This window comes from Anastrepha ludens, chromosome 2 (assembly GCF_028408465.1).
Source record: "Anastrepha ludens isolate Willacy chromosome 2, idAnaLude1.1, whole genome shotgun sequence".
NCBI lineage: Eukaryota > Metazoa > Arthropoda > Insecta > Diptera > Tephritidae > Anastrepha > Anastrepha ludens.
Window position 1 is genome coordinate 144902286 of NC_071498.1, and position 72089 is coordinate 144974374.

The 72089-nt window shown below is 38.1% G+C and overlaps 1 protein-coding gene across 1 annotated transcript; it reads right to left on the bottom strand.

The window, feature by feature from the left end:
- Positions 1 to 27280: 27280 nt before the first annotated feature.
- LOC128859866 (uncharacterized) lies at positions 27281 to 56245 on the bottom strand. Its single transcript, XM_054096985.1, has 7 exons — positions 55689 to 56245; positions 45094 to 45254; positions 43729 to 43930; positions 42964 to 43215; positions 40668 to 41617; positions 40198 to 40458; positions 27281 to 27832 (listed from the first exon to the last, which is right to left on the bottom strand). Exons 1-7 carry the CDS (start codon positions 56243 to 56245, stop codon positions 27546 to 27548), a joined length of 2670 nt encoding a protein of 889 aa, XP_053952960.1. The 3' UTR covers positions 27281 to 27545.
- Between the last annotated feature and the right edge of the window lie 15844 nt (positions 56246 to 72089).

Consider the following 72089-nt stretch of genomic DNA (forward strand, 5'->3'; position numbering starts at 1 on the left):
GGTGACGCCGTTTTGCTAGTACCTCGAGTGGCAGACAAGCGCGCGCCATTGAGCTTAAGAGCGTGAAATTAAGCGAATTTAGTGCCATTTCAATGGATTCCGGTGCAACATCACTAAACGTACATTCAATTGATGTCGACTACAGCGACCCGCTGCCAGGCTCGCACAATTGATGTAAAATCACTGTCTTGACTGTGACAGAACTTTTGTTATTTTTGTATTTTGGGCATTTTGATCACTCACCATGCCCAACGTGCCACCACTGCGCCATTGTCTTCCTCTTCCACATCCCACTGAATTTTTGCTAGCTTCTTAAATAGTACCGATGCCAATGCCATGACCAGCGAAGTTTGGCTTCAATGTCAGCTGCCCTCAATCGCATACTTTTTGTGAAAGTTCACCCGCGCGAAAAGCTGATTTGCAATGAATTATAAATCAAAGTAGCGCAAAAGGAATGTGGCATTTCATACAACAAGAACAAAAAAATCATTAATACAAACACACATACATGTGGAAGTTGTTATATGTAGATGTGAAAGCTACAACTTGTGTTTGTTCATCTGTTTGAAGTGCAAAAAAATTCAAAGCGATTTTAAGTGAATTGAGATACATTTATGTTACTTACATCATTTTGAGGGTAAATTAAAAAAATATTTAATGAGAAACATATTGAACACTTCATTATCATTATCATCTCTTCTTATTTTTAGTTGACCAGTGGCAGCCATGCACGCCGGTCGCCGTAGTCGACTGAGTTGGTGCATGACTGGCATTTGCCCGGGTTCGAAACTTCGCACACGAAACATAAAAAGAGAAGTGTTTTTTAATAGCAACTGTCGGCAGGCAATGGAAAAGCACCATATAAAACCATCTGCCGTTCGCAGTCACCTTAAAATTGTAGATCCTTCAATTTTTATAACAACATCAGAGTGCTCACCACTACTTTACTAGATAAGATCGAGTGCTACGATCCTCTGAGCATTCAGGTTTGTACTTGTAGCAGTTATTCACAAATCTTTATATATCTACTCAACGGAAGGTGCACCAGGTTCTGATTAATGTTTCACTAAGCGTTGAACTGAATTTGGTATCCTCGCAAAACTAATACAGCTACGCAAGCTGACGTTGTTCAATACCAGCAGTACCGTCAGAATTGCGAAGGATCTCTCCGAGCTCTTTGGTACCAATCGAGATTTGAGTCAAGGTGACTTGCAGTCGTGTGACTTTTTTATTTTGATACTGGAAAATATTGTGCAAGCCGAAGAACTTCATCGCTCAGGCACAACCACTCAGTTCTACAGCTACTAAGCTGATGATGAACGAGGACTAAATGAAGTAACTCCTGACATCAATCAAACAGTCGACGCACCCACGTATCGGCACCCACGACACTGTTTTGACAGTTTTTGATTTCCATGTTGTACGAGGCTTTGTTTATCTGGGTACGAGTATTAACACTGATAATAATGTCAGCCTAGAAATACTCTCTCGGAGAATCCATGTTACCAACAAGTGCTACTTTGGACTAAATAGACAATTGAGTAGTAACGTCCACTCTCCACAAAAACTAATTAAACTTTATAAGCCTCTCATCATTACTGTCCTATTGTATGGCGCAGAAGCTAGGGCGATGACAATATCCGTAAATGCGTCCCTTGAGGTGTTTGAGAGAAAGATTCTGCGGAAGAATTTTAGACCTTTGCACGTTGATGACGACGAGTATCGTAGGCGATGGAACAATAAGCTGTATGCGCTTTACGGCGGCATGTGTGTCAAATAAAGATCCAGTGGCTTCGGTGGCTGAGTCATGTCGTCCAAAGGATACAAACACTCCGTCTTAGGGAGTGTTCGATGCGGTACCAGCTGGGGGTAACAGGCGAAGAGGAAGACCTCCTCTGCATGGAAAAGATCAGGTGAAGAAGGACTTGGCTTCACTTGGCACTGGCACCGATTAGCATGAGAAGGAAACCACTGGCGCTTTGTTAAACTTGGCCAAAGCCTCTTGAATGGTTATTGCACCAATCAAGAAGAAGAAAAACTCTTTAATGGACTAATAACAAACCTCAAGGTGGCGTGATTTCACCACATTTATGGCTTGCTGCAACCGATTTAGTTCAGTTTAAATTTATTGTGTTGCGTTCACACATCCTATTTAAGCAAGACTTTTAGGAAAAAGTAAAGAAACGAGGTTTTGATTAGGTTAAGCGAGACTTGTGGAAATGAGCTGTTCCCAGCTTTTATCATGGGTGATGATATCTACTTTAATCGTTGAATTATGAAATCGCTCTCAAACTGTTGAACATTTTTTGGAACGAAACATTGTATTGTAATATCGGAAAATTGTAGCTAAAGGGTCTCAGGTAGCATAATAAGGAATTCAAAGTAAAACCAGAATTTCTTTTGTTTTTGTTTTTTGTCTGGGCAACTAGCAAGTACAGCACTCAGACACAATTAAGTCCAAGCACTTGGATTCCCTTTTAATTTTCTTTAAATCAACCCGACCTCCGAAGAAATCTGAGTAGTCTTGTAGGGTTAAGGAGCAGAGTACACTGTCTGGTATGCTTAGTTTTTCCATATGCTTCACCCACAGAAAGTGGCCCGTCATCAGTACAACTAACTATCTGCAGTCCTTTCTGCTTAGTGATAGGAGGATTTGCGACAGTCGGTCGGACATGACAGGTAACATCAGCTTAATTTCTCTGCAGCGCCTCTGAGCCTGCCAAGTTCAGTTCTGGGTTGTATCAGGTCAGTCCATAAATTCGTGCGTTTTTTAAAGGTGGTTTGAAAATTAATAAAAAAGATGATTAAAGTATTTATTAATCAATAATATATTTTTCTTCATTATTTACAAAGTCTTGCCAACGTTTAGGCCAATTTTTAATTCCCTGCTCAAAAAATTTTTTGTCCTTGGAACCAAAATACGCTTCGATATCCCTTTTTATAGCTTCTTTTGAGGAGTAGTTCTTGTTACTCATATGGGATTGAAGTCCACCGAAAAGATGACAATCGCAAGGAGCAATATTCGGAGAGTATGGTGGATGCGGCATTAGCTCCCATTCGAGCTCGTTCAGCTTGCCTAATGTTTGTCTTGCGGTATGAGGCCTTGCGTTGTCGTGGTGAAACAAAACCTTGCGTCTATTCACTAAAGCCGATCGATTTTTGTTAAGTGCCTCATTCAGGCTTGATAGCTGATGGGAATAATAATCAGCAGTTATCGTTTGGTTTGGTTCCAGAAGTTCATAATAAATAATACCGGCCATATCCCACCAAATAGACAGGAGAATCTTCTTGGGGCGAAGGCCATCTGTAGGGGTCGGTTCTGGTGTTTCATTGGCGTTTGCGAACAGGATTATTGTAAAGAACCCATTTTGCATCACCAGTAGCGATACGGTTAAAAAAACTTTCATTTTTAAGCCGTTGCAGCAGCTGAGAACACACATTCACTCTCAGCTGGAGGTTGGCGACGGAAAGCCTATGCGTAACCCATTTTCCCAGCTTCGAAACCTTTCCAAACTGAACCAGGAGCCTGTGAAGTTTTGAAGTACGTCCACAGAAAAACAAGTCCATATGGGTAAGGTCGGATAACCTGGGTAGCCAGAATATGTTACTGAAACGACTTACCACTTTGTTAGGGAAGAAAGTACGCAGTATCGCCATGGCACCATAAAACCATATGACAATAAGAGAGACCGTTCTATTGCTTTCTTCTACAGTTAAAAAAAAATATGGTAAAATTATTCCTTTGCTTGACAATGCGCACCAAACTGTCACTTTTGGGCTGTGAAGTGAGGGTTGATGTTTGACTAGAGGGTTCTGTGCGCTCCATCACTCAGAGAAAATGCTCTAACACTGTCGCGCACAAATATTTTTCCCAAATTGTAATCGGCAGTCCCAAGCGCTTGCATGATTTCGATTTTGAAGGGGAAGGTTTTTGGAAATCCCAGGGCAGCCGTTCGTTTGCGTACGACTGCAGCAGACTATCGTGCAAAGTTGTAGCGACGAGTTCAATATTTCCGTTTGTTTTTGAAGTCCGGCTTTTTTTCTAGAACGACGCCCATGAAGAGGAAATTGAGTACTGCTATACCGACTTGTAGCCTCACAGCTAAGCCTACACTCTGAACACCGCTCAACAATATACCACTCTGCCTGTCAAATAGGTATTAATTCAAGGGGATGGTTAGCTCAAGTCCTCCTAATAATCGTTGTGGCCTACAAAACTCCGCGCATCTTAGATCATTATGAATTTGTGTTACATGCGCCCAGATTCCATTCCTATTATCAACCGACTTCAGCATAAAGTCTACAATATTTTCGTAGTGTAAGATTTTATAGAATTCGGGAGCATAGCGTGGACATTGGAATAAGATGTTATCAACATCTTCTTCCTTTTCCGTACCCATTGGGAAAATTTATGGAATAGGCCCCGAAAGGAATTGAGTTCGCTTCCCCAAGGTTCCTTTCTAACTACGACACATTTAGGTGATCTGTTTCAGCGGCCTTTCGAGTAGCCGATCGAAACACGCCTTTCTTCTTCTGCAATATCTTTACGACTTGCTCTACCGTCATGTTCGGATAGCAATATGAGGCTGCTGTCTTTATTTCTTTGGCCGCAATAAGTCCTGCTATAACGAACCAAGCGGCATCAGAAATTGTGCTGAAGCATACATCCGGTAGATGGATATTAATTTTCTTGAATAGCTGTTTGTGTCCAAAGCATCAGTCCAGATCGGTGCTGCAGCATTTTGCAATGGCTGGGGCCACCATTGTTTAGCATTAATCGTGCCAGACAGGTCTGCCTCCATTCTTCACAGCATATCATAGGTGAGTTTTAAAGTTTAAACAAGTATCTATCATCACCCGTAGGGATTTAATCGCGGTTTTTGAATTGATAGCCACATTCTCAATATGTACCTTCGTATATTTTACTGTCTTCCTGCTGCTTATTAAATCCGTTTTAGTTTTGCGCTCAACTGATTCCAAGTCCTTGATGACGTCATGAGCCAACTGATCCTGCAGAAAACGGCATCGCATGGAGTTTCACCAGACATCATGAGAACCAGGACTTCGCCAACGACATCTGCCTCCTCTCACACAAACTCTCTGGCATGTAAGCGAATGCGGACAGATTAGTCGCGCTGGCACGCACTGTCGGACTGGAGGTCAACATCGCTAAGACCAAGGCTATGAGTGTTAACCACAATAACGCAAGGCACATATTGGTTAACGGATGCCCGGTGGAGTTCGTGGAAAGCTTCTGCTACCTCGGTTGCATTATCACGGCAGATGATGGAGCAGATGAAGATGTCAACTGCAGGCTAAGCAAAGCAAGGGCGGCATTCTGGCAAATGCTTACAGTGTGGGGGAGTTTGCAATTCTCCACACGCTCTTAACTACGAATATTCGACTCATACGTGAAGTTCGTATTGTTGTACTAAAAACAAAAAACATGCAATCAGACTGAGGGGCTGGGGCTATAAGCTTTATCTCACTTATGGGCACTCAAGCATCCTCAGAAACTTTGAGTTCATCCCTCTGTCAACGGATCAGTGTACAGCCTCGTTTAGCCCAACCAGAACCTTCTCCACTTATATTCCGTCAAGGAAAGAGTGGACGGAGGGCTACACCTGGGGGCAGGGCCTGGTGAACTTGTTCACGGATGGATCGAAGTTGGAAGGAAAGGTTGGCGGAGGAGTCTTTTGCGAGGAGCTCCCCATCAGGCTCAAATTCAGGCTACCGGACCACTGCAGTGTGTTCCAGGCAGAGGTAGCCGCAATCAAGGAGACAGCCGATTGGCTGCTCAAATACGTATTAACGGTCAAGAAAGTAAAAATTTACTCCGACAGCCAAGCGGCAATAAGGGCCCTCGGGTCTATGACGGTGCATTCGGAATTGGTCAAGGAATGCTTGACCTTGCTTTCGACTGCGTCCGAATTCTTTAACATCAGCCTCATCTGGGTTCCTGGTCACAGCGACATTGCTGGAAACTGTGAGGCGGATGAGTTGGCCAGACAAGGGGCATGCGAGGTGATTTCCCCGCGAAGGGAGAGAATTGAGATCCCCCTGACTACCTGCGGTCTGCTCATGGAAAGATGGGCATCGCACCGACTCAGCGAGCGCTGGGCTAGTATACAAAAGTGTAAGGTCGCGAAATCCTTCTGGCCACGTGTGGACCGGAGGCGCTCGGGCGAGCTTCTGAGGCTGACAAAATATCAGCTCTCTAATTCCGTGGGCTCTCTTACAGGACACAATGCGCGAGGAATGCATGCTGAGAGACTTGGAATCACCTCGAGTCCTTTCTGCGCTGGATGTATGGAGGATGAGGTGGAATCATCTCAGCACCTTCTCCTTAGCTGCCCTGCTCTGACGGGGCTAAGATCTAGGCATCTTGGCTCCTACTTTTTTGCCACGCCTGCTGATATTGCTGGAGCTGACATTAAAAATCTGATGAATTTCATCAGCAGCATTAAGCGGTCGACGCAAATATAGTCATCGTTCGTAATCCACACGCTCCTAACCATCCCATCACCATCTCTCCCCACCCTCTCCCTGTATCCCATCGGTCTTTCTCTCCCGCCTCACCCCTCCATATTGGCATCACAAAGGATGAATCCTTCCTCGTCCAAGTGTGCCCATTCCCTGGGCAACCATATCAACCTAACCTAACACCATCACATAGGCTACAATCCTTCATCAACAAATACCTCCGCATCATCTGCAGAATATTCTGGCCAAATACCATCAATAACGACACACTGTGGAGATTAACGATCGTGTAACCCATTCGTAGGCAAATCAAACGCAGAAAGTGGCGATGGATAGGTCTCACGATTAGAAAACCCCCAGATAGCATCACGAGAATGACACTGGACTGGAACCCGCAAGGATGCAGAGATGGCGGTCGAACAAAAGAACACTTGAAGAAGGTCGATGTTGCGCGAACTAGCAGATGCTGACATCTCATGGGACGGTGCAAAAACAACAGCACAGAACCGTGTACAATGGAAATGGAAATGAAATTTTCGCGTCATGTAGGTTTAAATTTTTACTTGGGTCATCACATAAATGTCGAATTTTATAGCGTGAACAAAATTTACAACGAAACGTTTCACACGAATCATTGGCCTGGAAATGCGCTTCGATAGCGCACGTACGTTGTTCATACGTCCACCCATCCACTGCGATATCTTGACTAAATAGCCCGCACCCGAATAACGAAGCTAACGCTGTCATACTCTCAGTGGTTGGGCAGAAGGCGTAAACTTAAAACATAACTCTACAATCGGGGACCCTGTATCTTAATTTCATCAACGAAACAAAGTAAAAAAAAAGTTCAGAACTCTTGACTTGACCAATACAGGGAAACGTGCTTAATTAAATGCAATTAAACAACAACTGTTCCTAACTAAACTCTCACTTCACAAACTCTTTGCAAATTTAATCAAATAAATAATAAAATAAATGTAGACCCATTTGCTCAGCCATAAAAAATGCTATTTTTGCTCACGCCAAATGTAGCCGCGAAAATACAAAAAAATTCACGCTTTCACGAGGCAGGTGTTAAATTAATTACGATAACAAGACGCCGATAAGCAGGAGCGCAGCACTAACACATACACCAACCATAACTACCAGAGCTTTTAATAGCTTTTTAACGCTTCAGTTACGCACGTCATTGTATTTGTAATTCTTATTCTACATCTTTTATTGCCTTTCTTTATTAGCTCACCAATAAAATGTGCGAATTTGCACATCCACAGCAACAACAAAAAGCAGTAAGGAGCCCATAAAAAACAGAGGCAACCGCGACACACCACTCGGCTTCGCTGCCAAAGTCATAACTGTGTTTGCACATCATTAAAGCGTTACAGCGTAACAGGGGCAGCCAGCGTGAAACACTCCAAAAAAATAAGCAACAACGAAAAACGAGAAATGCTGAACACAGCGCGTCTAAGTGTGTGTGGAGTTATGTTATAAAGCAATTAATCATTTAGTAGACAAATTTTGCGTTGATGCGAAAAAAGTAACAAATTTGCGTATGAATAAAAAATTAGTGTATGTGTATTAATAGGTGTATGTGTGTGTGTGAATTTACTAAGTATGTGTGTGCGTAATAAATGGCCATCGATAGCAGTCCATGGCGTAATGAAGTCATTTAGGTATCAGAAGCATGATTTGCGCTGCGTGGCGCCACACAGTCTGGTCGAACGCATTTGGCTTCTGCAAGGCAATTAATTAAAAGAACACGCCCATTAATGGCACATGTGCACAAACACATGTGAATATATCAGCGAATAGTTTTTTATACAAGTGAGCCCATTCACACTTGGTGACAATGCGCATACATATACATTAGGGTGGACCAAATAAACAACTTTTTATTTTTTCATTTTTCCAGTTTTGTCAGCTGGTGCATTTGTAACGCATTTCTATAGTATCAATCATGCGAAATTACAACAGACTTTAGCTTTCGCTTAAGTGGGTGCTCAACTGAGCCGGAGCGTTTGAATCAATTCGGACGACATGACCCTGCCAACGTAGCCGCTGGATTTTTATTCGCTGCGCTATGTCTATGTCGCCGTAAAGCTCATACAGCTCTTCGTTCCAAGCGCCTGCGATATTCGCCGCCACCAACATGCAAAGGTCAAAAAATCCTGCGCAGAATCTTTCTCTCAAACACTATAGCAACGCTTCATCGGATGTAGTCATCGTCCACGCTTCTGCGCCATACGTTAGGACGGGCACGATGTGAGCCTTGTAAAGTGACGTTGGTTCCGATACGCGAGTGCGCCGAGTGTTTGTTTCATGACAGGAGGTACTTCGTTTTGCCCTTGTTCACCACCAGACCCTTTCGCTTTGCCTCTTTATCCAGTTTGGAGAAGGCAGAACTAACAGCACGGTTGTTAAGGCCGATGATGTCTATATCATTCCCATACGCCAACAATTGTATGCCCTTATAAAATATTGTGCCTGAGCGATTAAGTTCTGCGGCTCGTACGATCTTCTCCAACATCAGGTTAAAGAACTCACGCAACAACGAGTCACCCTGTCTCGTTAGGTATCAAACGGCTCGGAGAAGCCCTTCTCAATTCTGACGGCGCTGCTGGTGCTGAGCAACGTCATCTTACATAGCCGTATTGGTTTTGCGGGGATACCAAATTCAGACATCGCGGCATATGGGTAACTCCTTTTCGTACTGTCGAATCCAGCTTTGACAAAAAGATGGTGTGTGTCGATTTTCCTTTCATGGATCTTTCTCAGGACTTTGCGTATTGTGAATATCTGGTCGATTGTGGATTTTCTAGGTCTAAAACCACACTGATAAGGGCCAATCAGTTGGTTGATGGTGGATTTCAGTCTTTGACACAATACGCTCGCTAGAACCTTGGAACACTAATCCCGCGATAATATGCACAGCATTCTTAGCGTGGCTCTATAGACATCGTCTTTGCTTTCTGCGTTGCACCAACTGTTTTTTCGGGCTCGCCGGAACCCGATTTCTTCTTCGGCGCCTGTACGTAAAGAGCGAGAAATGTTGCTCCATTGCTCGTGCATGCCGGTTTGTTGCGCAGTGAGCTGCTCTCTGAGAGCAGGAGTGAGAGTCGAGTGGCGAATCTTCTGGCTGTCTGTTGTGATTGCAGCTTTTCGATGTTGAACATCCTTTGCGTAGTTAGATGTACGCTTTTTGCTGCACAGAGGTGTGTGCGGAGTTTGGCTGCAATGAGCTAATGATCCGAGTCGATGTTGGGTCCTCGGATCGTACGTACATCTAATAGACTAGCGTGTCTTTCTTCTATCACAACATGATCGATCTAGTTTTGCGTTTTTCGATCAGGAGACAGCCACGTTGCTTTGCGTATTTTATTATGCTGGAATCAGGTGCTGCAGACTACCATGTTTCGGGGCCCAGCGAAGTCGTCAGCCCTCTGTCCGTTACCGAATGTTTCGTTTTGCAGGCTGAATTTTCCGACTTTGGGACCAAAAATTCCTTCCTGGCCCACCCTGGTGTTGAGGTCGCCAAGCACGATTTTTATGTCGTGGCGGGGGCAGCGCTCATAGAAACGTTCGAGGCGCTCATAGAAGGAATTTTTGGTCGTATCGTCCTTCTCTTAAAAAATCGCTCTTTGATGCGGATTATTGCGAGCCGCTCGTGCACCGAGGTGAACGACAGTATTTGACGACGAAGTCTCTCTCCCACAACAAATCCAACACCGGATATGCGCTCCTTTATATGGCAGATGTAGTAGACGTCGAAGGGTCCTATGTTTTTCTTGCCTTGTCCCGCCGATTGCATCTCTAGAATTGCAGTGATGTCAGCCTTTACTCTCACGAGGGCATCAACCAGTAGAGGCACCTTCTCCATTGAGGGACCGAGCGCTCCAGGTGCATGGCCTCAAATCGAATCCATGGAATTTATATTTTAAATGATCTGAAGTAGGCAGCTTCTTACGACAGTGAAACGAAGGCTTAAAGCAGGACAAATTCTACAAAACAAAAAGTAAAAATTGCACCTACGCCCCATCTCGTCCGATGTCCACGCGCCAAAATGGAGCATCAATATTTTTACCAGTTTTGATTATTTCTCCTTTTTTTTCTTAATGATCATTATTTTGTTTTTGCTTCATAAAGGTGTGTCAAAAATCATATCAATCCAATTTTCAAATTGTATACAAAAACTACAAAAATGTCTCAAAACTTTCATCCCAATTCCACGTTTTTAATTAGAATTAGTTTTATATTATAGTTTTATTGCCAATTTTAACGTATGGATGCTTGGTTTGGTGGGAAGCTCTTCGGAAGGGCTATAATATCACTAAGGTGCAGGAGGGTGCAAAGGACTGCATGCATTGGCATCACAGGTGTATGTAAAACTTGCCCCAGTGCTGCCCTGAATGTCGTTTTGGACTTACTTCCCATCAACTTTTACGTTATTTCCATCGCAGCTCAAAGTGCAATCAGGTTAAAGGAGGTTGGCTTCTGGAGGTAATCTCTCAATGGACAAGGTAGCATTTTTGGGCAGTTAACACCGTATTTCCCCGAATTATGAACAGATCTCTCTATCCGCAAACTACCGTTTGAGGGTCTTGCTAGGGCTATCTTTCCAAATAGGCAGGATTGGATCGAGGGGAAAATCTGCACCGAAGCTTGCACCTCTGTCTGCACTGAAGATGGAATCGGTAGTCGGAGCGGGTGTTTTCTCTAAATCAGCCAATTTATCTATCTCCTTTAAACGGTCGAATACTGCTAGTGTTTTTCAAGCAGAAGTCTTTGCAGTCCTGTAGGCATGCAAAATGCTCAGGGAGAGAGGGAGATATTAAAATCTTCTCCGGTAGTCAAGCCGCGACCAAGGCTCTGATGACGCCATGGTGCAGAATGAAATTAGTAAAATCCTGTAAGGAGAAGATCAAATCTCTTGGGTGTGCAGGTAACGTTTCTCTGATCTGGGTTCCAGGACATAGGAACATAGAGGGGAATGAAACTGCTGATGAGCTTGCCAGGAAGGGGACTGAATTGGCCTTAGTCACCTCCCTGACAAATGTGAAAGGGGAACTACTCAAATTATTTCTCAGGAAAGCGGAGAAAAGATGGAGCTCCATTTCTTTACGCACTATTTCGAAAACCCTTTGCCCCAATACGATATACGAAGGACTCAGGTCTCCTCGGCATTCAACAAGCTAGAGTTACCATTTAACCCCCATTGCATAAGCTGTGGGGACCTTTCAGAGGAGGAGACTGTAGAGCACTTTACCTGTAAATGTCCGGGTTTGGCAGCTAGACGATTAAGATCACTGGGCGCTCCTTTCTTCGACAGCCTGGGGCAGCATAAATCTAATCAATCTTCTCCATTATATAAACAGCTTTGGCTGGCTGTAGCTATCTTCCCGTTGGTGGTCTCATAATGGTATCAAAACGGGGCTTCAATGCTACTTGAGGAGCGCTAGACTGGCACTTCAACCATGTCACTTACCTACCTTTATAGTTGATTGAAGTTTATTGTAATAAAGTGCAAGTTTTAAGTAACTGAAAAATCCGATTAATTAAAAATTTTTTTTTTCTTTGATGAAGTAGCGCTTTTTTTTTTTTGTTAAAAGAAAAAATACCGTCTATTCCTCCATCATACTCACGTGCACCACCCTACTGTGCATGTGTTTGCATGTCATGGAGTTAGTCATTGGCACTGGTCTGTGGCTTCACTGCAGCGCATGCGTGCCCACCTGCATGCGTGCAACATGCGTATACATACATATCTACATGTGGCCGAGTATGTACGCGTGAGTGCTGTGTGCTCTTCACCACAACTAATCTAGATTGTGTGCCGCCGTTCAGCTATGCTTTATGCAAATACGATCGCTCCGTTGTGGACACATAGCAGCATCTCTGCGCTGTCACGCATTCAATTAGCGAAAACTGCATTTTAAACGTTTTATCGTCAACGCTTATCGCCAATCACTGTTGCAGGTGTGGCACATTGCTGCTTGATTAATTTCATTTTAATAGGCAAGTAACGTCAATTCAAATACATGTGGATATGTATGTATGTGTGTGTCTGTGTGAATCTTGTTGTCCACTTTGAATGTTCGCCTTGAACTGAAAAGAACTCATTTCTCCTTTCTTCCCGCTTCTCAGTTTTAATGCGCCAATTTGAGATAATTTTCAGATTTAAAATTTCCCTTGTCAGTTTGTATTTATTGCGCATTTGATAAATGAAATGAACCAGATTTTGAGTGGAGTGACTGCTAAGTCAATATTTGAATGGATTAGAAACTGGTCAATGGGGGAATTAAAAATAAGTAAATACTTGATTTCTGTGCGCGCGTGATGACTTTTGTATTGTCGTGAAGTGAATGTAGCCAAATTGAAGCAACTAAACTTAGGCCAGGTTAGAAGGACTGCTTTTGAAGAGCTCAGTAAGCCGATAGCGGCACACGGAAAATAAATATTGCCGCACTCCCCTCTGTATATCTTCTGTACCATACTGATGTCTTAGCTAGTTCAGTCAGCCCCTGTGGAAAGGCATTGCCTATAATTCCTTCTGCATAATAGCCGAGGAAACCAAGTGAGCAAACGGATGAACAAGAGTTAAGAACTGTGGTCGAACATTGCTCTGGGCCCGCCAAGGCGTAGAAAAGAACAGTGGAGGTCTCCTCTAAGAAGCTGTACACTGGAAATCTGAAACGCATCCTTCAACAATTCAACATTCTTCGTTCGCTAGGTGTTGCTGAAGGCGACACTCTGTCCATGCTCTGGCTATTGTGACAGAAGATCCAGAGATACTTGCAGGCTAGTATTCGGTTTCCCAAATCCTGACTAAGTACACTCCCTTGAGCGCTCATCTGCTTTCTATCGAAGGATTTGTGTGCGTATTTTTGGCGAATTAGCGGTTTATTTGCTTCCTAACTGTCACGAAGTTTGACTGAGACATACTCACTATAGTTTTTTAGTTTACTATACTCGCTAGTTTTTCTTGCCGCATTAAGTAAGTAGAGTCTCGACTAGAAAAACATCGTAATAGTCTGGCACCTTGTAAGGTTCTCTATGCAAGTTTCTGAAAAAAAAAATTTCAGATCTTTTTGCAATATCCATCTAGTATTTCACAGTAGACTTGACTGTTCTACTTGTATTTATTTGCCTCTTTCTCAGTCGAATAACCGAAACTGCCATTATGAGCGATTCTGCGTAAGATTTTTGGACCTTTGCACGTTAGCAATGGCGAATATCGCAGGCGATGGAACGATGAGCTGTATGATCTTTAGTACGACATAGACATAGCGCAGCGAATAAAGATCCAGTGGCTACGCTGGTTGGGTCATGTCGTCCGAATCGATACAAACGCACCGGCTCTGAAAGTATTTGACGCGGTACCAGCTTTTGTTAGCAGAGAAGAGAAAGGCCTCCTTTGCGTTGGAAAGATCAGATGGAGAAGGAATTGGTTTCACTTGGTGTGTCCAACTAATAAGAAGAGATCTAAAATAGAAACGATTGGAAATTTGTTCTGATAACTTCGAGTTTATTTATTCAAAATAGTCCCTCTGGCCTGGATACACTGTTTTGCGCGATCTAAAAGCTTTTCGAAGGAGTGTTTCAGGTCATTGACCGGAATGTTGGGTTGTCGCATGTCGGTAGAAGCCTTTTGGATGGCCTATACGGACGCAGAACGTTTTCCTTTCACAGCCAAATGCAATTTTCCGAATAGGTAGAAGTGACAGAGAGGCATATCCGGTGAATACGGTGAGTGATTGATGATTAAAAAGCGATTTCTAGTGACAAGAGTGGATCGATGATATGATGCATTATCATACAATAAGCGCTAGCTTCTTCCTTCGCGGTATTCAGGGCGAATTCGGCGAATGCAATGCAATAAACGCTTCAAAACGCCAAAATAGAAAATTGCATTGACTGCTTATCCTTGTGGACAATTCCATTGGAGTCGTAAAAATAAATGAGCATCGACTTGATTTTTGACTTCTTCAAACGCACGTTTTTGGTGGTGACTCGTCTGGGGCCTTCCATTCAGCATTTTGACGTTTACTTTCAGATTCATGTTGGAAACACCACGTTTCATCCCGAGTGACAATGTTGCAAAGGAAATTCTCGTCTTTTCCCGCCTCTTTAATGAGGTCTTTCGTATGATGAATTCTGAGCAATTTGTGGTCCTCAGTTAACTTCTGCGAAATGAAACGTGCACAGACCTCTCGTAAACCGAAATGATCAGTTAAAAGGCAATACATCTATATTTTTGGGATATTAAACTCTGATTCCTTGATTTTCAACTATTATTTCGGTTCATTTTTGATAAAATTACGAACAATTTCGATCGAGTTTTCGGTGATTATTGATTTTGGGCGGGCCGTATGTTCATTGTCATTTACCTTTGACTGTCCTCACAACCAACTCTGAAACGTGTAAACCACTCAAGAACACTGGCACGAGATAGACAATCATTGCCATAAACTTTTTTCATCAATTCAAGTGTTTCGGTGAACGTTTTACCGATTTTAAAACAAAATTTGATATTATCTCTTTGTTCGAAACTCATTTTTGTACCGATGACACAAACATACTGACGCTTCAGACGCAATAACTTCGATTCCACTGAACCGAATGTCACCAAGCTTTGACTGGAAGTAAGCTAGGAATGTAGCTTCCAAGTAGAAAATACACAACACAGTCAGTGAGAAAAATTATAAAAAATTAATTAGATTTTCTAGCAACTTCAAACCGGCGCTTTGTTAGACTAAGACTAATGCGCTATAAAATGGTGTACCCAATCATTAATTTTTAATTAAAAGTTTTGGTATTTTGATGAAAATGTTTCAAATTTTTCGAATTGGGGTATACATTTTGAAATTTAGATTTTATGGTTTTTTGTTATACAATGAAAAAATAATTAACTTAAAAAACAAAACAAAAAAACATTAAAACTAGTGTTAACTTAAAAAGGTTTAACTATTCTTAACTTAAAAAAAGTCCAAGTATTTATAGCTGGAGAAGAATTCGGCTTCCTTTAATAATTTTTTTTATCCTCATAAAAACCGTCGAAATGGTTTTTTATAAGGAAGATATATTACTTACTAACCGACTGGCTTCTCTTCAGTTGTCAAATAAATCTTTCGCCTGTCATCGACATCCAAAACTTCATTAAAAATGATGAGATGCGAGTCCTTAGATTTTAAGTCCAGGCAGTTATTTGGTATATGATATTAACTGCCTGGACATCTTTTTATTCTGAATGAAGAGCTAGATGTAGATGTAGGTAGCAAATAACCGCCTGCACTTAGAAAACGGCATCTGAAAATATTTTCTGCAACTTAGCTGAGGACGATTTGTATCACACCGCTAGAAACACTAAGAAATGTGTTTATAAAGATGATGAAGAGTAATAGGGCTAGAATATTGGACTGAGAGACACCTGAAGAGGCAACGAAAGAATGAGAACAAGCAACTACGACATGAAAGACACGATTTTACAAACAAAAAAAGAATGGAGTGAAACCTAAAACTAAGCAATTTGAAGATTGAAATTAAGTGCTTGACCTTTTCAAAAGCCTTAGAAAAGTCCAAAACGACTGTATCAACTTGGAGCCTGCCATTGAAAGCAGACATATCATAAAAAATTCTGGGCAAACGACCAAGATTAGTGACCTGCCAGCCATGAAATATAAGGTTGTCAGAAAGTCTTGCGGTATTTCCGCAAGCTTGTCTTTGCAAGCGCGTAGTTCTAGTTGACGCCGCCAAACTGAAGCTAGTGCAGAACCATACATGCGGAATATGTAACGAATACAATGCAAGAGGATCTCTGGAGTACCTACTTTCCAATTGCCCTGCACTAAGCAAAGCACGAATAAACTGCTTAGGTTCTGCATGCTGTTCAACCTTTGAAAGTGGGGTAGATCAAAAACATAGCAGACTACTTAAATTGTTCAAACTGTGTATTAACACTTGGTATTACTACGGATCAATTGCTGGTCTATGCGCCATCTAGGGCATATCAACCAAGCCCAACCCAACCTAAGGGCTATAATTTTAGCGAGCGACTCGGTTTAATGGAACTCTCTGAATTGTTGTAAATAGATCAACTCGTTGTATATTGGCCTCTTTTTCATGCAGCTGGGCACCTTTGTATATTTTTCTCTAAAACTGGTTATACATTTATCTTATTCTACTCTTACCTCCCCATTATATACCATAGATATTAGGACTTTTATTCATGATTTTGGTTTGACATTTTGTGGTAATTAGGTCTCGAAGAAAAGGATATTTATTTATTTTATATTATTATTAGTAAAAAAATACAGTATTTCTTACAGACTATGAAACAGATTAATCCTAAATAATTTAATCAAAGTAAAAATAAACTTATAATTAACTCGTTTGTAATGAGTGAAAAAAGAGATAACATCTATTATAACTTACAGAGGAAAAATATTAGATAATACTAAGAATTTAATTCAACAATTCATTTCGTACGAATTGGAAGTGGTTCTTTGTTGAAGAAAAATCCAGGCTAGTATGATTTGAAAGCGAATTAAATTCTCCCAGAGTTCTAGAAAGCGGAACATTGGAAGCATAATTAGTTCTTACCATCCCTAACCAGAGAAAATCATGATTCCGTAAACTTCGCTGAGAATTTTTGAAATTGATTTTCTCGAGTAGTAATGGGAAGTCAATGACCCCATTTATTAAATCACAAAGGGAAATAATGGAGGGAATAGCCTTCCTTATATCTAGTGATTTTAGATTAATGAGCAAGCACCGACTTTTAAAGGATGGAACTGGATCAGTGAAATTTAAAGAGCGCAAAGCATAGGCCTACTAATGTGACAAGCATAATATGGTCTCCATTTGAATGCCGCATAGAAATGGCTAGAACTGCTTTTTATAAATACAGTAGTGTTTTAGTTTGAGAACCATGATTTTAATTTAAATCTGAAAATATGTTTTGTGAGATGTTATATTGTGTCTCCAACTCTGAAGCACTTCGAAGAGTAAAAAGCGATACAGAGCTTCTAAGGTGCATTAAACGCAGAAAAACAGCCTACCTGGGACATATATGCCAGAATTATAAGTACAATCTCCTGCAGCTTATACTGCAGATTGAATTAAGATAAGGCATCGGAAGAAAAAGTTTATCCTCGTGGCAAAACATACGTATGTTGTTCAGAGTCATCTTTTGGAGTTAGCCCGAGGCAGAGCTATTTGATTTTTCAAATATTGTTTTGTGAAAAATGTATAAATATGTATTCATAGCATATTTTTAATCATTTATTTAATTTTATTTTCATTTTCATTTTATTTTTATGAATTTTGTATATTATTAGGTGCGCAACTAAGTTCCCGCTAGGTGCGCAACTAAGATGCCGCCAGTTGATTTGCTAGTCGATTCTAACATAACCTAACCGTCACAAACCAAGCTTAGACATATAGTAAGCAGTTTGGCTTCGACAGATTAGTGATTTTGTTTTGGTATCATAAACTTTTGGCTTTGTGAAAATGTCTGATTTTGTGCCGAATAAACTCCATTTGCGAGAAGTGTTGATTTTCCTCTTTCATTCAAAAAACACGGAGGCTGAAGCGCATCGAGAGCAACAAAAAGTTTATGGAGATGCTGCTTTAAGTGAAACAACGTGCCGAGATTGGTTCCGTCGCTTCAAAGATGGTGATTTTAATGTTGACAACCGTCCGCGTGAAGGAAGGCCAAAAACCTTCGAAGACGCTGAATTGGAAGCATTGCTCAATGAGGATCCATGTCAAACGCAAGAACAGCTTGCTTTAGTATTAGGAGCTACCCGGTAATCCATTTCCAAGCGATTGCATGCTTTGGGAATGATTCAGAAACAGGGGACTTGGATTCCTTATGAGTTAAAACCAAGGGATGTTGAACGTCGTTTTCTTGACGTTTCGCTTGTGAACAACTGCTCCAGCGGCAAAAAAGGAAGGGTTTTCTTCATTGCATCGTGATGGATTATGAAAAATGGATCCATTACAGCAACGCGAAGAAAAGAAAGTCATGGTGACTGCCCGGTCATGCTTCTACGTCGTCGCCTCGGCCGAATATTCACGCTGCGAAGGTTATGCTATGTATTTGGTGGGACCAAGTTGGTGTTATTTATTATGAACTGTTAAAACCAAGCGAAACCATCACTGGGGATCGGTATCGACTTCAATTTATGCGATTGAGCAGATTGAGCCGAGCACTGCGCGAGAAGCGGCCGCAATACGCGGGGAGCCATGAAAAAATGATTCTACAGCATGACAATACTCGGCGTAACGTTGCCAAATGCATTAAAATCTACCTAGAAACACTGAAATGGGTAATCGTACGCTATCCGCCATATTCTCCAGATATTGCGCCATCCGATTATCCACCGCAACCCGTTCTGGTCTAGCTGACCAGCAGATCCATTCATCTGCAGACATCAAAAATGGCTTGATCCGTGGATAGCCGCAAAAGATGAACAGTTTTACCGCGACGGTGTACGAGATCTACCAGAAAGATGGGAAAAAGTAGTAGACAGCGATAGGCAATATCAATGATTCACTTATAACGATATTTTCAGAATATGTATTTTCATCAAAAACACAGCGAGAACTTAGTTGCACACCTAATATATTTTATGAACGATCGCTTACATTCGGTAAAGAATTGCAAATAAAGAAGAAGATATATATATTAATATATATATATATGTATATATATATTTGTTTAATTGGCGCTTACACCCTTTTATTCTGTGCTTGGCCGAGCTCCTGCCACTATTGGTGGTGCACGTCCTCTTCATGCCAGAAAAGCACTCAGAGAGGTTGGGCGTTGCCTACCGAGGGGTGATCGCTGTTAGAAACAATTTTCTATCATTTGATATTTCACGCACAGAGATTTGAATTTGTGCACTTCGGCACATATTCGATTGCAACGGCGCACAGTGGGCCGTTTGGGAATTTAGCGGAACTTGGACACATATGAAAATAAAATAACGATGGTCGGCTGCGTTTATATCGGTGGGAAGACCGTCAGCTGAAGCAAGAATGTATCATTGCGTTTAGCTGACGTATTTTCCCTCCTCTACGGTGCAACAATACATGAAAAAAATTTCCGCCGGTATAAAATGAGTTGGTAGAAATTTTTTTTCGTCCCGTTTCGTACCCTCCCACAATCACACCCACCGCGGGTGCGCCAGCTGTCGTTCACTTTCGTTAGGTTGCAAACACAGTGCACGCTGAGACGAAGACGAAGCGGAAGACGAAAAACAGTGCAGAACAAATCTTATGAATTCGCTCGCTCGTACGCATAGTGCGCGCTGTGACGAAGACGAAGATGAAGACGAAACGCAAGCAATCAGCTTCAAACGCTGCTGTACTGAATTTGAAGACGAATCGCTTGCTAGTTACCGTGGTCTTTATTTTGTTTGTTCTGTCTATGCTTTGGCACGTTAATTAAGTTAAGACAGTCGATAAATAAGTAATTAAATGAGAAGTAATAATCAATAAAAGGCATAAAACTAAATATATTTTAAATTATTTTTTACCTTAACGTCACAATTAGCCTTTCAGCACATATAATTGGCGTTTTATTAAAATTAGTCCAATTTTTAATAATAAGTGGCTCAATTTTAATTAGAATATACGTAATCAAATGTGTTAATTGTCATTCTGGTATATTCCACAAATTTCTTTTCATCGTGGCGCAGCTCATCATACAAATGATGAAATTCACCAAATTTATAGGATGTACTTTTTTACTTACTTTTATACGTTTTAATTTAAAATATAAGCTTTGCTCAATCAGCAGGTCATCATCTGATGAGGAATCCATTGCGACTAGCATAACAAAAGCGCAACCAATTCGTCTTGCACTATGCAACCTATTCGCTTACTCGTAACGCAAGCAATTTCTCTTCAGCTTCGTCTTCATCTTCGTCTCAGCGTGCACTGTGTTTGCAACCTTATTCATGAAAGCTAAGTCACAAGTATAGTAAACAATTTAACGGTATAAAAACGCAGTCCAAAATCGACCCTTGGCTCCCGGACTAGAAGTCATCAATACATCTAATTATTATCGTTGGAGGTTCCTGTAAAAGCTGTTTTATATCGTGAGTGCACACTGCTTCCATCGCAACCCAACTTCCAGTAGCACTGCAAATTTTTTTCTTCTTCGTTCAAAGAGCTAAAACATTAAGTTCTGATTTTGATATGCAATATATCGTAAAATCAAGTAAAGCCCAATTTCGCAAAGGTTCTCTGCAATCTTTACCGACGAAATAGGGGTAGCGCTTTGGTTTTATTTGCTGAATCGATTATAGGTTGGATAAAGATTAACATTTTTCATTTTGGCACTTTTCCGCAGAATTTAATACTGGTATTTTATTAACTTTAAATCACTTATTAAGGCTAATGCCTCTTCAGGCGTGAATTGTGGGGCTTGGGCTGATTGTACCGATTCTGTTGGCCATATCATTAATTTAACAGATTTTGGAGAACTATTTATGACTTTTCTAATAACAGTAGATTTTGAACGTTCGCCTTCTACTTTGAAATTTACATTGAGCTGGCAGGGCAACCTCTCCTGCAGAATTATTGAATAAATCTTTAACTTTCCGCAGCTTAACTTTTGGTCCACATTCATGAAATTCCTTCTTGGCAGACGTAGTTTTATGCAAGTCGGAAACGGCTTGTTCGATTTCTTTTGAAATCCACATAGCTTTCCTTTTGAAAAATCTGGTTTTTGATCGATAATATGTTTGCCAGCTTTTTTTGGATATGGTGCACATCGTTTTTAATGCGAGTCTCAAACTTCATTTTATGCAGATCATTTATATTCGTCACTAGCGAAAACCCGCCCGTTCCGCTGGTCGTCTTTAAAAAAATCTAGATTAATTAATTAAATTTAGCCGAAAAAAACTTTGTGTTTTTTATAAAAATTCTCGGGCATGAATAGTAATGAAAGAAGTTTTGAATAGTAGTAGCAATTAAAAAACGTTTGATGTGATTTACTTTATTACTTTTTTTATTGTAATCCTCTTTGGTATACAATATTATTCTTTCTTTTCCGGCTTTATCGTGGCAAATAATATTTTGAAACAATTTTGCGTGAAAAATTTTAAATATTTCAGTAAATCTTCGTTTCCTACCAAATAGATGCAAAATATTCTAAATATTTACTCAAATGGTTGTTTTTGTCAGAAAACAATTTTAAAAACGTGGTTTTCTCTGGAGAAAAAATACTCACTTTTTGTTTGCTTGAAAATCAGATCAGAAAGAAAGTTTGAGCGCGTCGTTGTTCCGTTCTGCATTTGCATAGATGCGCTCCCCTTTACACATAAACAACAACATCAATCTATGATACATACACTTCGTCGTGTACGAGAAAGCAGAGAAGGAAAAGAGAACTGTTCTATTCCCCCCCGCTTTAACCCAGCTATGTGTTCACGTGCAAATGACTTTTTTGCGTGAAGTCTGATATAAAATAAGTTCTATTTACTCTTCTTAAATTTATATAAACCTTTCCAGGCGAAGTAAAAAAACTGCCATATATTTGCTTCAACCGTATATTTGTGAGTACACAGGTAATACGTAAATATATGAATGATATAGGTAATATCTCATATTAGCATAACCTTTCTGCAAAAAATGAAGGAAACGATCACCAATCACGCCGGCAATGATACAATGAATTTTTCACTATAACTGACTTCAGATTAACGTTTATATATTATAATAAGCGTATATGTAACATTTTAAAATTTGTTTACAATTATTTTTTTAATTGTTAATAATAAGTGGTCTTTCTCTTCCTCTTCCTCTTCCTGTAGCTATTCCTTTTTCTCTTCCATCTCCAGCTCCATCTCCTTCCTTTATCCCGGAAACGGGCAGTAAAAATTACTTCACTTAAAAGCTTTCATCAACAGCTTCCATCTGATACCCATATTGATACCCATACAAACACATCCAAGGGTACCTTGGTCCACCTTTTCGGCTATATCTCGAGACCCTGGTAACTCAGAGATCTAAAAAATACTCTGTATTAAAGCACTCATCAGTAGCTTTGATTTGATACCCACAATGTGAAAACACATCCTAGGGTTACCCGGGTCCTCGTTTTGGCCTTCGGCAGCGCCACCTGGTGGTGAGTGGAATCAATAAACATATTATACTAACCTTCACCGTGGAAAAATATATATATATATCAAATTTCATAATAATCGGTCCAGACACACACGACCAAAATGTATTCAATTCTAATGAATGCTATGTGCGGTACAAAAAATACGTGCGGCAAATAGCAAAAACACACTCACTTAACCGACGCACCGCACACACAACGCGTTATCGCGTTTATTGTGATTAAAATCGATCCAGTAGTTTTGGCTTATTCATTATTGCCCGTGGCCCGCACGCGTTAAATTTGGAGTAAAACAATTCCCCTTTCTTTATAGCATGAAGATTTCCTGCTATCTTTGGGATATCTAAATTCATACCCTACATTTTTGCATTTTTACATATGTATTTATTTTATTTTTACAACAATTACTATATTACAGAATGTCTTTATATACAACGTTCATAGCCTTCTTGTCATTAGACAATACAAACATGTTTTCTCTAGAGGTTACTCTTGAAAGAGCGACATACAGTTGGCCATGTGAAAAACAGTCAACACTCAAATCTAAGCCTGCAACGTTGAAGGTTTGACCCTGAGATTTATTAATGGTCATTGCAAAAGATGTCTTTACCGGAAATTGTAAGCGTTTAAATTGGAGTGGTAGATCCGATGGTATCAGAGGGATTCGCGGAATCAATACATCTTCTCCGGTACCACATCCTGTGAGTATTGTGCACTCTATTATGAAAGTTTTCAGTGATTTTACCAGCAAACGCGTGCCATTGCAAAGTTTAGGTGGACTTAGGTTTCTTAATAAAATAACAGGGCAACCTATTTTCAGCTCCATTTTGTGAGGAGGGAGTCCAGACGGGTTCAAAGAATTTAGAAATTCTGTAGGAAGTTGAACAGCTTCTTCCAAATCGAGAACAGTATCGACCGAGTAGTATATTTTCGTCGGCACATCAATCTTTGAAATAATCAAGTTATTTACTTTATCTACTTGTTCGTTAGTTGGTGACAGAATAGCTCTTTCTTTAAACCAAGATATTGTCTTATAACTTATGTTATCAATGTCTGGATAGACATTGTTGACTAACTCTTGGATGTTGTCTATCAAAACACAAAGGTTTTCTAGGTTAATCCTTCCCTCACTTTGTGTTAATTCTCCATTGCCAACTTTTAGCAGCATCTCTGGAAATAGCCTGTTCTCACGTGAAGATGACGAAATCCTCATATTAGTTTTAAGCTCTAATTTATTGACATACGACTAAAGGTGGGATCTTTTTAGCGAAGCATTTATTTCGTCAGCACGTGTTCCTCGAGTCACAACTGATAGGATTTGACGGAAATCTCCTGAGAACTGAATTGTACATCCACCCATAGGTGCATTTTTGTTGCGCAAATCGCGCATTGTTCTATCCAGTGCTTCCACAGACGTCTTGTTTGGCATGGTAGCTTCGTCCCAGACTATTAATGAGCAGTCACGCATCAATTTTCCTGTATTGCTCTGTCTAGAAACAGTACAGACGCTGTTATCATCATCGGTGGCGATTTTCAGCGGGTGCTTCATTGTAGAGTGTGTGGTTCGGCCTCTTCCCAAAAGAGTAGCGGCAATGCCGGATGACGCAACAGCTAACGCAATTTTTCCGGTAGATCTCAATTACTAATTACTGATGTAATATCTTGAAAAATATTGTTTTTAATTATATGCTGTAAAGAGCCAGATACATAGATCTATATGAAAACAACAATGTATTTAAGGTATTTAATTGGATAAGGATTAATGTTGTACCCATTTGTTGAAATCACTTCGAAAATAAGCTATTAGTTGTCGTAAAAAGTAAATGACAAAAAATGTTATTGTATGGAATCGATAGCAAACTTAACGCGCTCCGAATCAATAAAAACTATTCAAAAACTGTATTTTAATTATGTGCGATTTACTAATATAGAACGTGAAAATAGCGTTTTATTTCGCTGTAAAATTGTATGTGCATCTAATTACATGGAATTCAGTACATACATAGATACATATGTACATACGTCCGAAATGAAATAATGCGAGCGATTCGTAAATACATACATACAGACGTCACCATACGATGTAATATGTAATTCAACATTAATGAGGTGTGGTGAGATTATCGCTTAACGCCTGTTGCTTCATTCGGTTGACAGCGAACAAACACACAAACAGCTTTTTTTGGAGAAAGAGCTGCTTTTGTTTAAACAATTTTGGTTAAATAACAAATAAATCAATTATTTTTTTTGATGCAGAACGAAAGTAAATATTTCAAAGTTAAACTTCAAGAAAGTTTCATTTTAATTGGTTGATTCGTTTATGATTTATGGCCGTGGAAACAAAACATTTATGTTTTTTTGCCACATTTTGACCGATTGCCACGCCCCCTTTATATATTTCTTCACATTATATAGATATAAACCTTCCTCTTCAATCAATCTATCTTTAAAGAAAAACCGCATCAAAATCCGTTGCGTAGTTTTAAAAATTTAAGCGTATAAGGGGACATAGGGACAGAAAAAGCGACTTTGTTTTATAATATGTAGTGATTCACGGTACTTTTTTGACAGATAGTATAATTGGCGCTTACGCCCTTTTATTCGGTGCTCGGTCGAGCTCCTGCTGCTATTGGTGGTGCACGTCCTTTTCATAGCAGAAATGCACTCAGAGGCTTGCCGTTGCCTGCTGAGGGGCGATCGCTGTTAGAAAAAAATGTTCTATCATTTGATGTTTCATGAACAGAGATTCAAACCTGTACACTTCGACGCACATTCGACTGCAACAGCGGTGCCACCATTACAGGAAACTAAATTGCCAATTAATTAAAACGCACTTGAGTAAGAATTTTATTGTTATTACATATTTTGCTTTATTGGTTTCATAGACTTAATCAGTACAATTCGTATAAAAAAGACTAAAGCTAAATATTATAATTTAAACAATGCATTCATTAAATATATTAGTTAGATTTTTCTTTCGTTTACTTCTTTTTTTAGCAATTCAACTAAGCAACTTCGTAAACATTGAAATGGATCCATTTAAGTTATTGCCGCGTTGTATAGCCTTCGGTTTCGTTTAATTGCGTTTTTTGCTCTACTTCTACCACATTTCTTCACCCGATCGCTTTTAGTACACAAAGTGCATTTTACTTTTATAATTTTTGCTTTAACTTTACTAGATAAAATCATATTGAGCGTAAAATAAAAAAAATATAACTAATTAAAAAGCACCTTACTTATTTACGGCGTTCGTACTGTACGTTCAGTATGAGTGAGTGTGTGTGTGGGTGTTTACGTTTAAAAAAGTAAAAAATAAAAAAAATATTTTCATTTCGAAAAACATGTCTTGCCGTCATTAAAAAGTAGCATACAAATATTTAAATAAATAAATAGTTAAATAAATTACTTTTATAGGCTCTAAAGAGAAATGCATATTTTTACTTAGCGCAAATGCTTACATATACATGCATATGTATGTATTGGTAGACTGCAGTTCAAGATGCCGATTGTGTGTAATGGAAAACCGCCTTCGTATTTTGATACAAAATTACTTAGGAAACTTTCCACTTGCTGGGATTTTATTGCTTTTGCAGTTCTTGTTTGCCTTCTTTTATTTTTATTTACTTTATGTCATTGTTGCCTGAGCATTTGTGTGTGTGTGTGTGTGTGTGGGTGTGAGTGTGTGGGTGGGTGTGCGAGTACAACTCGCATGTGTTAGTGTAGTAGCGGTTCATAGCGCAGATTTTTGAAGTCTTACAACACGAAGTGCCATAAATATGAAGAAATTGCAGGCTTACTTGCTAACGGTCGAGTGCAATAGGATATTTTCTTTTTTATTTATTTTAATTTATTTAAAACTTTTTATGCAATATTTATTGCTCGTAAATGTTTTTAGCTGCACTATTGTGCGCATTATTACCTTAACTAGTTAGCATTTAACTAAAAAAAAAAGATTTGCTTCTGCTTTATGTCTGTCTGGTAAACATAAAATTCAGTTTTAGTGATTTTTCGTATGCTCACAATGCGCAGTCCTAAACAGTAATTTTAGCTTAACACGTTAGCCAACTGCATGCCACTCCCACTAAGTGGGTGTGTGTGTATGCAAATATCTGCATATCTGCATGTATAGTCTTCAGTCAAACGGTTCATTAGTTTCGAGTTTGATATTTCTGCTAAGAAAAAAAAAAAAGTCGCTAGTTGATTGCTGGGCAGCTGGTTTGCTTTCGGCCGACTGAAATCACCGTTAGAAGCGCGCATACGCTGGCTTTTTACTACAGTCGAATAATTCACACCCTCCTTCACTATAAAACTAATATACTTAAACTAATTTACATATCTATATTTTCTAGGACCTAAGCAAAGTGCATACTAGCATAGAAATTTGCGTAGGATTGGTAAATAGGAAATAATATTCTAATCCAAGGTTGCACGTTGACCTTTTTGCCATTTCTGTACGTAGATAGATTATGTCGTTTAGACGAAGTTAGGAAAGTCTTTTTTATATAAAACTATTTAGCTTAAATTTAAGGTATACCTACTACGCGATAATAAAAATATACGGCAACGCATTGGCCTAATTCTTCCTGTATACTCGTGTTTTTGTTTTTTCTTTGTTTGTTCCTTTCTCGCTTTTTTTCCTTGCCAAAATATTATATCATAAATTTCGTTACGTATAAAAGTAAAAAAAGAAACCTATTATAAATAAGGACAACTAACGCCTAAGCCTCCAACATCTTGTCTGTGTATGCGTGAGTTTGTGTGTATTTGTAGTTACTGTCAGTGTTCGTGTTCGTGTTTGTATGTCTGTATTTGTCTTTTCTGTGATTTTAAATTCTTAATTTTTGCCTTCAGTGTCAATATTTCATATTATTTAGTTTAGTTTAATATGTGGAATACTTTTAATTTTCTCCCAACAGCCAATTAACTACTCTCAATATTGCTGACCATAGCGTCCCGTCATGCCGCTGTCGTAGAGTTTACCCAGCGTGTCGCTGGCATTGCTGCTACCCGAGTGTGAAGCCACAGTGACGCCACCGCAGTGACCGACAGCCGCTTGGCCATAGGCCATGGGTTGAGCGCCATAGTTGACAGCGCCGGCCGCTGCAGAGTCGTGTTGGTATAGGTAGCGTTCCTTCTTCGAGCGTTTCTGCACAGTCTTCCAAATGATGTAGATGGTGAATTGGGCCAACAGGAAAAGCGCGCCGGCTACAATGAGACCTGTGGGGCGAAACGAGAAAGAAAGAGAGAGAGCAAGAAATGAGAGAGGAAGCGTTTAATGGATGAATTGATGTTGTTAATGAAAACAAAAATTAAGTAAAAAGTAGATAAATTTTATATACATTTATGTATGTGAGCTACTAAAATTGTATACCAAATGCAAAGCTAGTGCTGCTTAAAATCTGATAAAAAATATTTTGAGGAAAGAAAACAATTTCATGGTAAAATGGTGAAAAAATTTGTTTGATGCCTCGAGATGAGTTCAAACTCAAATGCAATAGAAAGCGGCAACATTTTGCAATTTCCCAACAACGTGAAATTTGGCAACAGAGTAACTATAATATATTACTGAAAGCGGAACTATTTTTGTTGAAAAATATATTCTGTGGAAGGAAAGCAATTTCCTTATAATCCTTTCGGAAAATTTACGGTAAAGTGATGAAATAAATTTTCAATGCCTCCAGTTGCATTTAAAATCTGAATCGCTAAGGCATGAAATTTGGCAACAACTATTGAAATTTGCTAACTATCTTTGCTGAACAATATTCTAATACACAAGGGCGCAAAATTAAACATCTTAATTTGTTTTTGAATAAGTTTGCTAATTACTACAAAAAAAAATAAACGATTTCGAGTGACGGAAATCTTTATTTTGACCTTTGGTGATTTACGTACGGGGCGATTTGTACAAATTATAACATCTACCAATAGGGTGGTTAATTCTCGGCCTCCCTGTATTAGGAATGGTCTATTTTTTGTTTCGTTGTTTTGCTTTTTATTCCATTCCAAATTTGTGAGGTTCAAAAAACAGCTTTGCACTGCAAATGGAATATCTTTAACCGGCTTACTTGCATAAGTTTAAATAAAAAAAGAGCTCTTAGTTAATAAATCATATAAGTTTCCAAATTTAAATACTCGGTGCGAAATATTAGCACTCAATGCTTGAAAACATGAAAGATCAAGAAGCATGAAAGCTCAGTAAATATGTAAGTTCAAGAGACATAGAAGTTCAAAAAACACGAAAGCTCAAGAAACATAAAAGCCCAAGAAATATTAAAGCTCACGAAGCATAAAAGCTCAAGAAATATGAATGCTCAAGAAACACAGAAGTTTAAAAAACATGAAAGCTCAAGAAACATAAAAGCCCAAGAAACATGAAAGCTCAGGACATATAAAAGCTCACGAAATATGAACAGTCCAGAAACATAGAGGTTCAAAAAACATGAAAGGTCAAGAAACATAAAAGCCCCAGAAACATGAAAGCTCACGACACATAAAAGCTCAAGAGATATGAAAGTTCAAGAAAAATAGAAGCTCAAAAAAGATGAAAGCTCAAAAAACATAAAAACCCAAGAAACATGAAAGCTCAGGACGCGTAAAAGCTCAAGAAATATGAATGCTCCAAAAACATAGAGGTTCAAAAACCATGAAAGCTCAAGAAACATAAAAGCCCAAGAAATATGAAAGCTCAGGGCACATAAAAGCTCAAGATATATGAATGCTGCAGAAACATAGAGGTTCAAAAAACATGAAAGCTCAAAAAACATAAAAGCTCAAGAAACATGAAAGCTCACGAAGCATAAAAGCTCGAGAAATATGAATGCTCAAGAAACATAGAAGTTCAAAAAACATCAAAGCTCAAGAAACATAAAAGCCCAAGAAACGTGAAAGCTCAGGCCACATAAAAGCTCAAGAAATATGAAAGCTCAAGAAACATAAAAGCTCTGTCTCCACCAGCTGCCATAAACTAACGCACGTAAAAAATTGGATGGTTTGAATTTCGACTTCCACAAACTCACAACACGCTATGTGCGAACGCTTTTTAGGTGAAAGCGCAATAGCTTTAACTGCGTGCGCGTAATAGCACAAAAAGCTCGGGTTGCTTGCGATGACAACAAGTTTTTACACATTTTTTTACTTGACTAAAATTTTGATAACTGCTCAGGTTGTCAGAAGAAAATAATGCCGTTAAAAGCTGTCAGTAGAACGCGTTTAAAAACGTAGCGCAACGTAGCAAATAAAATGCAGGAAACTCAAAGAGCAACCAGTCACTTGAGAGTCGCACAAGAGCACTCGTGCTGAAGAAAAAGCCACAGGCAATTTTTTGATATGCCAGCAACCAACAACAGTTTGTGATACAAGTGAAAAAATAGTGAGCGCATGCAAGTAATGCAGTTTAAAGGCACTCATGAGCCAAAAATGTCAAAAGTAACTTTTAATAATATAGCGATATAATGAATTTCGATTTTTTTTAGGAACAAATATGCAATAGGAATCAACTTAAAATCAAAAATATTCACTTTTTACTTGCATATATCTGTAGCAAATGGCATCCAGTTTTCAAAATATAATATTTTATATTTAACTAAAAATGAGCTGAGAATTACTAAATATCCACCAAAGTTATTCGGGACAATCGTTACTAGAAAAGCACATGACATGATGGTATAGGTAAGTGGTGGCTTCACCCAAGACGGTGGCATTCACGTGAACTAACGAAATTTTTCTTTGTAAAAACTTTCAATTTAATAGAGGCAATTCATATAGGTTAATCGAAATATTTCAATTTTTATTTGATGGATTTTCATTTCATTTTATTATGTTTTCACCCCCTTTCATTTGCTTATCAGAATTCTTTCTGCATACTTTTTACCGGTACTTAACTTGAGAGGGCAATTTTAAATGCTGGTTTATTGCTTTAGTAGTTAACAGTTGTGTTTCTATATAGTGGTGAGCGCTAAAATTTATTAAGAGCTATTGGCATTAGATTATTGCAGTTAAATGCTTTTTTACCATTGAATTCTCACAGCTTCTTTTTGTAAATTAACACTTTATTATTTTAGCCCCGCTTGCCGTTTAAGTCTAATGCTTTTGTAATTTATTTTTAAATTTTTTTTGTAATTTTTAAATATTTTCTAAACAAAAAAAAATTTTTTGAAATATACAGAAGTAATGGGCGTTTAAAATTTTTAGAGTGACTAAATTTTGTAGTTGTATTATTAAAATTAGGTAATTAAAGTCGTATTTGCCTTTTCATTTCTCTCACTCTGTGGTTAAATGTTTCCCAAAGTTGGTCAGGCATTGCATGAAGATATTTTTCCTTTTTTAAACACCCAATTTTATAAGCTTTGGTGAAAGCGCGCAAACGAGTGCTCCTTAATGCCTTATAGCTTTATTGATATGACTAAACTTTTAGGGAATATTTCAGTCATGGAAAATCACTTCATAAAAAAAACCAGCGGAGTCGGCTTCAAACTGTAAGACCCTCTATTTGTGGAACAACATCAACACGCACGCCCCAAATAGGAAGAGAAGCTTCATTCTTGGCGTCATAATTATATTTCTCACACATATTTCTAATAAGCTTTCACATTTCAATTGAGGCAGAACAGTGTTGGCGAGCTTTTACTTAAAAGCTTATGTATGTGGCATTTTTGAGCTTGCGCAAGCTTTTATTGCTTACGGCATAGCTTAATCTTATTTTCATGCTTTCTGAAGCTTCTGTCTCTCACAATTACGATTTCATGAGCTTCTAAGCGAGCGATCTGTTAGTTTGAATATTAGTTTAATTTTTCGGCAAATTTATCTGCTGGCATCTTGAAAAGCTTTTATAAGAAATTTTCTGGTTTCAAATCTCTTAGCAGCTACTTGTATTAAAAATCTAAAATTTTCCATTTTTCCTCTATTTTGTCTGCTATTTTTGCACCCATAGCCATATTTTGCACTTTTTTACTGCAATGAAAAAAAATGCAGAACAAACCTGCGTTAAACTGGGTCGCCCTCATTATGATGAGACTACCGACAGCTGAGTATGTCATTGAGGTACAGAATTGGCAAGCATCAACCTGACAATGGCAGCACATACACACACACACACACACACGCACATAAAGTGAATGAAGCAAACGAGCCAAGAATGACAGCAATGAATGACCAAAAGTTTCATTTAGAAAGAACAACAATAAAAATAACAAAAAACGCTGGCTTCTTGGTATTGACTGCAACAATTGTTGCCATTGCTGCTATCCAGCTTTTCACTGCTGCAGCTACTTTGGGTGCGTATAAAAAGCAACTCATGCAACTTGCGCTGTCAGTGACCAAAAACTAAACTAAAATACACTTGCCACAAAAAGGTCAGAAATGCGTTGCGTCTACAAAAAAAAAACCAAATTCCACTTCAAAATGGAACAGTTATTTGACGCTGCCGTCACTGCTCTTGTTGTTGGACGCAGTCAATAATAGCAGCCAAAACGGCACTAAACTTGAGCGTTGAAAAACAAGCACAAACGCACTCAACCATCGCATTAACTCACACGCACACACACACACACACATTGCAATGTGGCTAACGATGGCGCGTCGCTGCACAGTGGAACGTTGGCTTGGTGTTGTGGATAGCCCAAGCGCACTTGTTCGTCGTCGCCTCTAGTTAATACCAAATTCAATTGCCGCATGTGACATAAAAAAGTACAAAAGTACGCAATAATAGCCGCAAAAGAAAAGTGGTGAAAGTGGCTGCGACGGTGTGTCGAATGGTGGCCAAACAAAAATCCCAAAAAACTAAAAAAAAAGTAGTGGCGGTTGGGCGTAGGAAATTGGGTAGAAATGCAGCAAGGCAGGCAAAGGCAGCCTGCACTTCAGAACGGACACATAGACACATATCTAATTCCGTTGCAACGCACAAAAGTACTCACCAACTGACAGCGGCCCCTGTCAGTCGAGTCAATGAGTCAATGAGTCAACGAGTCACTACGCGCTGGCAGCTGGCAATTGGAGCTCACCACTTGCGGCATAACGAATGGGCGTAAACTCTATTAAGTGATACAATTTTTCATTGTGTGAAGTGTGCGAGAATTTCTACTATTTTTTCCTTTTGCTGATTTTTCCATTTAACAAATTAAAGTGTTTTTGTGCTCACATTTTTCGGCCTCAAAGTTGAGTTGCTGGTGCTTAATGCTTGACAGCCTCGTTTTGGTTTGGTAAATTAAAATATGAAGGCAAACAGTGAAAAGTAGTCAAATAAGAAATTGAATTTGTAAGAAATTTAAAAAGTAATAAAACAGAAAAAGCGCTGCCTTCTACAAGTCGCTTCTTAGTCGCTTGTAATCGTTCGCTTGCCGACCGGCTGTCATTCTTGTGCTGGCAATAAATTTCACTTATTTTGGCTGTCGCACTTGCATTTTGTGTGTCAGTGGCGCGCGCGCACGCGCTCTATTCAATGTTTGTGTTTGTGTGTAAGTGCTTGTCGCAACCACCTAACGCCTGCTGCACGCCTCCTCGCCATCAACTTTTGCCTGTTGCTGCTCGCAACGGTTTCTGCATTCCGTTATGTTTGTTCTTTTTGGCCATCATTGCGCGCCTGTCCATTACCGGCTACGTTTGGTGGCGGCCAGCTGCATTGGCCGCGGTCGTGCCGCATGATTTAAACTTGCTTGCTTACAATTTATTTATTTGCTAACATTAATATTTTTAATTTCTCTTTTGCATGCACACAAATGTAAATATGTAAATATGCGGTTTGTGGCGCTCGGGGTTGAATGAATGAATGTTAAGCAGGTTGTTCCAGCGCACCAGTGTGTGTGTGTGTGTGTCATGCGTAGCTTTCATCATAATTATTTTCCTTAATTTATATTTTTTTCTCTTTAATTATGTTGTTTTGGGGCGTTTACTCGTACCACGTTCTAGCTTAGCTTTGTTATCTTATCTGCCGCACTTGAAAGATTCTTTGATTTTTCTATTAATATTTTTTTAATTTTTTTCATTCAAGAAATATTTGTTTTTGATTTGCTTCGCTTTTAATGACTGTTTTTGGATATTTGGATGTTGTATTTATTGTTTAAACAATTCAAATTTGTTTTTATTTTTTTGTGATCTCCCACACTCGAATGATTCTATGATTTTTCTATAAATATTTTTAAATTATTTTTTCATTCAAAAAATTTTATTTTTTGTTTTTGCTTCAGTTTTAGTTTGGGTATTTGCTTGTTGCATTTAATGTTCAATCAATTCAAATTTGAGTGGCAAATGCGTTTAGTGTGGCCTCTGCTCTCAAAATAATATATTACTTTGCGACAGCCCTTTTGCGGCTCCTTTTATACACTCCGCGTTTGAGTGCAATGCAGCAATAACTTTTTTAATTATATTCTGCTGGTTTTTATATAAAGAAAAATAAAAAGAGAGTCAATGCGCGTAAAAGTATTTTGTAGAAACGAGTGTGTGGGCATAGGAACCCTAAATTGTGCCTGATTGACTGAAAATCGGTTCTAAAGGAAAATGAGTATAGTATAGTCATCACATCCCACATATTGAGAATTTCTGCTCATTTATGTTTTAATGAACTTTTTTTTCCAAAATATAGTTGCTTATCAGGCGCGCGCAGCAAAGTTGCTATACTCTTGGACATCCAAACAGCCTGCAAGCTCTTGAAAAACAATCGTTCTAGCAATCACTTTATTGCTCTGATTCGCGGGAATGGATATCCTTTTGTATTTATTACAGATTGCCTTTTGGGCAGCGAATGCACTAAGATGCTGGTAAGTGCCATGCTCAAGTTACTACACTACTCTACAGCCCTCTGCTGAAAATCTATCCTTTTCTGATTCTTGTCCCAAGCTCATGTCAGCGGTCTTCTGTTGGCTTCAAGCCCGAATCCAGGCAGGCGGAAGATTCTATAATTTAGTTGAGGGAAATGTGGATTACAGCGAACAAGCAGATGCAACATGCTGCCAACATGTTGTCAACATGAATCTAGCAACATTTTTCCAAAGCTAAATGATAGTACTAATTCACAGCCGTGAAATGTTTCTAGCAACATTAATTGTCAAATGAGAAGAAATGTCAAATTTATAAGCATCGCTCCAAAAGAAATTGGCAAAAGCTCTTAAAAAACAATCGTTCCAGCAATCGCTGTATTGCTCTGTTTCACGCGCAGCTCTCAGAGTTTGAATTCTCAAATGTTCAAGTGGTGTGTTGTGGTCTCCGGGCCATTCTCGTGTACCGATTAATGGAAAAGCAGATCAAATTGTAAGCAAAGCAGCAGGTAATGACACTGTCATCGAAGTAGACTACATTGTCGAAGAAGCTTTGAGAATAATTTGCAGTAACATTTTTCCTGAATGGCACAATGGATTTCTGTCATCTGCACTGCAATAGAACTAACCTTTTTGCCCAAATTTTTCCAGCGTTACCAGTCAGGGAGGGTGCAAAAATTTGAAAATCGTTGATAAAGATATACGAATAAAGATATACAACTTAAGGGCAGAATTTTGGTTGGCCACACTTGCAAAGGCAGTTACTTGCACATGATTCGTGCCATCGATTCGTACCTATGTGAGGGCGCCACGTTTTTCATTGTGTCAGACTGAATTCAATATATCATACATATGATAAATATATACAGAGTCCGCCATCTATCGTTACGGATTTGAACTAGGTATTATTTGAAGAATGGTAACACTTAGCTGTCATTTGATTTGACAGAAAATTTGTTTTATTCTTCCGCTGAACGAAAATGGTTGTGCATACGCTCAAAGAACGCTGGGAAATATTGCGACATTACTTTGAAAATCATGGTACTGTTGCAGAATGTGTACGAATGTGTACTTGAAGAAGTTGAAGACTTTTACCGAAAAATCATCTTTTCGGATGAAGCTCATTTCCATCTCGGCGGGTATGTTAACAAGCAAAATTGGGGCTCAGAAAACCCGCACGCACTCGAAGAAAAGCCGATGCATTCACAACGAGTCACTGTTTGGTGCGGATTTTGGTCGAGAGGCATCATTGGTCCATTTTTCTTCGAAAATGAGCGAGGAGTGGCCGTAACCGTCAATGGAGAGCGTTACGGGGCCATGTTGAACGAATTTTTGTTCCGAGAAATTGAAGAGGAGGATATTGGTGGCATTCTGGTTTCAACAAGATGGCACTACTTGCCACACAGCGAATGCTACGATCAATCTTTTGCGCACTATCTTCGAAGATCGCATTATCAACCGAAATTCTGATATCGTTTGGCCGCCTCGGAGCTGCGATTTGACGCCGTTGGATTATTATCTTTGGGGTGCCGTCAAAGACCAGTGTTATGCCAACAAACCAGGAACAATTGATGCACTGAAGATCAACATACGCGATGTCATAGCTGAAATGCAGACGCATACAATCGAAAATGTGTTGAAAAATTGGACCGATCGTATGGAATGGTGCATGGCTAGCCGAGGCAGCCATATGAATGAAGTTGTGTTCCATCATTAACCGGAAGGACTGTACTTCAAAATAAACGACGTTCTCCCTCTGAATTCCGAATGGTAGTCACGCACCAAACCATTCGGCCATGTGAATTCAATAATAAGCAGTAAATATACTTTATTCGATAACTTTAAAGACCTTAAATCAGTCTTTTCACATGAAAGGCTACAGGAAATTTGTTTTCGTTTATTAAAGAAGGTAGTATTGAATTTTATAAAAAGGGGACAAATTAAATTGTGCAAATTATAGAGAGATAGCCCTTCCAAAAGTTAGCTACAAAATTTTATCAAACACCACTGAAGAGAAGCTAAATGTGTATGCAGAAGAGATCGTGGGAGATTATTAATTCGGATTCAGAATCGGATGCTCGACAACAGATCAATGCTTTATTATGTCGCAGATATTCGAAAAATGTTATGAGTTCAACATTAATCTACACTGTCTTTTTATAGACTTTAAGCAAGCGTTTGATAAACTCAACAGAAAGTTTGTCGATTATCACCTAAAAGCACTGAGCATCCCACAAAAATACATAAATTTGATCAATATGACTCTTATACTCGTACACGCAAATGCTAAAGTAGCAATGAATGGGAATGAAATCCGGCGTGAGGTAAGGTGACTCACTGTCAACGCTTGTGTTTAAGTTTGCACTGCAATCAGCAAGAAACGAAATAGCTCAAGGTGGCGTAACATTTTATAAATCGACACAAATATGCGCATACGCTGACGACATTGTGATTGTTGCGAGAAATAGAGAGGCTCTTCAGAACAGTTTCATGTGACTAGTGCGAGCGAAGAGACCAGCGGGCATCAATATAAATGAAGAAAAGATGAGATATATGACACAAGCCTCTGATGATAGTCACAGCAGAATCGAAAGCTATATTTTTGGACGCATGCAAGAGTTTTAATACTTAGGCGTAGTGCTCAGGATCTGTCCTTATCAATACAAGTCCGTATTCAGGCAGCTAACAGAGCAAACTTTGATCATATCAAACTTACGAAGTCTTCATTGAATCAAAGGAATAAAAGCTTCACAAGTACAAAACCATAATAAGACCGGTTCTCACCTACGGCTGTGAAACATGGGTCCTTAAAGCTAATGACGCGAATTTACTGATGCGATTTGAAAGAAAAAATTCTCAGAAAAATATGCGGTCCTATATAATTAGAAGGTGGTACACGCCGTATACGGTATAACCACGAGATCAGTGTTTTAATCGCGGGACGAAATGTAACACGGCTTATAAAGTCGCAAAGATTACGGTTGTATGGACACGTCCTAAGCAGGAGCAGCGAAAGAGCGACCAAAAAAGTATTTGAAGCAAACACTGAAGGAGCAAGAAGGCGAGGCGGCCAAGGCGACGATGATTGCAAGGCGTAAAATGCGATATACGAAAGATGAGAAACTCACAACATGGAGCGAAAGCGGGCTGTCGAGAAGAATGAAGGCGTATGGTAGAGGAAACAATGGTACACCCCGGACTGAGTATTGAATTTTAGCATTCCCCTTCTCACAGACGATGGAATACCCTAGCGTGTTGTGGATTTTCATACCGGCATTTAAATAAAAGTGAAAAAAATGTACTCAATTTTACAAAAAAGAAAAACCTCTCTTACTACCTCAAGCAATGCCCTTCAAGAACCTACAGTCGTTCGACTTCGGCATACAATTGTTAGTTGATATCATGGACTCTCACTACAAATTTGAGCAGAGACTCGGCCTAACATCGGAGAAGCGACTCGTCTGCACATCTAATATGAAACTAATATACCAATTTATTTCATATACAAATATATTTACTTATACCGATTACATTTTTATATAAAATATAATGCAAACTCAAAAATAAATTGCTAAATTTTCCAACCTTGCGTTAGTAAATTTTTCCTTCTAAACTTCCGACCTTAGTAAAAGAATGTGAGAAAGCGTCTCGCTGACAGTTCACAGGCTCTGTCACAGGTGCTTAGCAAACACAACTAATTACCACCATTTCTGGCTGTTTATTAACCCATTAACCTCCTTCTAGTAGACCCACTGTTTATTGGTGCACAAAGTGTTAAAAGCCATTAAGAAATTATTTCTTGCAGAAACTCAAAAAAAAAAAATAAAGTAAAAAATAAAAATTAAAAAAAAAAATATAAAAAAAACGTTTACTCTTTTGCGCAGCGTCTATGTAAGTATAGAAACTTGCTCCAAGTATTTAATACAGCACCAAAAGCACAGTTAAAAAAAAGGAATATTTATAGCCACAGGATCGGCACACTTTTAAAACAAGAAACAGTCAAAAGTGCACAAAAAAGTAAACCAAAAAAAGGCAAATAAATAGAAAATCGGCAAAAGCGCTGAAATATTATATGCAACATAAACATTAGCAACAACAATTGTAACGGCGCAACATGCCTGCCAAAGCGAGCGCTTCCTCCCCAAGCGACACATAAAGCCGGGCAACAAAGGAATTTGTATTATAAAAATAACAAGAAAATAAAATTTAGAAAAAGTAAAACTATTTTTTGCCAAGCGCGAAAAATGCTCCATATCGGCAATCTGCCCGCGCACAACAACAATGTTACACATATGCAGTCACATTAGTAACATGCGCAACAGGTGGTGTGGTGTTGCATGCATTTTATACGGATTGCAATAGCAGATTTGCGCCTGCCTGCTTCTGTGAGCGGTTAGCAACATACAACAATATTGCACTACTAGTCCGCCTTCCGTTTGGGCTGCTGTCTGCTGTTAGCTGTCTGCTGACTGTGAGGCCGGCAAACGGCGACTCGCCAACTGACTAACTGGCTGACTGACGGAGTATTTGCCTGCATTGTGGGCAACTTTAGCGCTGCGCGTGGCTCACGGCGCACGTTGTCACGACGCTTTGGCGTGCAAATTCTTGCCAATGGCTGGGGCACAACATAAGAAGAACAACAACAAAAGAGCACACAGGCAAATCAGCAGCGTTGGTGGAGTCAAATATTTAGTTTTTGTGGCGAAAAATCAAATTAAAAAACAAAAAACCAAGAACGACAGAGGAAAAAAGCAAAACTTATGTGGCAAAGTTGAAGTGACGCGCATTGAACCACTGACCTGCTCGTGAGGAGGCATGCCGCCGCACTGATTTGTTGGCCGCATAGTGCACCCAATTCCGGCAAAACCAGCAACTGCCGTTGCTAATGAAGCGAGTTTTGAGTTCGATATTACAGCGAGACAACTTGCAATACTTGCCACAACTATTACATGCTCCCATGCTGCATGCAACTGAGGTCATTCAACGCATACCTAGAAACCTATATTTGCAACATTGCCCGGGAGTAGCGGTTATGGCAAAAACAAAACAAACAAAAAAACAGTATAACAACTCTACAAACCGCAATGAGCTGTCGCAGCGTGCATGTGGCACAAACGAACAAATGAGTACGATTGCTTTATGCATGTGACTACCTTGCCGCAACTGCTTGCCGTACAATAAAACTCTAATAATTTAGACATAGTTGCGCGGCACCGCTAAGCTGTGATTGCCTGGCGTAATTGATTCATTATCGGTGCCGCAGCCGCGCGCAATCAAAGCGCAAAGCCGCTGTCGCTGCCTATCTGCACTCGTGCGGCGGCATGGCAAATGTGCCGAATGTTACGTGCGCGCGGCGAAATGCAAATTTTCGGTGGCCAATTTATTGCTACCACAAGTGCCACTGCGGCTTCGACATGCTTGCCGCTGCAATTTGCCACTGCTATTGCAGTTGGTGGCTGTCGCTGATGCTGTCCGTTCATAATTCGTTGGCCCAACAATTGACAGTGCAAGTCGTTGGGCGCGCGTTGAGGTAGGACGCGCAGCGACGCGGCATGATTTGTGTTTGCGCTTGCAATTATGCAAATCTGCTTGGAAGTGTGCAGTAGCGCACGGTATCAAGTGAGCGCCAATCTATGAAAATATTCAATGCTTTTTTCTTACTAATAATAAAATATGCCGCATGTAATACTGCAGCGATAAATAAATGTGCGGAAAATTTTTAAATTTAAATAAGCAACCGAAAATAAATTTTCACATACATTTTTCTGTTGCTAACCCACCCTTCCGTATTCCCGCGTCATCTATTATACAAACTTATCGCTAGCGCATACTTACCATAGCCATTGAGGCAGGTGAGCGCATCTTCGCCAATGCCAGCGTAGACTTTGTGATCGGCGCCCAACGCATCGGCATCGTCTTGATTGAAGCCGAACTTATCGGTGATTTGAATCGATTGCACCAGCAGTATATTATCGTCGGCGGCGTTAGCGGGTTTGTTGTTTTTGTTGTCACTGCGATCGCTGTTGCTGGTGCCGCTGTTGCTCACATCACGCTGCTGACGTTGCGCATGCGCCATGGTACTCAACAGGAATTCAGCTGCAAAGAAAACCGTAGAAAAGAGCAAATAAACCAAATGCAAATTAAATTTCGCCGATTGAAAAAAAAAAAACAATGCATTGTAATAAATGAAAATTCGAAATTCAATTGAATTTCCCAAATGGCAAGTGCATTGTAGCGCACACAAATTGAATCCGCCCATATTTGGCACACCACATCGATAATTCAGCGCGCATTCTTCAACTCACCGCCATCCGTTCCATTCACCACCGAGCGCCTTCTGCGTCCATACGAAATCAACGATTTGGCATCAGTGCCGCCCATAACAGCGTCCTCATTGTCACAGATGACTGGCTCACAGCGTGGTATACAGGGTGTGACAAGCGCGCGGAATTGCACCACCTCAGATGAGGGGAATTTGAAAGCATCGAATTGTGAGACGAGCACTTTGCGGTTGTGTGACAACTTCTGTATGGCGCCCATAATGTATTGATCTGTGGGACAGCCATTGGCATCGATCAGCGTAATCTCGGCATTGTCTGTGCCATCCATGGCAACCAATTCGCGCACGAAAATCTCATAGGGACTGTTTTGTTCGACGATTTCGAAGCGTAGCGCCAACGGATCACCAACCTCGGCAATGCGTTTCATATCGCTGCCATCACGTGAGGTGATCTTCATGATTACATTCGGTGAGTCGATGATGATTTCTTCGCTCAATGATGATTCGATTTCGCCAGTGACACCCAAATCCACATCGTTCGAGACAGTCTTGTTGGTCAGATCATATTGACATGAAACGGCTAGACCCAAATCAGAGGAGGTGACAATCATATCGTGGTGCTGGATAACGATGTCGTTCATATAACGGCCATAGGCGCTCTGGCGTACGTTGCATTCCAGGTCATTGTAGCCCATGCGGAAATCGAATTCCAGTGAGTTGTTCACATTGACCGAGCAAGATTTGGGTGAGCCCTTGGCATAAACTTTGCCATCGAAAAGTTTCGAGGTGCGTATTTTGGTGATCATTTCGCCGGAGCGGCATTCAATAGAGACATTGTAGCAAGACGAGAGTTCATAGGTGGCAGCTTCGGGCACATCCAAGTAGGGATCGAGCACGTCGGTAAGGGTGGCGCGGCTGTGATGCGAGAGACGGCAGACCATATCGCCGGTGTCATTGTAATCGTACGAGTGACATCTGAAAGAAAAACGCAGAAAAAAGTGAGTGCACAAAGTATCGGAGATTAGTGTTTTAACTGAAAGGGAGTGCACAGCGATCAAACAAATTTTATTTTTTTTTAAGTTAAGTATGGAATGCTGAGAAAAAATCAATCTGGTTACTAGGTAATTTGTTTTAGAGGATAATCAAGGTTTGTTGGCAAAAGCTACACAGGCTACGAGTATTTCAAAAAGCGCTTGAGTAGGGAAACTTTTGTTAGCTGTAAGGGAGACAAGAAACTTCAATAGATAGAAAACGTTTTTTTAATAGCGGTCGCACCTCTAATGGCGGTCGCTCCTTGGCAGGCAATGGCAAACCTCCGAGTGTATTTCTGCCACGAAAAAGCTCCTCATAAAAGTCACCCATACGTAAGAGAGGCTACAAGCCGTTGTATTAGCAAATTAAGACCAGTTTTTCAGTGCTAGTTCAACTATGTTATCTAGTTAAACTGAGTCAAGATGGCAAATTTTGCAGAGCTAAAAACTCATTTTAAAAAATCCAACACAGTTAAACTAGCACTGAAAAACTGCTGCTTCGAGACTTTAAAAGCGCAGGTCCAGCTTAACTTTTTTCAATGGGAGAAAGACTATTACAAAACAATTTCATTTTTGCAGCTTTTTGAAAACTTCCAAAAGGTTTAGTGATCTTAAAATCACAGGTCAAATTCAACTTTTTTCAATGGGAAAAGACTATTAAAACAAAAGTTGATTTGCAGCTTTGTGAAAGCTTCCCACATATTTAGTGAGCTTAAAAGCTCAAATCACTTTTTATAGCGAGGAAACACTTTGTATGAAGTTTAACTTTTTTTAATAAAACAAAACAAATTTTTGGAATAATCGGGTACTCGGCAGCCGAAGTTGTCGCACAAGTTGGTATCTCACCATAGCAGGCTGGCCAACTTTTTTTTTGACTGGCCAAACCTGTTACTATATCAAACATTTAAATATGGAGGTCACTCCAGATCTAATAAAGCTTTTATAAAGAGCTTTTGAATTATTTTGTATCACCAGCACATCCGTGCCTTCTGAAAAGCTTTGAAGCTTTAGTTTTCAATCAGATCCCATTCAATATTTATCGCTTTGAAGAGATACATACATTTTTATGTTAGAAAGATGAACAACAAAGCACATACGAAATTTTTGAATTACAATTCTGAAAGCTTGGAGCTTTTCAAACTTTTAGTCTTAAGGCTCAAAGCACATGCGAAATGTTTGAATTACAATTCTGAAAGCTTTGAGCTTTTCAAGCTTTTAGTCTTTAGGCTGTAGTAGGCTTTTGAAATCAAAATCTCGAATATTTAATAGAAAATCGTTACAAATATTTACCTGTACGGCGAGTTCAAGCACAAGTCACGGCACTCATCAATGCTGTTGATGTCCTGATACACAGAGTCTACAGTCTTCAGGATTTTACCAGAAATCCGCTTGAATTCACACAGCTTGCTTGGTTCCTCGGCGCAATTGTTCTCCAGATAATCGGCACCATCATAGGGCTCCACGTTATTGGCACCAGTCAATGTAATACGATCCATATCAGAGAGCTCACACAAACCAGAGTGGCGATAGAAGTTGGCGGATCTGCAGCAGGGAAACATGACGAAGCACAAAAGAAGAGAAAGTCAGTAAAAAGAATATTAGTGTATGAAAGCAGCAGGTGATTGCAGTAAACATTTTAATTTGACCCAAGTACTTTTCTGTGAGAATCATTTGAAAAAAGCATTTGAAGATACACAGAATTTAGTGCAGATAAATTAAGAATTTGATGGGTACAGAGGAAAGCTCTACACTCAAGTTGCAATAAACAATCGAAAGGTAAACCTTAAGTTTCTTGCTACGCTTGCTGCTTTGCGTTGATCTCCTCCAGCATTAAAACTACTTATAACTCATTTGAGTGGTGTAAGCAAGCAACGCAATGCACTTGACACAATTGTGCAGTAACCACGAAACAAAATCTACACAAGCACTTTAATCTCGCTTTAAATTCCAATCACCACGACTGCATGCAGACACCACTTCTAAGCTGCGTCATTTCTCCCAGCAACGGCCGCCCTTGCCGGCCTGCGGCGCACACGCGCACACGCGCACACTCACCTGCACGTGAATTCGGTCTCGCCCAAGCACAATTCCAAGCAGTCGCGGCGCGAGTAGACAGTCTGGCTTGATTTGACATGCTCCACTAGGCGATAACCTTGAACGCGATCGATGCACCAGGCCTTCGAACAAGGACGCACGCCCAAACAGGATTTTTGTGCGTAAATCGTGAAAACTGGAAACTGTGAACGCGAAAGTGAACCTGAAAGGAAAGGAGGCGAAATTAAAAACAAAAGAAAAATAAACAAATCAAAAAATAAAATTAAGAAAAAAACGCGCACAAATATGTGCCTATGTATATGTGTGTGTGTGTAAGGTAAGCGAAAAATCGTGCGACACGCATGCACGCACTATAACGGTAACCAGCGTAGCTGTGCCACAAAAGCAGCAAAATCAACAAAATATGTTTACGCACACGCCCATTCGCTGCAAAGGAACAGGCGTTAAGAAATCGGCAGCGCGTAAATGCGAAACATTCGAACGGCTGGTGGACAAACTGGCACCTGCCAACAACTGCATAGGTGCCGCGACAAACTAGGCGCAAAAATTGTGCGTTAGGCCTATGGATCGAACGCGAGTCAAAAAAAAAAAACGAAAAAAAAATTATGCGCTAAAAAGATCAACAAATGCGGCACTTGAAAAAAAAAAAAACAAAGAAACGAACAGCGCAAAGAGCTTAGCTTGAAGGAGTTGGTGAGCAGCGCGTGGCGTGCAGGATGCTGGCGCAAAACCTGTTGCTTGCCGCACGTTAACTTATTGACTATTAAATGTTGCCTGCTACTTGTTGCATGCTGCACACTACCACCGTCTTTGGTGCCCCTTTTCCATGGCTTGAAAAAGTGGCAGCACATAATTTTATGCGTAAAAAGTAGGTGTGTGCGCGCACGTTGAGCGCTTCGCCCATTACAAAACACAACCTATGCAATTTAGCACAATCAATTTGCTACAGTTTAGCGGATGGCGCATAGCGGACGCAAAACAAATGAAAAATGGGTAAAAATGCATTTATTTTTTTCTTTTCTTGTTTTTTTACAACTTTGTTATGATTTTGCGAAACGAGTTCGCCACTGGTGGCTTTTGTTTTTGCTAGTCTTTTATGTTTTTTTGTTTTTTTTTTTTTTTGTTGCTTGGCTGCGCTGAAATGTGATACTTTTGTTCATTCCATTGAGCTATCGATTGCACACGCGGGCGCTGCACACTTTACGCTACAGACAATACCAGTTTGACGGCCTACAATTTACCGCTGTACCGCTAAGCGCACACACATACACATCAACATAGTTGCATATATGCAATATCTCGTTAATATTATGACGTTGGCGACGCTGCGACGGATTGTGCCAGAGAATCCGCTTACCCACTTACCTGGCAATACATCAGCGGTGGTTTTGAATAATACGCAGAGACCGGTCTCGTAATTAACTGCACTGCATGATTCGTTCACCTGGCATGCCTCCAAGCAATCAGTCAGCATCAGTATGCCGGGCAGCGTGTCAAGTAATTTAGTTGGCGCCGAGAGAACGTAACTGCAAGAGAAGAAGTGAAGCAGGAGCAGGGTGAGAAAGAGTTAAAAAGAATGTCAAGTTGTTGGTTGGTAATCAAAGCGCACAATTGGCGTACGTAATAAAAATTGAATATATTAGAGTAGAGAAAAAAGTGCAGTTCGCATTTATTGACACGAGTTTGCTACAAACATACATACATACATGCATACATACAAATGTGTGACGTGAGCACAACACATTTCTAACGCTAAATTGGGTTATTATGCTTTATTATGCGCTATTATGCAATGGAAAGAATCTGCTATATTTCTGCTATGAAAATTGTGTTACCGTAGCGTAATGTTATTCGACTGTATGGAGGAGCCTGTATGGTTGCTGCTACTATATATGTAGGTAATTCTGTTACATAAGGTGAAGTAAAAAGCTCGTAGCGCTTATCGTCAGTTATCTTTAGTGACCTGGCTAATTTCGTAGTCATTGGACGATCGGCAGCCATGCGGAAAATCTTGATTTACCATTTAACCTGCATTGCAGAAGCAGTGAGAACCTTTTGGGGAAGAAAACTGTTGAGCACTGACTCTCTAAATGTCCCTGCTTGGTAGCCAGACGATTAAGGTCACTGGGTGTTCTTTTCTTCGTCAGCCTAGCTCAGTCATCCAACCTGAATCACGTCAATCTTCACCATTACATCCACTGCGCTGGATGGGTGTAGATATCTGCCTTTTGGAGGTATCATAATGGTATCGAAACGGCGCTTTACTACTACATGGGTAGTGGTACTTCAACCATTTCACCTACCTACCTAATTTCTGGTTAATCTTCAGTTTCTGGGTAATGAAATGAGTGCTTACAGGTCGATTAGACTCAAAGATTTTCACGATTTTATCAATATTTTCGTTGATTGGCCTACCAGAGAGATCCTCAACTTCGACGTGCATATTATCAGAGCGGAATCGTTGGAAAAACCGTTCACTAATGCAGTCATTGCGGTTATAGAGCCTTAAACAGCATACCTTCTTTATTAGAAAAGGAAAACTTTAATATGGAAATAAAAAAAAAATTATTAAAATTAAAAAAAAAAAAAAATTTTTAAATTAAAAAATAACAAAAAAAAATGTTTAAATAAAAAATTTTTTTTTATTTAAAATTTAATAATTTTTTGTTTTTTGTAAACTACAATTTAATTAATTCTTTTTAATTTAAATAAAAATAGTCGCATTGGTACTGTCGAATATATATAAAAGGAAATGTTTAATATTGCAATTAATACAAGTTTTTAGAATTAAAATTAAAAAAAAAAAAACATTTTTAATTAATATAAAAAATAATAAAAAAAGTACAGGGTGGCTGATGAAAGCCGCTACCAAAAAAAAATTCAATAACTTTTTTTCTTTTTAAGTTATCTGTTCCATTTTTGTTTTAATTTGCAGATTGATCTTTAAAATTTATTAAAATGGATAACTGGGACACGCAAACAAGAATTTGGATAGTCCGCCGCTATCACGCACTGAGAGAGTACAGGCGGATGTTTGGCGGCGATCCCCCGAGCAGATGGACCATAATGAGACTGGTGAATAATTTTGCTGAGCAAGGAACAGTCGCAAGAAGGCCTTATCATCGAAACCCACCAGTTCGGACGGAGGAAACGATCGCTGCTGTAGCTGCAGCTATACAAAGCAATCCAAGGGTTTCAACAAGAAGCTTATCTGCTCAACTTGGTGTCAGCCGACAGTCTTTGCAAACAATAATGCACAAAGATTTAGACTTATTTCCCTACAAAATTCAAATGGTTAACAAACTGAATGCAGCAGACTTGCCGATTCGCTTGGAATTTTGCCAGAAGATCCTGCAAATGGTGGAAGAAGACCAAAACATGTTAAACTGCCTTTTCATGTCTGATGAGGCCCATTTCGATTTAAACGGCAATGTGAACAAACAAAATTGTCGAATATGGAGTACTTCTAACCCACAGATACTCCACGAGACGGAATTGCATCCTCTTCGCGTGACAGTGTGGTGTGCGGTTTCTTCACGCTGTATTGTCGGGCCTTGTTTTTTTGAAGAAAATGGTCACACCGTTACGGTTACTGGAGACCGTTATTTGAAAATGCTGAAAGAATTTTTCTATCCAGAACTACGCCGAAAGAGATCTCCTTTCAACTCTGTGTGGTTTCAACAAGATGGGGCAACGTCTCACATAGCCCAGACTGTTATGACAGAGTTGCGACGAAAATTTCCCAATAAACTGATTTCAAGAGACTCCGAATTTCGTTGGCCCCCCAGGTCGCCTGACCTTACTGCACCTGACTTTTTCTTGTGGGGTTTATGTAAACAAGAAGTTTATAAAACAAAGCCAACAAATTTGGATGAACTAAAACAATCCATTCGGGCAACAATTGCGGCTATTCCTGTCGCAACTCTCAAAGCAGCAATGAACAACTTTTTACTAAGATGCCGCACTTGTGTCAACGAGCATGGGGGGCATTTAAATTCAATTATTTTTAAAACTAGTTAAGCTACATTTAATAAAATTTAATGACCTTCAACTTGAAAAAAAAAAATAAATGAATTCCATACACTAAAAAAAAGTAATTTGAGTTTCTTAATGTAGCAAAATTCATCAGCCACCCTGTATTTAAATAAAACAAATTAAAAGTTAAATTATTATTTTTTAATTAAAATTTAATTAATTCTTCTTAATTTAAATAAAAAATAGTCGCAGTGGTACTGTCGAATATATATAAAAGGAAATTTTTAATACTGAAATTAAAAAAAAAATTATTAAAATTAAAGTAAAAAAAAAACAAACATATTTAATTAAAAAAATAAATTAAGAAAAAAAATTATGTAAATAAAAAAAAATTTTAATTAAAAGTTTGTTTTAAATTAAAACTTAAATCAATTTTCTTTAATTTAAATATTTTTTTTTATTTTAAATAAAATAAATAATTTTCGTAATTTTTAATTTAATTACTTTTTTCAGTTTTAATTAAAAATTTAATTATTATATTTTAATTAAAAATTTAATTTATGTTTGATTAAAAGTTTATTTACTTTTTTTTAATTTAAAATTTAATTAATTCTTTTTAATTTAAATAAAAAATAGTCTGAGTGGTACTGTCGAACATACCTATATAAAAGGAAATTTTTAATATGGAAATAAAAAACAAATTATTAAAATGAAAAGTAAAAAAAACAACATTTTTAATTAAAAAAGAAAAATTTCAAAAAATATAGTTCATAAAAAAATTTTTTTTAATTAAAAGTTTGTTTTAAATTAAAATATTAGTTAATTTTCTTTAATTTAAATAAAAAATAATAATTTTCCTAATTCTTAATTTCATTACTTTTTTCAGTTTTAATTAAGATTCTAATTTAAAAGTTTAATAAACTTTTCTTTTTTTTATTAATTAGTTTTCTCAATTTTTTTATTTTGAAAATTTTTTTTCCTGAATTTTAAACGCTGCATTACAGATAAAGCGTCCCTAACAACAAAACTATCGAGGCGCGCTGTCGCCTTCAAATTCCCATATAATATAACCAGGTGGAATGTTATTATTTTACTATACTTTTTTAATTAAATATATTTTTTTTTATTTTCTTAATTACATTTTTTTTTTATTTTATTATTTTTTTGTTTTTATCTGTTTTTTTTTTTTTTTTTTGTCGTAATTTGAACGCTGTATTACACAATTAGCGTCACAGATCTATCAAATAATTATTCACGAAGTGTACTGCCACCTTTAAATCCTCATAAAGTACAATATAACCCGATTCAATGAGCACTATAGCTATGGCACTTATGGCTGACTAAAGGCGCTCAGCGAAGAATCCTCCAAACTTTTTGCTTCCTCTAATAATATCTCCGTTTTAAATTGCATTTTAGAACAATTCAAAATTTAAGAAAAATTTGGATTTCCTAGTAAATTTCTGTAAGGGTATACTTAATAAAGAATCTCGGGGTCTCCGTGCATGAAACACCAAAATGAAGAAAACTTTGTTTCTAATAGCGATGGCCTCTCAGCAGGCAATGGCAAGCCTCCGAGTATATTTCTGCCATGAAAAAGTTCCTCATAAAAAATGTCTGCCGTTCGGAATCGGCTTAAAACTGTAAGTCCCACATTTGTGAAAAAAAAATATCAAGACGCACAACGCAAATAGGAGGAGGAGCTTGGCCGGCACTTAACAGAAGTGTACGCGCCAATTATTTAGTATTTATTCAAGGCGGCTGATATGATAAAGTGGACAATAATGCCTAAGAAAGGTGGAATAAGAAATTGTAATGTAGATGTTTTGGTCTCAAAAACATTTAATGTTTCCAACACTCCACGACAAGTATATGGCAAATAGTGAAAAAACAATTAGAGAGTTTCTGCCAACTAAGCTTAGTTGAGCTTCAACTTTAATTGCAGCAATTGAAAATTATTTAGCATTGGGAGTTAAATTGTTTGCATTATTTTTATTCATTTGCTGGGAGTGAAATTAGTAAAATATGCTGTACCACGTTAAGTTCGGTTAGGTCTTAGCAGGTGTCTATTACGAAACACACTCAGGCTCATAGCCTATTGTGATACCGCAAGAAGAACTAGTCCTGATTACTCCAAAACCACTGTGAATTTTTCTAAAATTTTAGAAGAGCGCTGAGTTCATTAAACCTAGTATAAGTGGTTGTGAATCTTTGTTTGAATAATGCGGGACAATGGCGCAGAAGGTCAAGGATCGTCGCTTCCTTCTCTTCATTTAGGCAGCTTCCGCAGAAACGCGCCTAGCCGCTTATATCGGCTAGCTAGCGTGTTTGGCTATCAGATAAGGCTTTGTTATAATAGAAATCAGTTTGCTAAAGCAATGCTTATTTTTGCTTAGCAGAGATGCTGTGCGTTTAGCATTGAAAGTCGACTAAAATTGACGAGCGATTCTGCAAATGGGTTCGTTGCGTCATTTTTCATTTGACTTTTCTTCTCAAAGTTTTAAAAATTCTCAAAAATAAGTAGCTTAGATGTTTATAGGTTTATGACAGTATGATGTTCAATATTCTTCTTAGAAAGTGCGGTGCCGAGTCTCGTTAGTTTGTCGGCCTAACGGCTGTACCATATTACACGCCAACTTTTTCAATAGCTTCATTAGTGTTTTTTTTTTAATTTTGTTTTACATATATTCAAAATTGGTGGCCCAAAGCCTTTGCCAGATGCTTACAAATAAGACAAATGCTTGTAGATAGATTCTTATCGGCTGGATTTGAGAAAAGTTTGGTCAAATTTCTCGGTATTGTAGACGAAAAACAAAAATACTCGCATTTACTCTATTTGCTGCTATGCCTTTTCAGTGGTTATTATAAAACCCTCACACATCACATTTGTTATGGTGCAGTTTACTACTTTTAACTCAGAAGCTTTCTTTTATATACCAAAATTTATAATGAAAAAAAGACATATTAAACCGAGGACAACTGGCGCAATGCTAAGTGAAAAGTATTGAAGCAAACGACTTAATAGTGAAACGAAGCGCAGTAACAGCTTGCAGGGGCGTGAATTTGAGACTAAAAAATGCTGACTAACAATAAATCCGTGGCAAATGTCACGCTACACTTTCTTATTTATGCAAATATATAGATTTTTTTTTTTCAATTATACCAGAAAGAGTGACGAATTCGCAATAATGAATGAATCATTAATTATTTTACATCAGCACAAGTTTCACTCTCCAATTGACAAAAAAAACAAAAAAACGCTAAAGCACCAAAATACTCTAAACATCAACAATCAATCCAAAAAAGGAGAGAGATAAGCAAATTCTTCTTTTGTTGTTAAACAAAGATGTAGAAATTGAAATTTAAACGCAAATCCGTTATTCGACTACTTTGACTCAGATGAGTGATCGTATAGATATATTGTAAACAAATAAAATACAAGAAAGAAAAAGTAAAAAAGGAAAAGAAAATAAAAAAGAACGGAGGCGGCGATTTCAGCGCTTAAAATGGATATTAAATTGTTTTGTGCTAAGTAGGTGGCTGCTGTAAGCATAAAAGCGAGAAATGAAGTTTTGGTATTTTAATTTTTTTTTCCGCTTCTTGAATTTCGTTAATCAATTTGTGAATACCAACACAAAAAACAAACAGTTATAGCGAAAGTAAAAGTGCCAAACATAGAGACTTTCCATCAATGGAGCAATCAAAATATTTTTATTAGGAAATCCCGTATTCTCTTCTATGCAGCAAAGAAGTGAAACAAAAATCGCTTTTATAAAATTTGCTTACTTTCTTAGACACAATTAATCAATTTGCTATTTTTAAGCATATAATGAAAGAGAATAAGAAATAAGAAAACAATAGCCGCTATGTCGACTATTGCGATGTTCAATGTTCGTGGCTTTGAAAATGAAATTAATTTTAATCTTCCTACATATCAACACTACATTTCATAGCGCGAGATATGCTTTAATATTTGTAAAGCGGTGCTTGAAAGATATCAGTGGGCTTCATATTAAAAAATAAATAAATAAATATACATCTGTTAGGTGTTTGGTTGGGCTCTTTCTCCTATTTGCACCCTGCGTTTTGTTTCGCTCCACAAATGGAATACTATTAAAGCGCTTTTTATAATTTCAGCAAAACCGAAACCTAATCACAATAGACCAAGTTCGTCCAAACGTTTGGGCTTTCCTATTGTTTTTTGTTCCTTGTTCACTCCTCTCGGGAGCATAGGACCTCGACAAGACTCAGTTTTGCGTTGGTTTCGTTAATCTATTTTGCTTTCTGACAGGGTTTTTTTGCAACTTTTTTTTTGTACCACAGTGATATTAGCCTGCCGCTACCAGTCCTAAGTAGTGGGAATGTCCTCCTGTCGTTGCTTAGGAACAACGCCTTCTTACTGCTTGGAGCGCCATCTGTGTCTCATATTTTTCTGGCAGAAGGATCGCACAGATGGGTGAGGACTTCGGTAAATGTCGTGTGCCAGCGCTATTACCGCGATTGCCCGCTTCCTCTTGCAGGCGCCACTGATGCAATGTTTAACTGTGTGTTTTTCTTTGTTTTTTTCTTACTGCAGCTTACTGCTGCAACAAATTACCGCTGCTGTAATATATTATAACTCGATGTGCTTATCAAATTTACGCTAAGTGGTTAGAAATCTATTGGAAAGCAGTTTTTACTTTTGGCCTCTGAGACTCTTTTATGAAATTCTCCCCCAAAAATTAATAAATCTTCTTAGTCTTGTCAGTGGAAAGAATATGTTAAGCATAGTGCAAGATGGCGCAAATTTAATCATCTAATTTTGCTTTATTATTTTATTTAACTTTTTATTACATCAAAAAAAAAAAAATACAAAAAAGGGTTCTAGTGATGGAAAGAGCTCCACTGCTTGTCTGTTTGTATATTGCAGCTGTTTAGTTCATCATTTGCAAAATTTAAAAATCTTTCGATAGAGTGATTAATTTTGCCCCATTTTGTACTTTTGGCTTAACTGCTCACAGTGACTATTTTAGTACCATTAAAGTAGTCCGAAGTCCCTTAGTTAACTTTTTTTGAAACTGTATAAAATGAACTATGAATCAATGGAACCTTTTCGATGAATTGCTAAGGTTTTTCACACCAGCACTTTTTATATCTGTGGGCACAAGCAATAATAACCTACGTCGAAAATTATGCTTTCGCGAAAAAGCTTTTCATATAGGTATATCTACGTACTACACTTTACAGCTCCTGACCAAACAATCTTCATCGATCGTGAGAGAGGTCGCGCCTGTCCTTAAATATGAAAAAGTGTTTTCATTTAACATTTTCGAGGCGTCACGACGTACATTTTTAACACATCCTACATTATTTCTAATAATGTACTACAGAGTCTAATTTAGCTTAAGAATTTTTGAGCTTTATTCGATACGCAATCTTTCTTCAGTAGTCATTATAATTTTTCTTCTTTCAAAATCGCTCTCGGTTGTAGGCTTCATTTGTCGCAAAGCATCTGAATTTTACGATCTGTATACCTATAAAATGCTACTCTTCGTTATCTCTTAGAGACCGTGCGACCAATTTTCGAATAATAGAATAGACGCCTTAAAAAAATATTTTTTAAGCAGGCTTTACGTTCCCTAAGCTTTGAGGTCACTGTACCAGCTAATTAGGTCTGGAATTTCTAGAAAATATAAGGACAGTCCTTTCACTTTCGTTTATTTTTAGTTTTGTTAACATCATCGTCTGTTTAGATCTACTCGAGCGGGTAAGCCTTAATGTCTTAGAAGTCAATGGCTTAGTGTTAAAGAAGTCTGCGCAATTTTTACCCTTTTTATGGGCAAACCTGGCTATACTCAGTAGTTGGGCTGCCAGTTGCGGTCTCAGAGTCAACTCTGACAAAACGGAGTTGATGCTATTCACCAGGAAATACAAGCCTCCGCCTTTTAAGCTTCCAAGACTAAACAACCAGTGTCTTACACTCACATCGGAAGTCAGGTATCTTGGTGTAATACTTCACCCCAAGCTCCACTGAAAGCTGCACGTAAAAAATCGAGTTAACAATGCCAATATAGCCTTCTACGCCTGTAAATCTATGTTCGGCAAAAAATGGGGTCTCGAGCTACGTGTCGTACTTTGAATGTACAACTTAGTGGTTCTACCAATTTGGACATACGGTTGCTTAGTTTAGTGCGTAGCTCTCCAGAAGGCCTACAATACTGAACTAGAGAGAGTGCAGAGAACGGCATGTGTGGGTATCACTGGTGCTTGTAGGACATGTCCTACTGCTGCGCTGAAAGTTATTCTGCACTTACTTCCTATGGATCCATTGCTGCTCAGAGCGCTATCAGGTTGAAGGAGCTTGGCCTCTGGAGACAATTTCCTGTAGGACATAGTAGCATCTTGAAGCAGATCTCCCCTTCCTTCTCTGTTCTTCGCACTGATCTCTCCATCCGCAAACTGTGTTTTGAGGGTTGTGCTAGGACTATCTTTCCGAGCAGGCAGAAAGACGGATCCTAAATGGAGTCTGGAGTGGGAGCGGGGATTTTCTCTTTTGTAAGCAGCGTTTTTCAAGCAGAGGTCTTCGCGATCCTACAGGCATTCAAAATACTTCAAGATCGCTGTTGGGAGGGACACATTAATATTTTTTCCGATAGCCAAGCTGCGATCAAGGCACTGTTGTCGCCGTATTGCAGCTGTCTTCTGGTGAACTCCTGTAAGGAGGAACTCAAACATCTCGATCGAGCAGGAAACATCTCCCTTATCTGGGTTCCTTGGCACAGGAATATAGAGGGAAATGAAATTGCCGTCGAGCTTGTCAGGAAGGGGTCGACAGAACCGGTTTCAGCTGCCCCCTCGCCGGCATCGGTGTCCCTTTGACCGTTGTAAAAGGGAAACTACACAATTTATTTCTAAGAAAAGCGCAATATAGATGGCGGTATGTCTCATCGTTTGCTATTTTAAAAACACTATGACCTCAATACGATAGAAATAGAACGCTTAAGGTGATGGGAATCCCCCGCCATTCAATTTTCAAACTCATTGCGGTGTTCACTGGTCACTGGGAACTCCGTACAGCTTGGAACTCCGTACAACCCCTATTGCAGAAGCTGTGGGGATCCTGCAGAGGAAGAGACTGTTGAACACTTTCTCTGCAAATGTCCGGCTCTGGTGGATAGGCGCATGAGATTCCATAGTGTGCCCTTTGGGGATGACTTGAACAAATTCTCCAGCCTAGATCCCTTTTCTCTCCTCCACTACATCAACAGCACTTCCTTATCCAACTTCAGCTTGTTTGATTTCGCTTTATTAAGTTCTAATTTTGTAAAAAAAAAAATCACAAAGCATGAATCATAATTATTACAAACAAAAAATTAGACTTTTGCTTAAATAAGTCGAAGAACAGCTGCCCCCCAGACGAACCTATTAAATAAGGTATCGGCAGATCAGCTGATTTGTTTTTTTTTTTCTTTCGCCGTGTCCATGTGGCTGTCAGTACAGAATAAAACGAGGCGAATTCATTCTTTGTGTTCTACTTTGCCAATACTTTGCTTTGGCAATCAAATGTACAATACATTGTTGTTGGTCTAGTCCCACCATCTTTAATGAATGCGCCTTGGGTGCCGCCAACGCTCGACTACTGACGCAGCTGTGGCAGCCAACTTATGCAGACTATTTGTTTGTTCACCTCGCGTATCACTTTTACGTTGAAGCTTTAGTTCTAGCTCAATAGCGGTCTTTTGCCGGATCAATACAGTTGTGTCCTATGCGATTTTATTACGTCTAATAAATACGACTAACGCCTGACAGCTCGCGCTAATATTTAATATATCCTATGAACTCATTTTTGGCAAGCTCAAAGCAAATAGCAAACCGTATTTTTACTGCATACTCACTCACTCCGATAAACTCAATAAACAGCATATGCCACTACATCCATATATGTAATATCCGTTTCTCACATTCCCTCCCGCCCATTTGCATGCAAGTATTATCTACCCTCTACTCACCCAGTAATAATTTCAAAACCAATCATATCCGGATCGCAATCCTCATCGATGGGCGACAAAGTAGCCGACGGTGCGTCCGTTTTGGCCTCAGCCGAGGCAGACGATGCGGCTGCGCCAGTGCTGCCGGTGCTCGCTTCCGACAACGGTATCATAGGTTTGGGCAGCTCATTACCCACGGCATAGCCATCGCTTCCGGTGGTGTCATCGCCAGCAGCGCTAGCGGCATAACTGCCACTGCCAATTTGTGTTGGTGTAGCTGTAGTGCTGCTTGCCGCGATGCCATTATTACTAGGCGCATGTGTTGTGCTACTAGGACTGGCTGGTGTGGTAGCGGCGGCAGACGGTTGAGCAGCTGCTGGAGCGGCAGCAGAACCCGCAGCGATACCGGCACCGGCAGCTGCGGCTGATGCTGCTGCTACAGCTGGTGCAGGCGTCACATTGGTACGGGGAAATGTCTTGGCTGGCTTAACCGGACGTTTGGTTTTACGTGCCGCGGATGCAGTGCTGGCAACCAGCAGAAAAACGATGAGGTAAATTGTGCAACGACGTAAAAACATGTTGCCGCTATCAATTGATTGTTTGCTTGTTGTTTGTTTGTTGGTTTTATTGCTGTGTTAACGCTGTTAGCGGCTGCTTAAGAGATTCTCTGCAAAAACAAGAGACAGAGGGAAAAGTAATCATTAGTAACGCCTTAAGAGGAAAAATAATTACAAATGGAGCAAAAATGCGTAAGTAATGTGCAGTTGTACATACATAAAAGTGTGTCTATATTAATGAAAAAAAAAGATGTATAAATATTCGCACGTCTGCTGCTACTAGCGACGGCCATAAGTGGTTCAATGCGTACAGGCCGCTTTGTCTAATTAGATCGCAGAATTGCAAGCTTTAATGGACAACACGCAGTTTCTGCATTGTAATGAAGCACACACATACACACACAGATATATATATATATATTTGTTTTTTTTTATATACACACTCATATATGTGCATAAGTGCTCAGCTGCGTAGCTAAATAGTTTCTTCCTAAGCAGCTACTCGTTTAGTGTTGAGTATCTGTGGCATGGATTTTTTTTTTCTTCAGGCAGCTGTCACTGTTGCAAGAAAAAGTGTCGCTATTGCCATTTTTTGCTGTTGTCACCATCAGTGAGTTTTTACTTGTTCTTGTTAACACTTTTTTGTAATTTTTTTATATTGTATTTTTTTTTTGTTTTGTGACTTGTAATAAACCAATTAAATTCGTGAGAAAAATCCACTTATGGCCAACATTCGCGTAATGAAACTTGATACACTGTTATTTGACTATGTTGCACAAGTCGCCAAGTGGCTGCTAGGCGCAAAATAAATGTGTCAACCGCTGGGAAAATGCGATTACTTAGTCAATAATATTTCCGCTCGTTAAAAATATATTGTGAGTTTTATTTACGCACAGCATTCACACCGTAAAAGTTACTGGCATGGGAAACCACGAACATAAAAAAAAAAAATATTTGAAAAAAAAACGAAAAGTATTCTAACACCAAAATGAATCAGGCTAAGTTTTCTATAAAAAATATTAGACAATAGCAGGTCTTAAAACAACCGTTGAATGCATGACAAATAGGATCTGCTTCCTAGTGGACCACTTTTGTATAACATTTTGTGCGGCTCAATTTGCCGAAGAACGCGAGTTATATTGACTTTCAGGGTGGCACACATCAGTGAATTGTCTGCCCAGGATAGAAATGGAATGAACTAATGCTTATTGCTTTGGTAGTTTTTTTTTTAAACTAAAAGAAAACACAAAGTTATTTGCTTCTGTTTTTTAATTATTGTTAAAGCTTTTAAGACTTTCCTCACTCCTTCAAGTACAAATGCAAGGAAAACTAAGAAAAAGCCTAACTTAGATACCAACTAGTAGATAAAAAGAAGAAGGAAATATGTGAATTATACTAACGGATCTTTGTTTCTACAATTATGATGTGAGAGATCGGATCAAAGAGCGAATTATGTTGGAAGGAAGAGAGGATTACATGAATCTATGCGTATGAGCCTCCCGCTGTTTTGTGAAGTTGGGGCAAAATTTTGAGTATTAATTTTTTTTTATTTAATATATAATAGGCCTAACGTTGCAGTTAAAATTCTTCTATAGTTTGAGCAGATTTTTTGGAAAAAATATACGATGGACGAGAGAACAAAGACAAAAAAATATCCGCAGGTGGGACCGATAAGTGAGAGCTCGAAGTCTGAATCTTCGGCAGACGAGAGACAGGGCAGCTGAGAAGAAGGTGCTGAGATGATATCATTGCATATATTAACCAGTGTAGGAAGTAAAATAGGTTTTTCTTTCACTGAAACACCCAACAAAGTTTATTTCAGTTTGTTGATTCAATTTGTATTTAAAAGCCATTTGAGGTTGAATCAGCTGAAAGAAAAAATGCATGAGCAAAGATCTGGCTCAGAGAAAAAAACATTTTTTTTATAAAATAGTGCACCTTTCAAAAAAATAGTTCCTTATATTTACGTTTTCGAAAAATATATTTTTTATAAAAAATGCACGTTTTCAAAAAAATTGCCTTTATATATTTACGTTTTCAAAAAATATATATATTTTTTTTTTAAATTCACGTTTTCAAAAAAATTAGTTAGCTTAAAAAATTATATTGTTTTTTATCAAAAACAAAATGCAAGTTTTCACAACAAAATTTTGTTTTAATGCATGTTTTTTTTTTAAATATTTTCTTTTTATATTTACGTTTTCAAAAACAACATTTTTTATGAAAAAATGCACGTTTTCAAAAGGTTGTTTGGCTTAGAGAAAAAAAGTAGTTTGTTTATAAAAAAAACAAACGTTTTTTCTTTAAATTCACGTTAACAAAAACAATAGTTTTTTTTCATATTTACGTTTTCGAAAAAAAAGATGTACGTTTTCAAAAAAATTGCCTTTTTATATTTACGTTCTCAGCAAAAAATATTTTTTTATAAAAAAATGCACGTTTTCAAAAAGTTTTTAGGCTTAAAGGAAAAAATAGTTTTTTAATAAAAAAAAATGTAAGTACGTTTTCAAAAAAATTGCCTTTTTATATTTACGTTCTCAGCAAAAAATATTTTTTTATAAAAAAATGCACGTTTTCAAAAAGTTTTTAGGCTTAAAGGAAAAAATAGTTTTTTAATAAAAAAAAATGTAAGTACGTTTTCAAAAATAACGTTTTTTTTAATGCAAGTTTTCGAAACAATTTTTTGGCTTAGAGAAAAAAATAGTTTTTTATCAAAAAAACAAAAATGCACGTTTTCAAAAATATAGCTTTTTATAACACATTTTTAAACAAGTTTTTTTATAAAAAAAATTACCTTTTAAAAAAAAATTGTTCAGCTATGGCTAAATTAAATGATTTAAAATACAAATTGCTTGAAATCCCATTGTATGCCACAGTTTTGGCTCCCAGGGGCTATTACCGTTAGGAACACTTGAAACAATCGCTTCATTGCAAGCGGTTTTTTTTGTGTCGAACAAAGAAGCTTTCGCAACTGTGGAGCAGTATTTTTTACTATTTTTTATTTCAAATCTTTCAAATCTTTTCAATCAACCTTTATTACCTGCAGTAAGAAGCTATTGCCGCTGTAGAACAGATGAAGAACATTATTTTCACGATACTTTATTTATACGTTGAATACTTTTTAATCAACCTGCATCATAAACCGGCATTAATATCACAGTTTTCATAAATATTCACAGATCAGCTGCGCTCCAGCAGCGCAACCCCACCTGTGCCTTCAAGCTCATAAGCACTTTGAGATTCTCAGCTTTCAAAAGTTATTGTAAGTGAATACCAGAAGAGGTAATAACTCACTGTATCTGCCTTACAGCTAGGTTAGCTTCTTATTTTTCCGTTCCACAGCCTAGTCTCTATTCCTCCTAAGCTCAACATCAGCTTAGTCAAGATTCAAGTAACGTAAGACAGTGGCACAGATGGCGCTCTAGGGTACCCTAGCACTACTTTCGTTTCATGCTGTGTACCTTGCCACTTTGCATGAGTTCTTTAATTTCTGGAAATTGGAGATATTTGGTGAATCATTAAATTTCTAAATCTAATATTAAATATTTTTTGTTGCATGTTCTTTTTTGAAAAGCTAATATAAAAAATTACTTACGCTTCAACATTCTCAACAGGAGCATATTTTTCTGTGGTTTTATAATTTGACATGTAATTCTAGGTGGTCTGCGGCAGCTTATTCATAAAGAAATAATTAACAGAAAAATATTGTTGTCTCTAAAAAAAAAACTATTACCAGCGACTAACAGTTCAACTTCGAATTTTCCAACTCTCCCATGCTCAGCACACCACCTACTGCTTAAGTACTTATGCACTCATTTATCTCACTTAAGCCTACCCACTGACACTCCGGGCGCCGCTGGCATCCTGTATGCGCTTTCTGTGGAACGACTTATCTGTCGCAGAGATCTTTGGACCAAACAAAGAAGTAACAATAAAGCAAAAGGCAATCAAAATATTAATAATCCCTTCCGCATAACTTGTGCGAGTACTTTGACTTCCCAGTGGCACTACAACTACTTAGATAGGCATACATGTAAGTATGTCTACCGCATCTATGTATGTGGCTAGTATGCCTGCAGCAGCTATGCGGTGCAGAGGTTGTGGCACTTACTGCAATTATAACAAACATATGTTGTACATACGCCCAGCAGCACGTGAACTTTTATGTCTGCCTGTGGCTGTGTGTGGTGGTGGTGTAATTGCCTGCTGTCAACTGCAACAAGAGCATTGCATTCCGATGGGAATGAGAATATTTGTGCGGTAATAAGTAAGTAATTAGATCAGTCCGCCGAGGTTTTCACAGTCATTGCCATTATATAATTAATTACATGAACTCAAATGGGCATATACCGGGTGGTTCAAAGGCAAGTATCCAAGTGCCTATTGTAATATGACAGGGATACGGGAATAATTTCCTCTGATTGCTTTCCTAAGCCGATCGAGTGGATTTTTTTAACTGAGATATATATTCACAAAGGAGGGAAAGAATTTCTTGTCTTTCTTCAAATTTGAAAATATTAAAAAAAAAATGCATTTATGGTTCGATTTAGCTGATGTTCAGAACTCGAGTTAGTTGAAGGAAAACAAATAATTTTGCGAAAAATTAAACGGCTTTAACTTTTCAGGAGAACGACGCAGAGTGAAAAGCCTAAAAATAACTCTTCAAATACTTCAACTAGGTTAGGTTAGCTTAAATGGCTGCCCTACCTTAGGGCACACTTGGAAAAATATTCAAAAATGTATCCGTTGTGAGCCAGATAGGGGAGAGGAGAAAGGAGAAGGGAAGGAAGAAGGAGCCTTGGGATTAGAGACGATGATGACCATGCATGGGAATGTTACGACGACGCAGATGTTGGCTCATTTACGCTCGTACTTAGCCGCAATAAGCTACTGATGCATTTCACCCAATTTGTGCTATTTAGACCCGCTATATCCGCAGGCTTAGCGAATAAATGAGAGCTTAGATGTCTAAATCTTTGCCAGAGCAAAGCAGGGCAGCTGAGAAGAAGATGTTGAGATGATTCCACGCCGTCCTCAAGACATCAACTAGGACTTTCAAGAGATTTTTGCGCAGTTAGCTTTATAGATGGCGCAAAATTACTCACCCCATCGAAAGATTGAATCAGCCCTCAAGTGTTTCTCTTTATACTGGACTTTTAATCACACATAAATGAAAGCGATTAGTGGCGTGTTCGAAAAAACAGCTATGGACACACATACCATGTGGCGCAAAATTAATCACCCTATCGGCAGATATTTAATTTTTGCAAATGGTCCCGTATGCTAAACATATTTGGCACTTGTGAATGTGACAGCAGCAGCATACAAACTGACCAGCAGAGGTGAGAATAAAGATTTCCATTACTCAAAATCATTTGCTTATTATTTCGTTTTAAAAGGAGTTATTCAAAAAAAAATTGATGATTTATTTGCGCCACCTTATATAGGATAAATGCAAATGCATCCCATAAAATTATAATTTATATTGTTATTGTTATTTGTTAAAACACGGCAGTATCAGTTTGTAAGACATTTTTTTTTTGTTCACTAATTTTTACTTTCACAACATAAGAAAAAAAGAAGAATGAGAAAATTGTTATAAAAGCGCCATATTTTGTCAAGTGTTAATTATTTACTTATTTAATTTTTTTAATATAATTTATTTTATAGCAACGGCCATTATAGTATAAGTGTACAATTTTGAACAATTCGAGAAATTTTTTTTATCAGTATTTAAAAGCAAAATTTGTGCGCGCAGTCTCAAAGCTCATTAAATTTGTTAAAATCATAGTTTGAAGTCACTTTAAATTTACTTTGATTCTCAAACCTTCTAATCCGACTTTTGAAAAAAAAAGAAAATTGCCACGAAATTGACAAAATTCAAGCAACTAAAAAATTCTCGCTGATTTTTGATAATATCTTCCCTGATCATATTTCGTATTTCCTCCGTGCAGAAAAAAATTTGTCGGATATTGAAAATTTTATATGAAAAAATTGCGCAACACTTCAAAGGCGCAAAATTATCATAAAATTAAAAAAAAATTGAGCGAATTCAAATTCACACTTTTTTATACTAAAATTTAATTGGCTATTAAACTGCGTATTAAATGTTTTTGTTATTTTAAGAGAAAAAAAAATTTTATTTTAATGAAAATTTGTGAAATTTATAAATTTTGAACGAAAAGTTTTAGTTACTCCACGTTTGGAAATTTCGTGACAATTTTTTTGAAGTCTTATTAAATTTTTCGTTTATTTATCTAAATTCTTCTTTAATTTTCAGATAAAAAAATTTCATTTTAATGAAAATTTGTCAAATTGTTATAAATTTTGTACTCCAATTTTGCAAATTTCGAAGCATACTTTTTTTAAGTCTTGTTATATTTTTCTTTTATTGATCTAAATTTTTCTTTTATTTATCTAAATTTTTCATTTATTTTCAGATAAAAAAAATTTATTTTAATGAAAATTTGTTGTTACTCCATTTTGCGAATTTCGAGCCAATCTTTTATAAGTTTTATTAAATTTTTCTTTTATTTATCTTAATTTTCCTTTTATTTTCAGATAAAAAAATTTCATTTTAATGAAAATTTGCCGTATTGCAATAAATTTTGTATGAACATTTTTTGTTACTCCATTTTGCGAATTTCGAGGCATTTTTTTGTAAGTTCTATTGAAAGTTTGAGCTATTGAGAACATTTACATGTATAAAAAATTGTTTTTACTAAGAAAGTTGCACTTATAGCCACAAATATTATATTTAAACTATGGCTGCGACGGCCGTAAGCTAAGTAGTCCTTATCAATAATAAGAAAGTAGAACATTTTAATAGGTAGTACTAAAGGATTTTGATTACATTTTGTCGTACATATTAAAGTATTTTAAGTAGCTTCAAAAATTTTTAAGGTTGGCTAGGGTTGTGTTTGCAAGGAAGTCCACTGGCTTTGTATTGGGCAGAGAGCTTTGAACTGAGAGCTTGAAAACTTAACATTTTTCTTAGATTCGCAAAAAAATGTATACATTTTTTAAGTTTTCAACTAATATAAAAGCTCTCTTATAAGTATATAAATTACACCTTTTATTGGGTGTATGGCCGACCACTTCTCCTATTTGTGGTTTGCATATTGGTGTTGTTCCACAAAATGAAGAAACCTACAGTGTCAAGCCGAGTCGATAATGAACTTTTTTAAAATTAAAAAAAAATATCTTTAATTTACGCACTCGCTTGAAGCTGATAATCCCAGCTCTAAAGAGCTCACTATTTACAAAAATTGCATTTCTAGCCATATTTTCACTCTTTCAGGAATATTTACCAACTTCGCGCACACAACAGACGGCTCATTTCGTTGCACGGTGGTATAAAATTGACTGGTAATCAAAATTTTGAGTATGAAAAATATGCTCGAGAAAGCCAGTAATACTTGGTTCAAAAAGGTGGCTGCACTTTAACCACCCTGTATATACATATATATGTATGAGTGTATGGTACACATACAAGCGTTCACGAGTTAATGTGCCTGTTGTTGCGCTTAAATGCCATTAATGAGGCGTTCTTATTGAATCCTATCCCACATATTCATGAGTGAGTCGACATTGACATGAGTGCTTCATAAATAAATTAATTATAATTAACACATACTAATGTAGACAGCCTACGTCCATATGTATAGGTACATGCGTACTGCACTAGGTACATACATCGAGGTGAACAAACACACATACAATAGTTACTTCGTGTGTGAAAACGGCAAAGTATTTCAAGGCAGTATTTTAGGCATGCTGTATTTCCATCAACAAATGCACTTCAATCTCTGAATTTCTCTAGCACAGCCACTTCTTCCTGCGCAAAAAAGGGAGGGAAAAGAAACGGCAAAAATCTTTGGCGGCCTTATTAGCATTTCCATTGTGTTGCAAGACATCATTTCAACGCTGTCAACATACGGCTGTCAAGCAACGGTTTATGATTTTTATCAGCTTGTTTGCTGTGCTCCAGCAATGCTGTAATCTTAGTTTACATACACAACACACACACACATACTCGCTTAGCTGTACTAATAAAAATTGTTCTAAATACTTGCATAACTTATATAACAACTAAGTCCGACGTCATTGACATGAATGCGCTTCATATAAACATTATACGAATAGGTGGATGGATATAAATAATATTTTAATGCATCTGAACCTGTAGTTTCCACTCAAATCTGATGCGAATTTTAATACATCCGAACCTGTAGTTTCCACTCAAATCTGATGTGAGTAGTTGAATAAAATTCTCGGCACTACAGTTCACATCCACTTTAAAGTTGTAATTATATTTGCAGTTAGAGGTGTGAGTGCGTAATTAAGTTGTTGCGCTTTAGATTTATGACGTGCGCTTAGGTACGCACACATTGATAATTGGTTAGCTAACTTTAGGTTAGGTTAGCCTGGTTGGCAATAAGCCACGCATAGACCTTTTGGTCCCTAGCGATACCAGATGGAGGCCGACCTTTACGAGTACTGAAAGTAGACATCATGCAGGATGCCAGCGCTTTTGGCGAATCTAAGCTGCGCTGGGAGATCTGATTTTGAGACGTCCTCCAGACCCTCAAACATTGGTACTCCCGGGCATTTTAAACGCATTTTTAATAATGCCGGACAGACGCACAGAAGGTGTTCTAAAGTTTCCTCAACATCCTCTCTGCATTTCCTGCATTTGTTCGTGTTAGCAATCCCTATTTTGTACGCATGTGCAGCCAGTAGATTATGACCTATTAGCATACCTATGATAGTTCTGCAGTCTTTTCGTGAGAGCGTAAGTACGAATTGAGTCATTTTTTAATTAGAAAAAAAGTTACTCAAAAACATATCTGGATGATTAATCTGCGCCACCTCGTATATCTATATATATTAGGGCGGGTCGATTTAAAAATCGCTCATTGCTCTGTGAAAATCGTATTCTAGGGATCAAAATAAGAAACTTTGCCGAAGGAACGATACCTCTAAAACGAATTCTGATGCCCCCCAATTTGGGTCGAACGAAAAATCCCACTTTGAGCCATTTAGAGTGCTCCAATCGAGTCCAAATGTATGACCGACCCCCACTAACTTTGGACGGCCGATCCACCCATGCCAGTGGCACACCCCCTGGCACTCCCCTGGGGGGTTCCCCATACAATCATTTAAAAATATCACCATTTTTGGCCTTTACATGAGAAAATAAACTAAAAAGTTCGACCCAAATTGGGGGACATCAGAATTCGTTTTAGAGGTATGGTTTCTTCGGCAAAGTTTCTTATATTGATCCCTGAATATGATTTTCATAGATCAATGGCCGATTTTTTTGCCTTTCCACAAATCAACCCGGCCTAATATATATACATATAATTGTATTACAAAACCAAATAAATGAAACAATAAACCTTTATTTACTCACGCTTTCGTCGAGTTACTGCCTAAAGGTCGTTAGATTTGTTTAAAATTAACTCAATTGCGCATGGGTGGTTTTAATTAGATTGATACGAGTACAACAAATACAAACATGAGTACGTGTCCATCATATTTTAAATGTGTTGTGCTTCCTTGTGCTAAAAGCAATAAAAACGTAGTATGAAATGTTTCTTTTTATTTCTATTTCCCCATCTGCGCTAATTTGTAGTGAAGAAACTCAAGCTGCCTACGCCTCAGACTGCTGCGAGTGGTGAAACAAGGAAATGTATATTTAATTATAGGTTTTGAGCTGCGCGCCTATTGCATCAGTGTTTTGTGTAGCAAAGTATATATTTTGGCTCTGAATTGTTAACCTATAAATTCAGTGATGCAGTTTTATGAGGCCAGCGATGCAAAAATGAGATTTGAATAGAAATCCAATGAAAAGAAGAAGATCGTGGAAGGCAAGCGTACTACAATAAAACCTCCCAGCAAGCAGTGAATCCTATAAATTATAATTTGTTGATTAAATGGGGTAATTAATTTTGGGGCAATGAAAGTATGTTTTAATTATATGCAATTTAATATGAGTTTTGTGCTGCTGTGCGCTTAATTAGCGTATAATTTTTTTATTATAGTTTTCTGCTTCTTTTGTAAATTATTTCGAGTTATATAAAGAAAAACAAAAAAAATATTTCATTTCTTATGTTGCTGATAGTTATCGCTAAGGTGGTCATTGCATGGTGAAAATTAATGTAATTACGCTCAACTACTAAGAAATCCCGTGGCCTTTTCTTCCCTCGTGCAATCATGGAGACTTATATACAGATATAAATATTACGAAATCAAAGTTGCGAGTAGTAATAAATTCTCAGTACTGTATTGAATCCAAGCACAAGCACAAGACGGCGCAAAATTAATCATTCAATTCTGATTTGAGTAACTTTTTCATAAATACATATTACACCCGTTTTGTGTGTTTGCCCGAGCTCCTCCTCCTATTTGTGGCGTGTGTCTTAATGTTGTTCCACAAATTGGAGGGGCCTACAGTTTGAAGACGACTCCGAGGGGCAGATATTTTTTATGAGGAGCTTTTCTATGGTGAAAATACACTCGGAGGTTTGCCATTGCCTGCCGAGAGGCGACCACTATCATTTTTGTTACATACAAAAAACGAGTTCAAGTGTTGAAAATCTTTATTTTTACCTTTGCGCGCCCAATTGCTTGCTTGTTTGTATACTGCAGCTGTCTAGTTCCCAAAGGTCAAATGTGATTGACGCGATTTGTAAAAATTATAAATCTTTTGAGAGGGGGGTTAATTTTGCGCCACCTTGTATTTGTTTGCACATCTATTTCTTCGAACCCGTCACTAATCGATTCAGTGTATGTGTGATTAAAAGTTAAATGTGAAGAGGAATACTGCAGAGCTTTGCAAGTTAAACAATTTTGTGTCACGCCATTTACTTTGGGCCTTTGGGTATTTAATTTAAAATTAACTAAAATTTTTTTAATTGAAATACAATTTTTTTTATTCACTTACAAACCATTTGATTTATGTTCTCATACTTTGTTGTGTAGTTTTTGATTTCTTTTTAAAATCCTGTAAAGCTTAACTGTGGTGTCACCGCTTTGTGTTCGCATAAATTGCACGAGTTTGTGTTTTAAGTCTTTCGAATTGCAATAATTTTTGTCCACTAGGAGTTCGGGTCTTAAGTCTTTCAATTAAGTTAAATGTGAAGAGCGTCGCAAGCCAAACAATATTGTGGGATGCCATTTACCTTGGACCTTTAGGTATTTAATTTAGAATTACCTAAAATTTATTTAATTGAAATAAAATTGTTTTGATTCCCTTACAAGCCATTTGATTTATGTTCTCGTACTTTGCTTAGTGGTTTTTGATTTCTTTCTAATATCCTGTAAAGCTTAACTGTGGTGTCTCCGCTTTGTGTTCGCACAAATTTCACGAGTTTGTGTCTTAAGTCTTTCAAATCGCAATAATTTTTGTCCACTACGAGTTCGTGTCTTAAGTCTGTCAAATCGCAATAAGTTTTGTCCACTAGGAGTTCGTGTCTTAAGTCTTTCAAATTGCAATAGTTTGTCCTCTATAAGGAGTTCCTGTCTTAAGTCTTTCAAATTGCTATAATTTTTGCTCCACTAGAAGTTCGTATCTTAAGTCTTTCAAATTGCTATAATTTTTGCTCCAGTAGAAGTTCGTGTCTTAAGTCTTTTGATCAGCAATCAATTGCAGGAAAAATCTACTCATCCGCAGCCACATAAAGAGTAAGGCATCCCAGCGTAATACTAATCAACGGTAAAACATCACGGCGAGTACGCAAATCCCCTTCCCCGCTTAAAGGGTGACATTATTCCCTAATTGCATAATAGCTTAAGGGGGGAGCCTGGTTTATGATGTCTAAAAATTGCATCTCTTTGCGATTTTTTTTTTTGAGGAAAAAATTAATTTAGCACTTCAAAGTTTTTTCTATCTTTTAATGAACATTTAAAAAGTATAAAAAAGTTTTGTACTGGTTAAAATAAGTTGAAAAAAATGTTTAACATAGAAATTAGTAGAGCGCTGGAACGCTGGAGTTTCCAACTGGCGTACAAGATACAGCTCGTAATTATTATCTGAAGCAAAAAATGGAATTCTAATTATCATGATTTTTTATTCCAGATGAACTAAGAAAACTGAGAGAAATTCCAAAATTTCAATTTTTTGAAGATTTTAAAGAAAAAAAATGCATTTCTATAAAAAAAAATTCACTTCAACTTGGTATAAAAATCTTGAAAAATTTTTTTTTATCTATTTTGTTTGTTCAAATAGAAGAGAATTTAACACTGAAGGGAACAAGCGTTGATTCATTTCAAAAGGTTCATTAGATTTTTTTCATTCATGTGCGCCAATTCAAAGAAATCATAAAAAGAAGATAAAGTTTGTACTATAGCTGTCCGGTCACAGTGTAACTACCTAACGATCGCCTACCTTTGGCTTTGTATCTACGGAAATATTGAGAATTAGGCTCTGTAACTTTGTGTGAATATTCTGAAATATATTAGAAATCGCTTAAAACGAAAAAAAAAATTAATTTTTTTGACCTTATAAACCAGGCTCCCCCCTTAAAAACCATTTTTGTCCATGGACAAGCCCAGAACGCCTTAATTTTTAAGCAAAAAATAGTGGAAGCAAAGTTATAGGTGCACAGTAATAGAATATACCTGCACATTCATGCATTGTGCTTGAACAACTCTAACAAGTAATGCAATTTTTGTGTTCTTTTTTAGACTCCCATTTCTTTGTTAAGCCACTCCACTTGTATTCCATGCCATGCGCAGCGCAATGCAATTACAATTTACCGAAAACAGTTACGTAATCCGCAATTTCAAAAAATTAATATAACACTCAACGGTATGTCATAATTGTCTGATTTTGCGCTTGAATGCCGTTTTCCAATAATTGTATAGAATCTGATACACGCCACTCAAAGCCACAAGCCTCTTTGCTTGCATAAGATTTGTGTGTGTGTGTGTGTGCGCGCGCGCGTGTATGTGTGGCTATTTGCTTGTGCCACAATTTTCAGGTATTTCACGCCTCGGGTTCTAGCAGAACCAGTATATGGAAATGCCTCATTACAAAACTAATCAAGTAAGCCAATGTGGCACATAAATTTCTATGTGCATACATCTGCACGCACGACTTCGCATAAATACTATTCGCATAGCAGGCATTGGCAAATGTAATACAACAGACATTCTATTTTTATGCACCAAGAAATTCTATACCACAAAATAGGTGGCATTGGTATTGGGTTTATTTATTACTTTTGTCAGAAAACTAGTTTAATTTAGCTTGGATTTGCTATGGTTCTATTTTTTTTTGCTGCTAATTTAGTGTAATGCTCGTAATGTCTCACTATTATGGCACAAATAGCTATATTGTGTAGCTATTTTCCAGCAAATATTATACTCATTATGCAATTCGTGTTTTTTTGTTCATTATTGCTATTATGAAGTATTGATGAGTTTGGTTGCGTTGAGCTTTATTGAGGAAGTGTAGCAAAAATAATTACGCAATCATTGGCATACATGAATACACACATACATATGTGTGTGTGCATGTATTTCTTAATAGTGTTCGTTTAGCCGACAATTGCGGCATGCGTCAATTTTAATTTAACATTCTTGCTGAGTATTTATGTAAACCATAGCAGAGGGGATTCAAATTTCAGTTGAAAGTGGACCTTAAGACTCTTTAAGACTTTTTTGTGGTTAAAAATGAGGTTGATACAGTGTCTCGAGACTAACTTAACTTGCACTTAACTGTCAATTGCTCCATAGTGATAGCTTTTGACTAGATCTCCTAAAGTAGCTAGGTAGGTAGGTTAGATCGCAAGAGTATCACGTGTATACTACAACTAGCACTAAAGTACCATTTTGATACCATAACGTAGATCAGTACCCACAAAAAGTTATAAAACTTAAATGAAGAAAACCATATACAGCCAGCCGGTGCTGTTGATCTGGCTGGAAAACCGCATCAGGCTAAGGAGTCTCAAGTAAAAGGGACAAGCTTTGAACTCGTTGAAAGCATGAAAGTGCTGAGCGTAAGTCAGGACAGAAGGGAACTTTCAACACTCTCTCGCACAATGGAATATTTGTTTTGAGTGGCACCTTTCAGCGATGGTGTGTATTGAGTATGATATGAAATCATAATACAATATTTTACAACATCAGTATCCTTACTTAGCAGTCACAGCTGGCACACATGCATGCTCGTGTAAGCCGCATTAAGTTGACAGACTGTAACAAAAGATCCTAAAATCTTTACAGCAGTTGTGATAAAAGTAAGCGGCGGCATAAATGAAACAACCAAAACGAAAGGAATAGGAAACGCAGTTTACGCGTACATGCAGCAAATACAGTCAGCGTCAAAAGAGAGTATACACCTATATTGGTAAATTTTGACTTGTAAAAGAATTTATTTTGCAGCTTCAATTATTAGTTCGCTATAAACATAAAGTTCTTGCTACAGCAAAAATCGTATAAAGCAAAATTTTGAACTTTGCATAAAATTTGTAAAAATTCGGCAAATTTTTAACTTTTTTTCAGAATTTCTAATAAAATTTCGGGTATGCAGTTGCATAGATAATTGAATTTTGATGTAATAAAGTGTGAGTTTTAAGTGGTTAAAAAATTGCGTTGATTTTTGAAAATATTTCTGCTGAGAGTGTGGGTGTTTTTTTCCATATAAAAGTTATGTGAAGTTGGCGTTGAATGAAGAAAAAACACAAGACTGCGACCGATTTTTGTTTTTAACTTTTGGCCCACTTCAAACTTGCACTTTGCCCATGCCACAGTCCAAATTTCAATGACCTATAAGCCTGCATTGGAGTGTTTCAGAGAAAGATTCTGCGAAGATATTTGGACCTTTGCGAGGGAACGATGAGCTGTATGAGCTTTACGACGCCATAGACATAGCGCAGCGAATAAAGACCCAGGGGATACCCTGACTGGGTCGTCCGAATGGATACAAACGCTTCGGATCTGAAAGTATTCGATGCCGTATCAGCTGGTGGTAGCAGAGGAAAAGGAACGAAGGTGAAGAAGGACTTGACTTCACTTGGTGTGTCCAACTGGCGCCGGTTAGCACGAGAAAGAAATGACTGGCGCGCTTTGTTAAATTCGGCGCCAGTTGAAAAGAAGAAGTTAAACCTGCATACCCGAAATTTTTCTAAAAATTCTAAAAAAGAAGTTTACAAGTTTGATGAAAAATTTCACGAGTTTTATAAATTTTATTCAAAGTTCGTAACTTTGACTTACATGGCTTTTATTGTAGTATGAACTATATTTTTATAAAGAAATAATTGAAATTTATTAAAGTTAATAAACAGTCACAAGTTTTCAATACACGGCAAACACCCTCTTTTGACGTTGACTGTACATACAAACATATGAGTAGGCATGCCTCAAATTGTCAATCAGTTTTTGCCACTTCCACGCTTATATTTAGTACTGGCGTGTGCCACTGCCCATATCGCTAAACTCTGCAACTTAATTTAACTGTCAGCAAATATTTTAGTGGCGTAAATTTTGATGCCAGTCAGGCAGTAAATGAAAAGCAAATAGCGCCACATTCTGCAAATTACATCCGCATTGCATCAAAGTTGGAATTAAACGCATTTTACGTGCGACCAAAAAATCATGCAGCAACACCAGCACCAAAAAAAAACCGCCAAAAAAAGAACAACACAAAGCCTTTAAACCAGCATTGGCAAATGTGCAGTTGCTGCAGGAAAAAACTTTACCACGATACGTGATTTGGAGCAATCAAATGAAATGCGAATTTTTCGCCGCTGTCATTTGCGGCCGTCTATTGCCGTGAGTCGGCACAATTTTTTAGCGGCTTTGGTGAATCGCATTGTAAATTTTCGCCACAATAAGAAAAACGCCTGCAATTGAC

Excerpts from the sequence above, each read along its gene's own strand:
- LOC128859866 (XM_054096985.1), bottom strand. The coding sequence starts at position 56,245 with ATGTTTTTACGTCGTTGCACAATTTACCTCATCGTTTTTCTGCTGGTT. Across the intron at positions 43,931-45,093 it reads CACCGCTGATGTATTGCCAG|GTTCACTTTCGCGTTCACAG; the intron begins GTAAGTGGGTAA and ends CTTTCCTTTCAG. Across the intron at positions 27,833-40,197 it reads CACCTGCCTCAATGGCTATG|GTCTCATTGTAGCCGGCGCG; the intron begins GTAAGTATGCGC and ends TTCGCCCCACAG.